The following is a 72,089-nucleotide window of genomic DNA, read 5'->3' on the forward strand; positions in this document are numbered from 1 at the left end:
CCAAACAAGAATTTTCTTCAAGAACATGCATAACAAAAGGAGATCATGGAAATTTCTAAAACACTCATGACTCCAAAACATAAGACAAGCCCAAAAAGGAACTCTTGGTCTCAAGCTAGCATATGAATAGAAGAAATGGATGAGGATATCAGGACAATCAATAAATTTTGCTATCTAAGAACATGATCTCCCCCTTGGGAGTAAGCCCCTTTACTAAAACCTCAAATACTACTTCTTTCAAACAAACCCAAAGTATCACCAAGACTCATTATAACCTTACCGGGTTCTAAAACCAATAGAGGTCTAATGACCATGCATCCAAACCCTGTCAAGGTTAACAAGAGTAACTCTATGGGACAAGGGAATCATGGGACACATATAACATCCAAGAATCCACAATCATGAAACGAGTCAAGGAGGACTTATCATCTTAAGTTAGAGAAGGAATAAAAGGGAATACAAGGATATTGGGACATATCATTGGCCCTTGGCCTCCCAAATAGCACCCTCAACTAAAACCCTTACTAAATACCACTCCTCAACATTCGCATGGAAGCACTTCCTTAATCTTTTATTTCTTAACTTGTCGGTCTAAGATCCCAATCGGTACTTCTAGATTAGAGAGGTTCTCATTAAACAACTATAGCTCACAAGCAACCTTACCAACACCACTCAAGGTATCATAAGAGCATATCAAATCGGGACTAAACTCCTCAAACTCACTACACCTCATAAGGTGAGAATATTGAGCCAATCCAAATCATAAACATCTAGAACACTTAACGACCATGCTATCTAAGCACATTTCTTTCAAATTCTAAGGTCGGAGCAAGTCATCACTCAAATTTTTCACCTTTATCACATAAGGTGATTCTAAATCATGGAGAATTTACATTTCTATACTCTTTTAATGGAGTCTACTCATTCAACATCTCTAGGCATCACTTAAACACCACTATTCATCAAATCCACCAACACATCATAAAACTCATTATGGCTAAGTTGGGTTCTACCAACAACACATATAACCATAATTAAACCCAATTATACTAAGGACCACATAAAGGTAATCATGTCCAACTTATCGAGTTACAAAGACAAGTACTACCAAATTAGAAGGAAGCATGAAACACAAGACGATCAATATTTGTATCATTCTCAGGCATATCCATACTACATTCTTTTGCTATCAAGTCGAACACGCCCGATACAACCTTACTCATCTTCATCCTAGGATCGGCCACTGTGGATGGAGCATATCTCGACAACCTAGTGAACACCCGAGCATACTCCTCAACACTCATCCTACCTTGGCGAAGGTTAATAAACTCAAGTATCTTAGCCTCTCTCATCTCTAAAGGGAAAAACTAATCAAGGAACCCATTCTTAAATCTTTCCCATTCCATGGACCCGCTTTTATCGGCCTCGCCTCTTTCCATTGACTAAACCACATTAGAGCAACATTTTTCAATTAGTAAGTGGCCAAATCCGCCTTCTCTACCGAAGTCACTCCCACAAAGTTCAACACCCTAGAGACCTTATCTATAAACTCTAAAGGATCTTATCCCATCTTTGACCCATAAAATTCTGGAATTTCTATCCCAACTTGAGTAAAAAATTTAAAACCATACCTAATCTTCTCATTAGACACATACTCCCCTATAGGGACAATTGGAGCTTAGGGAGGATCTTGGAGAGGAACCTCTTGCCCCTCATTGTCTTCCTCATTCCTTTCAATGTAAGCCCTTGAAGTAGTCATATCCCAAAAACCATAGGGCACACATTAGGAGAAAGACCTAATAAAGCTAAACTCTAGGGCACAACTTAGAGAATGAAAAAGTGAAGTTTTCCTAACATTCGATAGCCTCATATTCATAAATGTGGCGCGCATAACATTTATGAACAAGACTCTACTAGACGTGGTTTGAGACATCCTAAAACTATCCCAAAATCTTATGCTTTGATACCATGTTTGTCACAACCCAAGGCTACCCCCTAGCTGTGACATGGCGTACAAGGCTCCGAGAAGCCTCATACAAGCCTCATAGCATATGATAACATAAGTGCATAGGAAAACATGCAGAAATTTAAAACTTTTATTTACAATCGAAGTCTTTTATAAAATGAGAGAGTTTATACCACCATGTCTCAAACCATCTATAATGCTTGGATTAAAAGTCTTGAATACAATCTTAGGGACGTAGTCCTTACATAAATCTAAAACATAAAATAAAGACATAAAGGACATATGGTCAAGCCCTCGAATACTATAAGGACTCACCAATCTTCTTCTTCTTGATCTACTATGGTCCTAGCCACGAGCGTAGAATCTGATATCTCCAAACCCTACACTTATAGAAAATGTAGAAATATGGGTTAACACAAAAATGTACTAAGTATGGAAGCCATGCATAAAAATCCTTAAAACATGCAAAAGGGACATTTTAGTTGAAACCATGCTATATGCCACTTTTGAACATCATCTTTGAAATAGTTGGAGAATGTAGCTCATAAGACAAATCATGTACAATTCATCATAGCATAAAGTATATCATCATAATCACAAGCATAGTCTCCAACAAAAACATAATGCATACCTCAATCTTCACAAGACATACTCCACATACATAATTAAATATCAAGATCATCTCATCATAATAGAACTATCACATAAGCAACCCTAAGCTATACTTGTGCAATACATAGATAGGATCCCATAATCCTATCTACGTTATATCACCTTTAGATCACCATAATCATGCTTAACATACCTTGACCTTATCCATAGACAAAGAGACATTCATGTTCATAACTTGTAATAAGTATAGTCACTCGTAGCAACAATCCATATCATGCATACATCAATTCATATGTCTTCATATCATAAGGAAACCACATTATAACCCCTTTATAAATCTACTTATGCAATGTATAAGTGAAGTCACATACCTTTATTCACACTAAGTAAGGCTCACTAAGAAGTCAAAAGTATAGTTCATGTTCATGTTCATGCTCATAATTCATGTAAAGCATGCATTAACTCATAATCATCATGTCATAAGGGAAATCTACCATGCCCACTCTCAAAGCCTACTTGTACAATGCATGAATGAAGTCCCATACCCACATTCACACTAAGTAGAACCTCTTGAGGAACCATAGTAAATAACTCATGTTCTTATTCTTGTTCTTGTTCATGATTCTTGTTCATGTCATGGTTCATATTCTTGTCATGTACAGAAATAGCCTTAACCGACATAGACCATGTGAGCTATAAGGAATCTGGTGTCATGCCCCACACCGAAAATAGGTGTCCTACTTGCCTAAGGTAGAACTAACATGTTTATCTTTTAGGTGGATCCACTAGCTAAAGACCTATGTGGGCACATAATTATGGGATAAGGAAATTGCTACTAGAAACTTGGACTGATTGACGTAAAAGGTTTCAATCTCATGAGATAACTGTTTTGGGAACCTAGACTGACTGGCGTAAAAGGAACCCATTGGGAAGCCGGACTAACTGGCGTAAAAGCTTCCATCTCATTTTCATATCCACTCGGTGTTAAGCATAATTCCCTTTAAGTTCATGTTTATAGAAGAGTGACTTAACACTCAATCCAATACAATATCATGATATAGCTCATAGATTCATTAGGTGAGAATAGCCTTTCAACCTTAGAATTATTAATATGTGAGTAAACCTTTCACATCATAATAATGTTAATAAGAATAGCCTTTCAATCAACACAACAACTATATCATAGTCCTAGACATTTCATGCCTAGTCATGTGTAAGGGTAAGAGGAGAATAATCTTTCAACAATGCCACAATTACACAATAGTCATAGGATCCTCACTTTCTAAGTGAAACATGAGTTCATACACAATTCTTATCAACATGTACAAACCCTTATAATTTTCCCTTCAAGGGCTATGAATCATCTCAACCCAAACATCTAGAATTACTACATTTGATAAGGGGAACATCATGATTTAATAGCTCAATCAATACCTTAGTCACATGCATAGGGTGTGTGTGTGCTTGTCCTTTCAATGACACAACAACAACATTATCATCATAGACACTCTACTCACAAAGTGTTAATAAAGCATACACATATCATCATAATCATGCATACCCCTCATATCTTGCATTCAAGGATCATAGATCATGTTAAGTCAACACATCTAGCATTCACTATATTAGACATAGATAGAATCATTACTCAAGCAAAACATTTAATTCATGCATAAACTTATGTGATCATATGATAGGTCATGTGGGTGAAGTCTTTTCTCAATAATACCATATTCAATTCAATATAAATAATAGCTTCCCTCTTAAATCCTTAACACCCATAGCTTATTCATATTTGCTTTTACCCTTAAATCACTTATGATTCATCTTCATACTACAAGCATTACTCTCAACCAATACCTCACATGGTCATCATGTAAACCTAACTCTTAAGCTAAACTAACCACATGCTTGATTCTTACTCAATTATAGTCATATAGCATCAAGTAAACTAAATCTTAATACTACTTTAACGTGGATTCATCATGTATGCCCTAATCAAGTTAGTTCATATCTACAAGCTTTATTTATAAACAATTCATGTCTAGATGATCTAATCTAAGGCAATTCATCAAGAAGTTCATCAATCTTAGAAGGTCACATCTAAACCCTCAATTTGCCTTTTTCATGACATAGCCTTAGGACACATCAATTTCACCCTAGAATCTTAGGATAATCAAGTATACATGTAGAATCATACTAAAATCATATAATCCCATCATAATCTACTCACATTCAATCAATTGGACCAACTTGCAAAAACATTCTTAATGTAAAGAAGGACCATAGCTAGGATTGGGGAACTCATGGATTCTTGAGGAATTCACGTTAAAATCATATAAAATCAGTAATACATTCATAAAAAATTCAACCTTTAAAAGTAACTTTGAAAGGAATCCATGGGGTTGAGTTGAAACCCTAGCTTTTGGGGATTTCTAGATTTGAGATAAAAGCTTTTGAATGGACTCCTTGGGTGATAGCTACCCACGGATGAAAACTACCATACCTTATATAGATTTCCTCACGAAATTAAAGAGAAAAGGTTTCTCCTTGACCCCTAGACTTGACCTTCTTCTTGTTCTTCAATTGAGGTTTCCTAAAGAGAGAAATATTTGAGAGGAGAAGAACTTTGGGGTTTTGATTTGGGTGTTTGGAAAATATGAATTAATTGGGGGTAATTTGACTTAAAAAGACTTCTATAGTACCCCTAAATTCACCCAAAATGACCCCACTTTATTTGGACTTGAACATGAAAACCCCAAAATAACCCTCACTTTAAGTGAGGTGCCAGGTACCATGACCAAGCTTCACAAGCCGTCAAGGGCACCACGGCCCATGGTGGTACCCATGGTCCCTTTACTAGTAGCTCCCTCAACTTGCCAAGCCTCCCAAGTGGTGAAGGCAATCCTACGAGCCTTCCCACGGTCCGTGGTTTTCACCACGAGCCGTGAAGTGGATCGTGAAGGAGAGCCTTCCTTGGGCAGTCTTGTGAGCTCACTGCCTCACCAACCACGGGTGGCACCACGGCTCGTGGTGCCCACCATAGGTCATGAAGGCCCTCGTGGTCATGGTGGACAGTGGCTAGGTGCATTTTGCAGCCCTAGCCCCCTTGCCATGGCCTCCGCCCAATTCCTTTGGCCGTAGCCCTTAACTCTAGATGTTTACCCTCATGTTGAGGCTCTAGTTAATCCTACTATTTTTTGAGGTGTTACATGGAGTGAGGATGAACATGTTGAGCATTTAAGGATTATGTTGCAAATTATCAAGGATCAGAAATTGTATGTTAAGTTTAGCAAATGTGAGTTTCGGTTGAGGTATGTTGCTTTCCGTGACCATGTTGTCTCCAGTGATGGTATTCAAGTTCATCCTAAGAAGATCAAGACAATTAAGAATTATCCTAGACCTTTGTTTGCTTCGAATATTCAGAGTTTATTGGGGTTGACTGGTTATTATATAAGGTTTGTGGAAGGATTTTCTTCTATTGTTTCACCTTTAACGGCGTTGACTCACAAGAAGGTGAAATTTCTATGGTTGAAAGCTTGTGGGAAGAGTTTCCAAGAGTTGAAGAATAGACTCACTTCAACCCCTATATTGACATTACTGAAAGGATCAAATGACTTTGTGGTATATTGTGATGCTTCACGAATTAGTCTTAGTTGTATTTTAATGCAACATGGAAAAGTCATTGCTTATGCTTCAAGGCAATTAAAGGTGAATGAAAAAAATTATCCTACTCATGACTTGATGTTAGAGGCGGGGGTTTTTGCTTTATAGGCATTAAGTACATGGTGTTCGCGTGGATGTGTTCACTGACCACAAGAACATGAAATATGTATTCACTCAAAAGGATTTGAATTTTTGCTAAAGAAAGTGGCTTGCGTTATTGAAGGATTACGACATGAGTGTCATATATCCTTCGGGTAAAGCGAATGTGGTGGTCGACACACTTAGTAGATTATCAATGGATAGTTTTGCTCACATTGAGGATGGTAAGAAGGAGTTAGTCTGTGATGTTCATAGACTAGCCCAATTGGGTGTTCGCTTGGTTGATTCTAATAAGGATGGTGTGATTGCTTAGAATGGTTCATAATCGTCTCTTGTTTCGAAAATGAAAGCTAAGCAAGGTTTTGATCCGATTTTGGTTGACTTGAAAAGGTCAATTTTTGGAAAGCCATTGAGACTTTCTCCCAAAGAGGAGATGGTATCTTTCATTATCAAGGTCGGTTATGTGTTCCAAATGTTGATGATTTGAGGAATCAAATTTTGGTGAAAGCTCACAATTCTCAATATTCTTTTTACCTGAGAGCCACCAATATGTCCCGTGATTTGCGGGAGGTCTATTGGTGGAATGAAATGAGTAGGGATATTGTGGAATTTGTGGCTAAATGTTTGAATCGTCAACAGGTGAAATTTAATCATCAAAAATCGGATGGTTTGGCTCAAGAAACTAGCATTCCTACTTGGAAGTGTGAAGATTTGAATATGGACTTCGTTACTGGTTTGCCTAGTACTCATCGTCAGTTTGACTCGATTTGGGTTATTGTTGACCAAGTGACTAAGTCGGCTCATTTTCTTCCCGTAAAGACTTTATTTTCAGGTGAAGATTATGTCAAACTTTATATTCGAGAAATGGTGAGGTCGCATAGAGTGCCTTTATCCATTATCTCCGATCGTGGTACTTAGTTTACGTCTCATATTTGGAGGTCATTTCAGAAAGGTTTTGGTACTCAAGTGAAGCTTAGCACGACTTTTCAACCTCTGACCGATGGACAAGCCAAGCATACTATTCAGGCTTTAGTAGATATGTTGAGAGCTTGTGTGATCGACTTTCACAATAATTGGGATGATCATTTGCATTTGATCAAGTTTGCTTATAATAATAGTTATCACTCTAGTATTGGAATGATACCATTTGAGGCTCTCTACGGTAGGAGATGTAGGTCTCCGATAGTTTGATTTGAAGTTAGTGAACTTGCTTTGATAGGACCTCGAGTTTGTGCATGAGGCTATGGAAAAAGTTTGACTTATTAGAGAAAGGTTGAAAATGACTCAAAGTCGATAAAAATCATATTCTGATGTTAGAAGAGAGAGCTTGAATTTGATGTTGATGATTGGGTTTACTTGAAAATCTCACTTATGAAGGGTGTGTTGAGATTTGGAAAGAAAGGAAAGCTTAGTCCCCGGTATATGGTCGCATATCAAATTTTGAGGCTTATTGAGAAAGTTTCTTATGAATTGGATTTTCCTTCTGATTTGGCATCGGTATAGCCGGTGTTTCATGTATCCATGTTAAAAAAGTGTGTTGATGATCTTACATTCATAGTGCTATTGGAAAGCTTGGGAGTTATGGAAAGTCTTTCATATCAAGAGGTTTCAGTTGAGATTTTAGACCATCAAGTTTGGCAACTGAGAAATAAAAAAAGTTACTAGTTCTTTGGAGGAATCAATCATTTGAGGGTGCTACTTGGGAAACCAAAGCAGATATGATGTCCAAGTATCCTTATCTCTTTCCCTTCGCTCCTATTCTAGCTCAAGGTATTAGTTCCTCATGGTTCATTCTTTCGGATTCATGCGTTTTAGTCATTTTCATGATTCCATATGCATGCATATTCATGAAAACTAAATTTTGGGATTCTTCCCCAAGTTTCATATCTCATCATTTTCAATCGATTGGAGCTTAGGACAGACGAATCTTGAAAGCTATTTTTGAGAAAACTCAATCGGGTAAGTTCCCCTATTGATTCCTTATCAACTTCTTCAATTATTATCTTCCAAACACTTTAAATTGAGATTTTAAATGTGGGTTTTAGGTTTTCTTTCTTCAAGTTGGAAAATTGGTAATTTCTTGATTTGGAACTCATTTCTTACTTGATTTTAATGAGTTTTTTCAATTGTGAACTCCTCTTTTACCTGTAGAACCTGTTTTTCAGATAAGTTTCTGATTATTCCCTTCCCGATTTTGAAGTGAGTTTTTAGACTATTTTAATCCCGATTTATAATCTTAACAATATGGGTATCGTTGGAACCCTTATGATGAATCTTTTCCATTTTTGATAGTTGGGAATCATTTTCAGAATTGATTGATACAAGAAAAAAATCTCATATAAAGTGGTTAAGATGAAATTTTGACCTCCGAGGTAGGTTTGGATTATCCTTCTTCTAGACTGAGTTGAATAATTAATGTTTCTTATAAACTAGACAATGCAATGAGATCGTAGTATGAAATTGAGATGTCAAAAATTGTAGACTTTATTGTTTCGCCCGTGTGGGGCTATTTGTAATGGGTAGCCCGTGTGGTGGCTTTATGTGATATTATTAACTTTGAAAATATGGGATACGTGATATTTACCCAAGAAAGGGGTTGAGTTGTCTATCCGAACATTTTTTACTTGAAATGTATGAGTTAGGGGCTTGAATTGATTTTTTATCACATCGTAAAATGAAAGAAATGTTTTCCAAATAGTAAAGACTTATTTCAAATAAATTCTTCCACCATTTTTCCATGTGGAGGTGTACATAATGATTTATTGAGTTTGGGGACTTTAGACTCTTTTAGACCTATGTTGATTGATTATGCCTCTGTGTTGCATGTGTTGTGATGTATTCATCCACATTCATCATACTAATGTTCATGGAAATCTAAGAAACTATGGAAGTAGTATTTTGAGAAAGAAAATGAGACACCTTGTGTATCTTTGACCACGAGCTAGGTCGCAAGCTGATGAGATATTGAAATCATGAGATTGGTATATAGACTACGAATTATCCATGGTTCCTTTTCTTGAAGCTAAAGCTCAGTAAGGTGTATACGACAATCTTGGTTCCATCGCATCATTTCATCATTGCATTGCATATCATTGTCCAGCTTTGTTTGTTGTGTAATTTGCCTGTTGATATAAGAAATTGTTTGTAGTCCTATGTGTTTACTTTACTCGTATGGTTCTTATATAAAATGGTAGCACTGATGTCAGAATGAGATTTTTATGTATGCAGGTGGAAGCGTTTCGTAGTTTATTTTTTAAGTTTGATTAATTACTTTGTACCCAGTCACCAAGCCTACTGAGTATATGTAAATTGTACTCATCCCTACTTTTGTTATCTTTTTGATGCAGATCCTAGTCAGAGTGTTTTTCATGGTTGTTGATTAGATCTAGCTGGTTTAGTCTATTTGGAGTCGTGGTGAGATACTGCTTTTTGGATCGCCGTTAGACTTCATCTATTATTTACAATTTTTATTTTTGTTTCAAAGACTTGAGATATACTTCAGATTCTAGTGACATAGTAGATGCTCTTTATGCTTATGATACCAAGTTTTGAGAATTATCTTGTTGTCCTCTTTTCTTTTTCTTTCTTCATTTGTGGTCTGACTCCACTCTAGGAGTCTTGTATGTGTGGTTTCTTATACCACATGAGTTAAATTCTTTGGCTTACACATCAGGATGGTTTTGGTGTGTGTCATCATGACCTTGATTTTTGAACCGTGACAAAAATGCAGAAACTTAGACAACTAAATCATGGTCTTCACCAGAGGAAGTAAAATATGTGTTGTATTCTTTTTTCTTTAACAAATGTTTTTTCCATTGGATTTTCATGGTAAGGTATTTTATGAGACATCTAACAAATACACAATATTAGATATGCACACTTTGTTTTCTTCATTAGGTTTTTATTTTTACTAAGATTTTTTCTAGTAAGATTTTAACGAGACACATTATTTATCAATGAATATCAAAGAAGAAGTGTTATAAATATATTATATTATGAATGTCCATTTGGTACTCCTACAACTTCCTAAATAAGCTTATAGGTAACTTTGCAGGTAGGTTCCTACAAGCAACTTGCAAGAATCTTTACAAGCAGGTTCCTATAAGTATCTTACGAGTAGCTTTGCAAGCAACTTTCCTTCCAGTAGCTTATAAGTTTCTTATAGAGCAGCTTCAGTTCTTCTATAATATAAAGTCAATTAAGTTCATTTGTACATCAATTTGAAGAATAATAAAACATAGGAAAAAGTGTAAAAAATACCCATCTACTTACATTTATTACCTAAGTTTATCCTTCGCTATACAATTTGACTATTTATGCCCCACCATTACAAAACTTATCACATATACCCTCTAAATTAACAATTTCCCTAAATTGATCAAAATTATTTGATTTCTCTTTTAACCCGACTTAACCCATGACATGTCGACCTAACACATCCAACTTAATCAATTTCCCATTTTTTTGTTCCAATTCTCTCCTTCTTCTTCACCTCCTTCACCTTTTCAAGTTTCAATCAACCTACTATGAAAATATAAAAAAATATAGAGAAAAAAATACAAGTAAAAGAAAAATAAAAATAAAGCTTCAAAGTCCAACGATGATGATGCCAATATTTCAGTTCTTGTGATGCTTTCTCCATTAAGATTTTTGGCCAAAAGGTGAGCCCTCTAAGACACCTATCACTTCTGAGTAGAAATAAAAATAACAAGGCGTGGATCCTCTTATATCAGGTTGGAGTACCATCAATTCTCCATTATCTACTTATTCGACTAATGGTGTGAATAAGACCATAGAGTCGTCGAATGCCGCTACCATCATCTTCAACTTAGCTAAAAAAATTAAACATTTTTCTTGCGTGACTTACAACTTAGATAATTAAAAAATTGCACACAAGGAAAAGACAAAAAATTTAACTAATAACGAGGGATATTTTTTACCCTACATGACTTACAAAATTTTGAGTCCAAGATCAAGCTCCACCAATTCACGTGAAGAAGAATTGAAAAATAAAGGTGAACACAGTCAGAATCTAAAGTAATTTTACGAGCAAGATCTTCTATTTCAACACAGTAGTAGAGTAGCTCTTGCTTCTTCCTTAATATATCGTTCTCCATCAACCAAGTTAGATTCAAACTCTCTACCTTCCTTTTTTTGTCTCCCTATTACTGTTGGTGGCAAAAGTGGGAAAGAGAAGAAAGAATGACTATTTGAGTATATTTGGCATGTGTTATTTTAGTTAGGAGGATATGATTAAAAGAGGTATCTAGATAAATTGTTAATTTTAAAGGAAAATGGATAATTTAGATCAATTTGGGGGGAACCATCTAATTCAAGTGAGTAATAATGAGAATATAATTAGCCAAATAGTATAACAAGGACACATTTAATTAAGGGAAAAAGAGTCAAAAATACCTCCAATTTTGTTTTATTGGTTAACTATGCCCTTACCGTTAAAATGAAGTTATTCTTACCCATGTCATTACTAATTTCATCATTTGTGCCCCTCAATTGGATGGAAAACTTCAAATCAACTAAAGTTACTCAATTTAACCCAATCTGACCCACTTAATCTTATAACCCATTTCTTTTACCCAAATCAATTTTGTTTTCCACCACCAACACCTCCACTTAAAACACCACTAAAACCACCACCCTCTCTAAGATCTCCTCCACCACCGTCGCCGAAACCACCACCTCTCCCACTACTCTACCTCCTCCAAGTCACCAACCTACCATCACCTCTCCCACTACTCTACTCCTGATGTTAACCACTTGATTTGCTGCATAATTTGAGTAATGAGGTACAAGTGTTGGATCAACTTGTTGAACGGGCCAATTATATATCTCGAAAATATTAGAAAGCTCAAAGTTAATCAAGTTATTTGAGAAATCATCACTATCAGGTGAGTCTAATACTGGTGTAAAATTCCCATCAAACATATTTGCACTAGAATTATTTGCATCCATGGATGATGATGAACTGAATTCCCTCCCATCGCATTCGTACATTTATTATGTTACAAGCAATGAGTTATCTTTAATTTCCTAGTGATTTTCCTATGAGGTACGAAGAAGGTAATTTGAGTAATGAGGTACAAGTGTTGGATCAACTTGTTGAACGGGCCAATTATATATCTCGAAAATATTAGAAAGCTCAAAGTTAATCAAGTTATTTGAGAAATCATCACTATCAGGTGAGTCTAATACTGGTGTAAAATTCCCATCAAACATATTTGCACTAGAATTATTTGCATCCATGGATGATGATGAACTGAATTCCCTCCCATCGCATTCGTACATTTATTATGTTACAAGCAATGAGTTATCTTTAATTTCCTAGTGATTTTCCTATGAGGTACGAAGAAGGTTCATGGACAATGTTTATAAGATTGGTGGCTACATGGATGTCGTTGTTGAGGGCCCTTTTAGCTTTATTTTGTTGGTTTAGTCACTTCAAGATTTATGCTTATAATTCTAACAAAGAGTGGACTAGTAGAGTGGGACATGGGAAACAAGACTTTGTGCATAGACTTTTCAATGTTGCTTATTGTGTGTGAAAACTTCACCAGCCACAACCTCATAGAGTAGAGTAGTGGGAGATGTGATGGTAGGTTGCTGACTTGGAGGAGGTAGAGTAATGGGAGAGGTGGTGGTTTTGGATACGGTGGTGGAGGAGATCTTAGAGAGGGTGGTGATTTTAGTGGTGTTTTAAGTGGAGGTGTTGGTGGTGGAAAAAAATTGATTTGGGTAAAAGAAATGGGTTATAAGATTAAGTGGGCCGGATTGGGTTAAATTGAGTAATGGGAGAGGTGGTGGTTTTGGCGACGATGGTGGCTTTGGTGGTGATTTAAGTGGAGGTGCTGGTGGTGGAAAACAAAGTTGATTTGGGTAAAAGAAATGTGTTATATGATTAAGTGGGTTGGATCAGGTTTAAATTGGGTATTTTAAGTAAAATTGGGTAAGTTTAGTTGATTTGAGGTTTTCCATCCAATTGAGGGGCACACATGATGAAATTAGTAATGGCAGGGGTAAGAATAACTTCATTTTAATGATAAGGACATAGTCAACTAATAAAACAAAGTTGACGGGTATTTTTGACCCTTTTCCCTTTAATTAATGAATAAAAGTATAGGGGTAATTTTGACCCCTACAACTTCTTTGACTATATATCTTGTTATCTTGGTATTTTATTATTATTATTTCATACACACTCATTTTCTTAAAACTGCCAAAGTTTTGGACACACAAAAATAGCTCCCAATTAATGCCTTATTTGTTTGCAATTAATGATGGTCTTAAGTTTAATCATTTATATCTGAGTCATTAAGTTTGTTTGTTTTCAAAGTCTGAATCTTAATCATTAAGTGCATTTATTTTTCTCATTTTACAATCACTTAACGAGTCTGAATATATTTGAACGGTTAAGATCTATAACAAAGTCTTAATATCATTAAAATGCCTATTGTAGAATTTCTACAAAGATGTCAGTTCACCACTACTCCACTACTCCACTACTTTCACCCACCACCCACAATCACCATTTCAGCAATTACCATCACCGTCAATCACCACCACCTACTATCCATAACCACCTATTGTCCACAACCACTACCCTCAGTCCAACCACAACTGTCAATCACTAATCGTCATCACAATTAACTATAGTTTGCAATCATGACCACCAACCATTATTACATCCACTAATCAGTATCGATAATTACCACCATTAGACACAGTTATATATCGGTAACTGCCATCATCAGTCACCGCCGCCATTAACAATTCAAATCATTCCACTAGTAATTATCAACCGCTACCAACATCAACCACCATCATCAGTCAATACCAATCCAAATTGCCACGGACTATCACCATCTTTAGTCATCATCAACACCAATTGTGATATAAAAATCAAACAAATACTAATTTGATCTAACATGTGCCAAGTGCCAATAAGGAGGAATTAAGGGGGCAAAGTAAATAAGGTGTAGAATTCTAACATGTGCCAAGTGCCAACCAGGAAGGAATTGAGGGGCAAAGTAAAAGTGAATATGAAAATAGAGGACCTCAAAATTTATCTTAATTGGCAAACAACCGCTGGCGCTGTGTTAGAAAACTCATTTTTGAAGCAATTGATCTCCATATTTACTTTGTGAATCGAGGAATGCTCTCATTCCAAATTTGATCTCTTGTCCAGTTAGGGAAAACATGGAGAGCATCTTGCCGACGACATCGTTCTCTTCTTCTTCTTCTTCTTCGTCAAAATCAGATAGGCGATCAAAATCAAAATCTACTCAAACATCATCTAAAACTTCACTAGTAATGGCGTTAATTTCCTGCTTCGCTTGGTTATATGTCGCCGGAAGGTACATTTTTTTTATGTGCAGTCACACTCTTCAATGCTTTGATTAATGGCTACTACCTATAAAGTTTAATAATCTGTTGGGATTATTGTTTTTAGGTTATGGCAAGATGCAGAGAACAGAGTGTTATTAGCTACTCTTTTCAAGAAGAATTCACAGCAGGTTTTTTTTCTATATTCAGACGAATCTATATCACCTGATTCCCACAGATTTTACTTGATTTTTCTAAATTTTAAACATGTCAAAACATTTGTGCGGTTATAAAAGCTTGTAATTAAGGGGAAAAAAGGAAGGTTTAATTAATTTATTTTTTTGAATTTTGAACTACGTCATTTTTTTGGAACCGACTTAAAGGATAATAGGGTTAGATAAACTGGAAGTGAGAGAGGAATAGTTTTATATAAATCAGGACACCATGGAGTATTTTCTAATTTCTTAGAATGAATTTTCTTGGGGAAGGGAAGTCTTCGAGTACTGTGAAGTGCTATTGTGGTGTCTCGATGATAGGGAAGACCCAATTGTTACTGTATTTGGAAATGCTCTGGAGGTTACACTATGGATTATATATTGATGGGACTTATTAAGGGAAAATGAAATGATCCTAATGGTAGCAGCCCATTTGATCTATATAATATAGGATTACTGTAATGATTTGTTTTTTCTCATCATCTTTTAGATGGGCTATCAGATTAACTCCGGTAAAGGGTAGTGTTCTCTAGATGGTAGAAGTTTTTCCTTGCATGTTCATGAATTACTAATGGTCTAAGCAGTGGCTTGAAGATTGGATCTTTGAAACATATAATAGTGCCATGAATAGATACAGTGTTGTGAAAGGCGAATGGAGAGAGGCGAGGCAACCCTTCATCGCCTTTTACCTTTGTGGCGAGGCCATCTTCAAAGGCAACTCCATGGCGACAATGGCAACAAAGGGGAGAGGCGAGAAAGGTGTCACCTTTAGTAGTTTCTTAAAACAAGGCGACCAATTTAGGATTTTAAAAATTAAAAGGTAATATTAGGGTTTTTTTTTCCAAATTTGCATAGTTGCACTGCGACTAAACTTCTCCGGCAACCAAACAGCCTTTTCTGATGACTTGAAGTGGGCAAAACCTTTGCCTTAAGGAAAAGTGTATAACCCAAGGCTACGAACCATAAGGAGAGAGGCTAGGTCTCAATCAATAGAAAGAAAACGAAATAGATCCACTTCATTTATCACAATGAATTCTATTTGTTGGATACACTGTTTTCAATATAAATATTGAATATTGAAAAAATCGATTTCAAAAGAAATTTCATAATTGAGATGTTTGCCTATCCTCCTATTTTGCAAAAATGGAAACTTAACCAATACGTATTTCTTTTTTTCTTCTTCAGATTTCTTCTTCCTCTTCTTCCTCTGTTTCTTTTTCCTCCTTCTTCTTCTTCTTCAGACTTCAAAGCTACTTCTATCTCTGTTTTTTTCTCACTATTTTGACTCTTGTTATGTTTTTTCTCATTCAAGTTCTAGACTTTTAGTATGTACTATCTATTTTCCGTTTTTGAATTGAAATATTTTGAGATTTTGGTTATTTATATATGTCATTAAATATTTTAATTTTTTGGTATTAATTAGCGCCGCACTTCAAAAAAGGCGAGTGCCTCGCCTTGTGGCGAGGCAGATCCTTGTCGCCTTTTGTTGCCTTTTGTCATCTAAAACACTGGTTTGCAAATTATTATTTGCTGCTTTTAAATTGCTAATGCTGATGTTGTTCGCATTTTCTAATGGTGTTGGCTTCAACAGTTATGTGCTTTAAAGCACCTGATCTTACTTATTTAGCTAGTTCTTTTGCCTGGTTATTTCTTCTAAATATTGCTTTTTGTATTCATATGGCAGAGACCAAAGATGCTGACAGTGGAAGACAAGCTAATGGTTTTAGGATGCAAGTAAAATTTTCAGATTCCTCTGTTCTTTGTCTTAATATAAGTGCATATAGCCATATACAAGCATGTGCAGACCATTGCTTGAGCTGACTTAGGCATCCTGTATGTTTTCCAGGGACCTGGAGAGGAGAATAGTTGAAGTTGAAATGGAATTAACAGTGGCTAAGAGTCAAGGTTACCTCCAGAATCAGTTGAAACAGAGTGGTTCGTCTTCAGGCAAACAACTTCTGGCTGTTATAGGAATTTATACGGGATTTGGAGGTCGATTGAGGAGAAATGTGATCAGAGGGTCTTGGTTTCCAAATGGTCAGTCTCTATATTCACTTTGCTTTGGGCATGGATTTTTTTTCCCTAAAACATATGTTCAAATACAATGATATGCCATCATTGATGGATGACTAGTCTTATGGTACACACTTTGCACATATATAAATACAATTAACAATATAAACTTGATGTACAATAAATAAGGATAATTTATATACAACAGGATTAGAAAAATAGTTTTTGTGAGCACTATGGGCAATTGGGGAATGTAGAGCTCATTGAGCAGAAAAGTTTGGTTGATAACTTGGGTAGGGGATCCTTGATGTGATTTTATAGTCATCGAGAGCTCCTGATTTTCTTTGTTTCAACTGACTTAAATTTTAAGAAGATAGTTAAATGACAATTCATGCAATATGAAATCTATATTTATAAGGTCAGAATGTCGGATAACATTTTTTCGCATTTAGCCTTTTTAACATATAAATATAGATTATGTAAGAGGATAATATTGTTTCACACAAAACTATAATTTTAATAAATCTGATAACTTATAGGGTAAAAGTAATATAAAACATTATACATATACCATAAGATTATGGAAAAATTATCTTCAAAGTGCTTCCAATCCTGAATAACATTTTTTGAATAAGAATTTTTTTTAATCTTAGCTTCAAAGTGATGTTTTGCACCAGATTATAAATTATTTTAATAGGTTCACCAAATATTACAATACTTCATTCTACCGCTATTTTGTAGAGTTTATTAAACAATATAATATGTGAGAGAAAGCACGTCAAACTTTTGATAGTACATAAAACTGCAAAAGTAGCTCAAACAGTCAAGTTAATAGGATAGTTTAAGTTACTCCTTCCACTCCAAATTAATAAAACTCCCTGTTGTCCAAAATAAATGAACTTTTCAATTCCCAAGAGGTTATTAATTACTCCCTCCATCTATTTATACTCGCCCAATATTGACTAGGCACACTCCCGTAAGGAGCAATAAATAGAGCCTTTGAATAATGCCTTTTGATAAGTAATGGAAGATGGTTTGACTGGCCCCATGAAGATGGAAATGTTTTTTTTTCATCTCTTTTATCTTTGTAGATGACATGATATCACGATATATCAATGTTATTAAAAGCAATTGCTTTGTTGCTTAAAGCGAGGCAAGATGCGAAATGATGGTTTATCGTTTCTTGAGTGAAGTTGTGCGCTTCAACAATTACACTCAAAGTCACTTCTTTGGATCTCAACTTTGAGCTGTTGGGTTAACTTGGAAAATGTTGTATATGAGATGGTGAAATTAGTTATTTTACTTGAAGGGAAGTTTAATAACTATTGTACTGAATACCTAAATGTTTAGTATTTTTTAATTTCCCGTAAATTGAGCGGTCCACTTCAAAGAAGTGTATGCTTCACATCTAGCTTTTTGCTTCAACACTCATAAACTTTTTGCAATTCTTGCTTTTCGTTTTTAATGACAGATAGAGTTATTGGCCTAACTGATGCAAGTAAATTTTGAGCTAGAAACATTTGGATTAGCTAAAATTGGGGCATAGTTTCTTTTGAGCTGACTGCAATAACTAATGATTCTAAAAATATCATTGATTGTGTTTATTTTCTTTAATGTTGAAACTTAGTTTGGAGTCACGACTTTGGTTGCTCAAAAGTAGAGGTGGCAAAATTAGTCCATGAAATCATAACCGCTCATTTATTAGCTCAACCGAACCTATTTCAACCCATCAAAATTTGGGTTGATATCTAGCCCAAATTGATCCATGGGAAATCTTGTCAAAATATTTTTTAAAAGACATTTTTTATTTGATATGTTATATATAGCCATAGAGCCGAGGGTGTATCGGAAACAACCTGTCTACCTCTGAGGTAAAGCTAAAGTCTGCATACACTCTACCCTCCCCAAACCCCACTTTGTGGGACTATATTGAGTATGTTGTTGTTGTAGTATATATAGCCATAATATTTTTTATTAGATACTAAATTTTTTTAAAAAAAGCAATTAAAACTTGGTACGAATTGGGCGAGTTGGGTTTTGACCTGCATTTTAGCCCATTCAGCTCAAGTAACTTTTGGGCGGATCAATAGCCTGCCCATTTTTTAACTCAGCCTATCTTGGCCTGCCCAAATTCAGTCCAACCCACCCATTTTCTACCTATACTCATAAGTTTCTCATGCTACTGGATCAATTATAAAAAGGGGAAAGAGTCAAATTTTTCTTTATACAAGCGCTGAAATTGAGCGACTTTGTCTGTATTTATCCCCCCTCTTGGGTAATTATCTCATTTTTTACCTTGACCTCTACGGAAGCTCCAATGTGAGGTTCTTTTTAAACCTAAGTCAAATGTTGAGGGGTAATTTGGAAATTTTTTATTAAAGAATTTGGACACGTGGAGTCTACCCATTTCGTGCTGGAGCTCCCTTAATGACAAGGCCAAATAAATATGATTTGCTAACGACTAGGGTATAATGGACCAAAAGTGTAATGGAGGGCAAATTCGAGCAATTCCAAATAGTACAAAGGCAAATCTGGACATTTTCCTTTTAAAATGTCTGGTATTGCTGGTGGATCTGATACATCTATATTTTCTTTTCCCTGACAGTTGATGCTTTGTCAAAACTTGAAGAAAGAGGAGTGGTCGTGCGATTTGTTATTGGTCGGAGGTTTGTGCTACATACTGAAAACTGGAAATATGCATTTCTACTTATGTGACCTTTTAGTGGCTTTGTTCATCTCTGGATTTTTTGAACTTGGCAGTCCCAACCGAGGTGATAGCTTGGACCGCAATATTAACGAGGAAAATCGGGCGACAAAAGATTTCTTGATTCTAGTAAGTTTGTTAGTATTCATTTTTGTCTAACCTATCTGTATCTTTTTGTGGCATAATTTTACTTGGGCTCCACCCAAATAGTTGATGCATAGACATGTTGGTTGCAGAAAGGTCATGTAAATAATTTAAGTCATGTGTGTAAATGATCATTAGAGCTTAGTCTGTACACATTCTCCTAATTATTTTTACTGTCATGTCAACTTGTTCCATATGCAGCTTACTTTTGCTTAACTATGTTTTTCCAATTATTAAAAGGGAAGTCATGAGGAAGCTCATGAGGAACTGCCCAAAAAGGCTAAATATTTCTTTAGCTCAGCAATACAAACTTGGGATGCAGAGTTTTATGTGAAAGTTGATGACAACATTGATGTTGACCTTGGTAAAATCCGTGCTTATCTTTCCTCTAGAATTACGTTTAATTGCCCCTATATTTGAGCTTTTCTAATATATTTTTTAACTTTATTCTATCAGATGGGTTGATTGAGCTCCTCCAAAAGCGTCGTGGTCAAGATAGTTCTTACATTGGATGCATGAAATCTGGAGAAGTAGTTTCGGAAGAGTAAGATTGTCTTTCAGATTTTGCTCAGCTTAATATCATGTATGCAATACATTAAGCATTAAAGTTTCACCTTTTCCAGGGGAAAGTCATGGTACGAGCCAGAATGGTGGAAATTTGGAGATGAGAAGTCGTAAGTATTACTGAGTCCTAGGAAGCTGATGCATCCTTATTGCTGTATATGGTACTCTGGCCTTTATATTAGCTTATGCTTATAGGGTCCAAATGACTTTAAGTCTGTTTATGGGGAGGAATAAACCAGGTTTATATCCTCTCACATCACAAATTATGCATAGTAATTTTAGTTGTTAGATGTTTTGATTGGAATGATTTTCATTTGGTTGAATTAATATTTCAAGTGTCATGGATGTATCATGTATCTATCTAGCCAATGTACAAGGTTTTCTGGATATTGTTTTAGTAAACTTAATCTTTCTGCCTATCCTGTCACTTAGATTTGATGTTCTTGAGCTGAGGGTCTCCTGGAAACAGCCTCTCTACCTCCACGAGGTAGTGGCAAGGTCTGCGTACTATTTACCCTCCCCAGACCCCACCTAGTGGGATTTCACTGGGTTGTTGTTGTTGTTGTTGTTAATCTTTCTGCCTATCTTCCTATGAAGTGGCAGATCTAGAAACTTGGAGCTGCTCATAAAAGAAACTAATTTATCATACCTGACATCTAGTTACATTATTTTGTTAAATTAGTCCTCAATTGAATAGGGTTAACATTAACAATTTACTAATTTTGGCAGCATGCTTAATTTTTATTTTTATTTTGATAAAGTTAAAGTTGTATTCTTCAGCATTAAGGGTATGCTGGCTACCTCCAAAAAGTTACAAGCTAAAACCATAATTACATAGATCCTAGGAAATCTACCAACTGTTCTACTTCTTCTATACCATCTTCTTTACACCAAAAAAACATGTTAATGTTTTTCAGCTGCTTAATTGTTTTTCAGCTGCTATTTGAATTTTCCTTAGTTGTCCTGTAGGTGCTGTGCTTTTGGGTGTTTTTTGTGTGCATGCTAATTAGAATAATTATATTCCTCTTTCAAAATGAAACTTTCAACTGGTGGTTTGGGCCAATTTCCCATTTTCCACATTGCCAATGTACCTTGCCGAATTTCTTGGTTCCTGTCACTCCTCTCTACTCTAAATTGACATGAATTTCTTTTCAGGTACTTCCGACATGCTGCCGGTTCAGTTCTGGTGCTTTCTAAAAATTTGGCTCAGTATATTAACATAAACAGGTTAGCTATAGTTTCTTGGAAAAAAAAGGTTGGCCATACATGTACAGCCTGCTTTGATTTTGCCTGAATGCTTATGTGTTTCAGTGGCAGCTACCAATTAATTCGCCGAATTTGTTATTAGGGTAGGAGACAAAATAGGGAGTACAAAGAAGTTTAGTCATTTGATATATGCAGATGATACTATCATCCTATGTGAGCCAGAAGGTGAACAACTGAATTACATCAGATTGATTCTGATCTTATTTGAAGCAGTTTCAGGTTTAAGGGTCAATTGGGGAAAAAGCAGCCTGATCCTAGTCAAGGAGGGGCCTCAGATTCAAGGATTGGAAAGCATTCTGGGGTATAAAGTAGAGAAATTGCCAACAACCAATGCCACTAGGGAGAAAACATGAAGCTTTGGAGATATGGGATGGAATTCTAGAGAATGCTGAGAGAAAGTTGTCAAGATGGAAGACTCAATATCTATCCTTGGGGGGTAGAGTGATCTTGATACACTCTTTTTTAGATTCACTGCCTACTTATGTTATGTCACTATTTCCGATTCCTCCAAAAGTTGTCAAAAAACTAGACAAACTTGGAAGAACCTTCCTCTGGAAAGGAGAGAAAGAGGTATAGGGCAAGGGCTACTGTCTAGTGAAATGGAATACTGTGATGCTGAGCAAGGAAAGAGGGGCACTGGATATTAGAAATTTGGGAATCCTAAACAACATCCTTTTAATGAAGTGGTTGTGGAGGTATACTAGTGAGGAAAGAACACTATGGTAGGAGGTGATAGTGGCAAAGTATGGGTAATTAAACCCATGGTGTTCAGAGGTAGTTTCAGAACCCTATGGATGGGGACTATGGGGGACAATCAGAGCTTTATGGAACTCTATGGAAGAAAATGTGCTTCTCAAAGTTGGAAATGGCAACAAGAATAAGTTCCGGAGAGATGGATGGATTGATCAAATTCCTCTTAGTGAGTTATTGCCAGATCTTTATTCAATCTGCAACAATACTGAAGCCAGAGTATATGAATGCTGGACAACTCAAGGCTGGGACCTGTCTTTCAGGAGACTATTGAATGATTGGGAAGTGTATAGTGTAGCTTCTCTACACTGAAAAATTGGGGGGAACCAAACTAGTCACAAATGCACCAGATAAAGTTATATGGAAGCACACAAGGATGGTAACTTCACAGTAAACAATGCTACAAGAAAGGAATGCAAGTCGGGGTTGGAGGCTACCATCATCACTGGAAGAGTATTTGGAGAGGACTGAACCCCACCAAAGTGAAATGCTTCATTTAGTTAGTCATCAAAAGAGCCTGCTCAACTCAAGAAGGCCTACAGAAGAAGGGACTGCAACTAGTCCTTGGATGTTTCCTATGCAACTTGACTTGGGGAAACAAAAGATTTATTCCTACACTGCAAATTCTTTACGCAGATCTGGAAGCTTGTCCTCAACATCACAGGCTCCAGCTGGACTATGCCTGAATACACTTCTGTCCGCTTTAGTTGATGGATCAGAGGGGGGTGGGGGGTGGGTGGGTAGCAAAACTCGAAAGAAGTGGTGGAAGCTGATACCCTCATGCATATGGTGGTCAGCGTAAAAGGAAAGAAATGGGAGATGTTTTGAAGATAGAACTAATTCCATTCACAAAGTTAAGTGGAATTGTGTAGTATCCGTACTTTTTTGGTGTAAACAACTCTGTATAGAAGATGTGGATCAATCTATAGAATTAATAGAGAGCTTATAATTTTGGTTAGGGCTGTAAATTTTTTAAGGTGGCCAGCTTGTCCTTGATGTTAAAGAATACAACTTTACCAATGTTCCAAAAAAGATGAAACCTTCTATTGGAAAAGCTTAGGCTTACCTAAAATACCTTTAGAAGGGCCTAAAGTAGCTTTTCAGTCTCTATATTTAAGAAAAAAGGTTAAACTACAGCGAAAGACAGAAAAATAGTATTAGTCCACCAGCACAAGAACAGTAAAAAATGCCCTTAAATTTGTCATTATTGCATTACTGTAGATACTTACCAAAACAAAAATTAACTATAGATTGATAACCGTAAACACTGAAGAAGATTTTAAGAACTCAAATTGTACAAGACCCAATAGTAAGACTTTGAATATTTGATAGGTGTCTAGTAATAGTGGAAAGGCTTGGCCGAGACTTCTAAATTACCTAAGAGAATCTGATATCATCCCCTATACGGAAATTCTTGGCTGGGTTGTTCCTTTTGATGTGTTAGGTTGACAAAAACTGACTAGTTCAAGTGTCTTGTATCTGTTTATAAGTGTTCAATTTTTCTGTTATGCAGTGCTTCATTGAAGAGCTATGCACACGAGGATATATCTATTGGATCATGGATGATGGGTCTTCAGACAACTTACACAGATGACAGCCGCCTATGCTGTAGCACCACCACCAGCCAAGGTAAACAGTTGGTCTTATTTGTGCTGATATGAATCAGGTTTAAGTATTTTGGCTCTTGATCGTTAGAGAGTATTCTTGACAATGTTTTTGTTGACTGAGTGTACATGAAACGGTAGATACAATTGAGGGAATATAGAAACAATCACAAAAGTAGAAAGTGAGGAGCCTCAACAATGACTAGTTCTATGTATAGGGATAGTAAAAGGATCCTATGAGAAGAGATTGAGACCAAAATTATTTCTTTCCCCATCTTGTTTGTATAAATTCTTCTTTTGCTAGATTGAGTTATTTATATTATGGAATGTTGGCCATTGTATTCAATGTGTTAAAATCTCAGAACTCTCTGTTTTCCAGACAAGGTGTGCTCATTGGCTTGAACAGGAATGATGTTATTCCATTCCATCTTGCTGGGTGACAACTTTCCATTTGTTTCTATTGGAGCATTCCATGATTCGAAATGGAAACATGCTGTTTCTGGCTCAGGTAGTATTAACATTCTTGCTGACGTAATTCAGCTATTATATACATGGAGTGGGCAAAATCCTTTACAGGATATGTACACTACTATTGGACTAGAGAGTGTAAATCTTGGAGAACTTCAGTTTCTTAAAGATGGAAATAGTTGCTGATGAAGTGATTAAATTAGTGAAACATGATTTTGTCCTTGCCGTGATTATATTCTTATATACAATTTGAAGATCTACCTGTTAAGCCCTTTCGTATCCATAAAAGGAACAACAAGGAGGAGAAGAGGTAATGGAAGTCCAGTGATAGCTTTTGCATAATTCTTGGTCATTTTAGGATAATGGAAAGCAAAATGTAGCTGACGTAATTTTCATAAAATTTGCAGTTTTAAATCCGTTTGTCAGCAAGACGGACCCTTCTGCTAATCACTTTGCCAACTGAATTCTTAAATTCATTACAACACTATTTTAAATCCCACTAACCATTAACTAAACCTATGCGACAATAATGTTGCTGAGTTGGAAAAATGCTTGATTGCATGTGTTTAGAAGCGAGTAAATATGATATTTTACATTATAAAAAACACTGAATTTTTAAGAAACAATTTTTTTAATTTAAAAAAGCTATTTCTATTTCAATACGTGATTCAAATTTATTCGGAACTCTAATGCAAGTTCGAATGGAAAACCAAAATCTCTCCCCTCCCCCTATCCCTCAACTTTCTTCTTCTCCATCCATTATCTTCTTTTTCTTCGAAGTCACCCACCACACCCTCTCTTTTTCTTAGCCCAATCTCCTCTTCTAATGCAAATCAAACACTCCATCCCTAATCCTTTCGTTTTGCCCCCCACCCTTCAAAGTTTTTAGTTATTTAGATTCTAAAATATTGAGACTTATTTGTGTTAGTTGGGTTCAAAGAGAATGTGTGGGTATGAGTTAGCATATAAGGTGATGGTGGGTATTAAAATTTTAAAAACTCCATTGATAAGTTTGAAGAGCATTTGTTATTGTGAATTTGTCAAATTAATCAAAATTGTGATTGAGACTCATTGGGTTTGTTTTGAATGAACTTGTAGTTGAAATTTCAATTCAAATGGGGAATAATTTCATCATTTGGCACTAATTTGATGCTCAAGTTGTGAGTAAATATGAATAACATGACTCTTTGAGAATTCTTAAAATTTGTAAGACTAACATATTTGATTTTTTTAATATTTAATTTCTTATGTGTCATTAAAAAATGATGTGAAATTATGTGTGTCATCAATTAGATTGCACGCACTTTGACCAGATAAGAAAAAAATTTAAAATATTATATTTTAATGCATTTAAGAATTCAATAAAGAAATGAAAAGTTTCAACTATCACCAAATTCAACGGCTCATAGAATGACTTGCATTAATATGTATATTGATGGTATGTAACATTCGTTTTTATTTAATAGAGACCTCACATGTGCTTTTTGATTATGGAATTATTCATAAAGCAACTATGGTGATTGGTGATTTGACGTTCAAAATTTCGAGTTAATGATATATTTTTCAATGATATCGGCAAGTGGCAGAGAAGATAATATCCCAAATGTAGATCATAAATTTAAAATTCTCTTACATGCCTTTTTGATTGAGCTCGTCATACGAGACTTGTCCAATTTTACCTTGTTAGTGTGGTGTGCGAGCTATTTATTACATTGAAGCATGAGTTATTCTATACACACATAAACCCAAACCCAAAGATAGTGACAGTAAGTTCCCTAGTAAAAAAAAAATATCTATCTCAATGACGTTACTATTAGATTAACTCCCTCCTATATAACATGATTTGATCCATCTTGCATCTTTTTTGCAGATCACAAAATCGCAACATAATTTGTAAGATCCAGCAATGCATTGATTCATGGCTGAGCTGAAGAACAGATGTAACACATTTTGGTTGAAAACCGCTAGTTTCTTAAAGGAGTCAAACAAAAGTTGCAACTTTTGAGGATAGTGAAGGGATGATTTTGACGAGAGAGAGTTGTTCGGACCTTACTTTCAACCCAAAAGTTGCGAGTTCGAGTGTGGGAGATTCTAGGGGGAGTGAAAACAAAGAAAAAGTAGGGATGTTTTTTTTTTTTTTTTGTTAATTACATACTTGTGCAAGGATGTAGTTTAAGTTTAACTAAGGTATAAATGAGGGATGTTTACAGCATGTGAAATGGAGATTAGCAATTAACCAACAAAAAATACTAATAATTAAGCAATCACATCATAGATAAATCAGTTGGTACTTCAAATACAAATTGCAAACAATCCCAAACATCAATAGATTACCAAATACACTATGCATTATTCAGTATGATACAAACAAACAGCAATTTAAAGGGTAAAATTTATTCTTAATTGCACACGTTAATTTTGTCTTTACACAAACAGATCCATGAGAAATACGCAGTAAATTCATTCATTCATTCATAAGAAAACCCTATATTTATTCATAATTCCCAGATCCAAAAGTAATTAAGAAATCACAGTTCCAACAATGGAATACTTAGCTTCAAATTTGGTCTCCCAATCATTGAGAACACCCATTTCTTTCTCAGATAACCCATCAAGAGATGGAGAAACATCTTCTTCGTTCTTGCTCATCTTTGCAAGTGCTCTGCTTGCATCTTTTCCGGCGAACATACAGTAAGGCCCACCGGGACCATAGAACGAATTACCGGCACTCACATCGAAGATTCGACCTTTGATTGCCACGTAAATTGGCTTTGATGGATCTGATCCGTCATATGCCTTGAGCTCATCGGCTGTAAGCTCCATGATTTCTAAATGAGTTTTGGTATCGCTTTACTTGTGGTGGGTAGCAAGTGATGTGATACTTATCCTTTTCTGCTTTTTTTTTTTTTAAAAACTTTAAGTAGACCATAAAGGTCTTTATTTCATAAATAAAAAGGTCCAGGACTTGAACCGACCCAGGCCCAAAAACAAACAAACAAGAAAAAAAAAAGGAGGAAATATCAGTTCCAGGACCTGCCATGTCCGGACCTCAAAGATAACCAAAAAGGGGAACAAAAATGCTTCATCTCCTTCATCACAACTCTATCAACCATGGTTAGAGAGCAGCAACGAAAGAGAGATATCATGAGCTTCCAAATCAGCATCCAACTCCGCTCCAGTCATTGAAAGTTGTTGAGCTTAAGGTCTTTACACCTAAGACATTCCAAGTCTCACGAATGCCATGAAAACAATCTTAACGAAGACTTCTTCTTCTCTACAACGACAGATCTGGTGAGTTCCTGATGATTTTAAAGCTTTTGATGTATAAACCATCTTCCTGTCCCTTTTGATAGTCGACTTCATATGGACTCAAGCCTCACCATAGTCTGCAAATTCCTAAAAGAAATCACTTGGTAAGATTGAGTTCTTCACGATCCATATCCCTTTATGTGATTTCACTTTTATTGTTGTCATGCCCTTATCTACCTGCAATTACAGAACAATGTTTCGCCATCTTCCTCGACCCTCAGCAAATTGAGCTTAAAGCTGATACCACTGCTTGAAGTTCAAGAAAAATACGTACTTTATTTATCTGTAAAAGCTCTTCATACTTGTCATTGTTGCATCTGTTTGTAAGATCCCGAGTCTGCGATATGACCTATTTTATTGCTATCTTCGTTGTATGACCCTAATTAACAAAAATCTCCATTTTGATATCTTCTTATCCTGAGATTAGGAAGTTTTGCTTTTTCTGTGATGATGCCTCTAGCTTCCCTTGGTATATCTTGAATATTTGAATATGTTAGTATTTGAGTCCCTGCAAAACAGAAAATGTCATTAGTAAAAAAATCAGCCAACTGATTTCCTTCTCTGAGTGTATGTTCCACTGTCACCTCCTTGTCCTTCATAAACATCTTGATCCTCTTGACTTCCATCACTATGCCCCAAGGGATTTCCCAGCTTCAATCCAGAATATTCTTAAAAGATAGAGAATCAGTTTCAAGTGTAACATGGAGAAGATTGTGTTGTACACAATACTCCAACCCCAATCTTAAAGCCATCACTTCTGCCACTAGATTCGAACCATCAAATAATCTCCTTACTTCAGCATTAATTAAGTTCCCTTCTCCATTCCTGATACAAAAAGCCCCAGAACTTGGGCCTGGATTTCCCTTCGAAGCTCCATCAGAATTGCATTTAAAGGACCACATCTCTGGAAGCTTCCACCCTACTGTTCTGCAACCAAGGGTGGGAATGTACTCCTCCAAAAATCTTACTAACCCAAGCCAAGATGTTGGTAAGTTTTTGAGCCAGGGGTAGTTATACTTGGCTAACAGAAACAAATTTCTGTTATTTCTAATTCTATGCCCACATATGACATTATTCCTCCATGATTAATGGTGTTTCTCCTCTTCCAAATCTGCCATATTATAAATAAAGGCACTGCATTGAAGAGTATTTGCAACTTAGGTGTTCTTTCTGCATTCCACCATTTCATTACAGAATCCCTTAATTGTAAAAAAGGACCATTTATCCCCCCTGCAGCTGCAAAATTACCCCATAGCCTGTTAGCAATTGGACACTTAATAAATAAATGTTCAATTGTTTCCCTCTCATTTTCAGCACAACATTTACAAATTAGTTCATCACATATCTGGCTTCTTACAAGCACTTCCCCAATAGGAATTCTCTTAATCCAGAACCTCCAAACCAAGAAGGACACTTTGAAAGGCATTCCTTTTATCCACTACTTCTTGTAATCCCGTAGAACATCACCTGGTTGTCTTAGTATTTCCCAAGCGGACTTGACTGTGAATTTCCCAGAAGGATTAAGCATCCACCAGGGTTTGTCCCATTCTGTTGACCCTTCTTCAACCATAAGATTATGCTGGATGTGATTACTAACCTCCTCTGGAAATAGCATATTTAGTACATGAGGATTCCACCTCCCATTATTGACTAATTGATTGACATCTTCAAACTGGTGAGATCTTCTGTTAGTCACTGGGAGATAATATTGTAGAGCTCCAAGCTTAGTCTAGTTGTCATACCAAATGTTAGCATTCCCACACTTTGGCTCCCACCAAATTTTTTTATCAACATAATTTCTGGCTTCAATCATATACTTCCACGTCTGATAACCCCCTTTCCATTCTACCACCGAGGAGCATACCTTTTGCAATACTTATTCCACATGAAGATAGTCCACATTGACTTTTGAGTCCTAAATATCCACCATAGTTTAGCATGTAATGCTTTTGAAATATCAAACAGTGATCTAAAGCCTAGACCACCTTCTTCTTTAGGCCTGCAAATAACATCCCAAGCAACCCAATGTTTGTTTCTGCCCACCTCCTTGAAATTCCATAGAAATCTTGCAAACATTCTATGTAACTCATGAATCACACATTTAGGAGGATTTATAGCAGACAATAGATATATAAGAACATTATTTACTAATACAGATTTACCTCCAAAAGAATGGATCTTCCCTTTCCAGGTTTGCAATTTGTTATGTACCTTTTTATTGAGATCTGAATAGTGATTCTTTCTCTGTCTGGCATGTCCAATTGGACACCCTAAGTACATCAAAGGAAATTTTCCTCTGGGGAATCCTATACAACGTTCCACCTCCTAGATCACAGTTCTAGCAGTTTTATCATGCACATAAAATAAACTATTCTCCTTATTGATCTTCTGCCTTGACTGTTGCTCATACTCCTCCAAAGTTTGCATCACTAACCTCAAAGACTTCTTATCTGCAGAAACAAATAAGATAGTATCATCTGCATATGACAAATGATTAATGTTATCACTCCATTTTGGCATCCCAAATCTCTTGAAGTCCTTATTCTCAAATAAAGAGTTTAGGGCTCTAGCCAACACTTCTGTAGATAAAATAAACAGAGCAGGAGACAAAGGGTCTCCTTGTTTCACACCCCTAGTAGAATGAAAGAAACCATAGGATTGCCCATTTATAAGAATAGACTACCAATCATTAGCCAATAATCTCCAAATCATATCTACCACTCTATTATCAAATCCCATTTTTTCCAGCACCTTTATCAAATACTTTCAATCCACTCTATCATAAGCTTTGGCCATATCCAGCATAATTACCACATTAGCAGGTTTGCCTCTTTTCTTCATATCTGTAATGATTTCTTGGGCCAATAAGATACTTTCTGTGATATTTCTACCTTTCACAAACCCAGACTGATTTTTAGACACTAGAATAGGGAGATATGCCTCAAGCCTGTCATGAATCAATCTTGATATTACCTTATTAAGAAAATTACTTAAACTAATTGGCCTCATGTTAGAGAATGACTGAACAAATTCTTTTTTTTTTGGCAATAAGACCAAATTAGTATGTGTAATAGATTTAGGTAAAGTGCTGCCTGCAAAGAAAGCCATGATCATTTTTACAATATCTCCACTAACAATATACCAGCAGCTTTGGAAAATTGTACTTGTTAACCCATCCGGGCCACTAGCACTTTCTCCATTCAATTCAAAAATTACCCTCTTCACTTCCTTTTCTAATGGTGCCTTTGTAATACCCCTATTCATCTCCTCAGTAACTAGCGTAGGCACATGATTAAGAAGAGACAAGTCTGCAGGGACATTTTCACTAGAAAATTGCTTCTGAAAAAAAAAAGCAGCCTCAACAGCCACCTGCTCATTCTCTTCTGCCCATTGCCCATCTTCTATGATGATTCTTGAAAGCGAAAGTCTCTTTCTCCTCCCTTTTACTAGACTATGGAAAAATCTAGTATTTCTGTCTCCTCCGAGAACCACTGAATCCCTGCCTTTTGTCTCCAAAACTCCTCTTCAAAGTGTAAATATCTCTTCAATTCAACCTGAGCACTCTGAAGAACAATTCTATTGCTTACAGTAGGATTTTCTTCAAAAAATTCTTCTTTGAGCCTCACAATCTTCTCTCTAATGATCAGTTGTTTGAATATATCTCCAAATCTTTCTTCGCGGAACAAGCAAGAGCATATTTAGTATTCTTCATTTTCTGCTTAATAGTAATAAAAATATCTGAATTCTCCTGAGCAACCCAACTTCTTTTCATCACATCCTTAAAACCTGTATCGCAATAGAACAATGCAACTGTGTGTTCTTTCTTCTCACATATATTTTTTCTTAGTTGGCATGAAACTAGTTTTGTATGCTTCAGGTTGTGTGCAACTATTCTTAGTTTAATGTCACATACAGGGAATTTGGAAGCAGCCATACTAAATTACGGGAATATTAAATCAGACACATGTCATCTTCTTAAGAATACACTACTTAGTGTGGGTGGTGGTATGGGACGCCATCTATGCATTACACATGTAGGCTTTGAGAGAGGTTGTGGTATGTTCCTTTATAATGTTAAATGAAACGAATGGGCTCTTATGATGATGCTAATGAAGAAGGTTGATTTAATGTTTAATGAATGAAGGTGCTCTTAATGTAATGAAGTTAATGAAGAATGTGACTTATGATTAAATGAGATGATGCATGCTATACTTGGATTGTATTATGAGTTACTTCCTTGTTATGACTCATTGAGTATGAATGTGCCTTGTCTATGGTGACTTCAAAGGAGTACTTAGGGTGAGTTGAAGTATGGGATGCTACTTGCACATTGTACAAGTATGACTTAAAGTTGTCTTAGATGCTGGTCTTGATGTGATGGTGTGACTTATGTAATGTTTATGTCTCTTATATGCTTTATTGTGTAAAGGTGGAAAGGTTGAATGGTAAGTTCACTTTTGGTGACCTTAAGGTGGTACTTTGGTGTGGATGGTGGTATGGGATGCTATCCATACATTGCACAAAGTATAGCTTGAGGGTACTTGATGTGAAGGCTTAATGTGAAGGTAAAGGTTTATATGATGATTATGTTCTAATATTGTTTAAATGACTTGTATGTTGGTTGTGGCTGAATATTATGCCTCTTGTGTTCATGTTCTTGGTTTTACCAAAATGGCATATATCATGACTTTCAAACAAAGATGTCCTTTTTAAGCATGGTTTTTGCATGGCTTCCATATTTAGTACATCCAATGTGCTAACCCATATTTCTTCTCCCTTTTTACCAAAGTGTAGGGTTTGGAGATATTGGTGTCTTTACTTGGAAGATGGGTTTCTAAGGAGCTTGAAGATGAAGACTTGGTGAGTCCTCATAGTTTTGAGGACAATACCCACTTTGTTCCTTTATGTCTTTTAGTTGATGTTAAAGCTTTTGTTTGGGCTAAGTCCCAATGTTGTATTCAAAGTATTAGATGGTTTGAGACATAGTATATAAAGTCTAGAAAGTCTTCCGCTTGCTTTTTAATGAGAGATGTTTTCGATTGTAAAGAAAAGTTTTAAATTCCTCTTTATTTTTCCTATGTTCTTATGTTCAAGAATGCTATGAGGCTTGTATTAGATCCCTTCGGGATCGAGTATGTCGTGTTACGACTAGGGGGTGCTATCGGGTCGTGACAGGAGAAGAAAGGCGTTGTCCTTTTTTGAAAAGTGGAGAAGGATTTGAGCGGTGATTCTTTTTGAGAAAATGAAGCGCGTGTATCTGGGGAAAAGGAAGAGGAATCGAGGCGTTGGGGTTGTACTATTTTGGAAAAGATGAAAAGGTCTTATCTAATTTGGGTCGTCCGATCGTTTGATCGGACGGTTAAGATAAATCATGGATTAAAAGGAAAATATATAGATTTGAGTTTGATAAGTAGGGCACCTCATACCCGGTTAGAACTATCAGACACATGGGCTTAATAAAAGTATGTATTAGATTCTTGACAGGCCCTTTGCTTGGGTAAAATAATAAAATCATGCAGTCTGAGAAACTATGTTAAAATTCTTGTGTATTTCGATTCTTATGTAGTTGGACTACCTCTAAGGATATTGACTTGCTTGATCTATGACCTGGCGGACTACCGCCAAATCAGTGATCCTGTAACGTTGGTATCAGAGCCTAGGAAAGTTCATGGAATATATATAATTGATGTGAAGAAATTCGGCATAGATATATTCTCCCTTTAACAAATCAAGGTTTTGAGGTATATCTACCTCTTCTAGCCGAGTGCTTTTAATATCTTCTTGATCCATAAAAAAGAGAATATATCTATGCCGAATTTCTTCACATCAATTATATATATTCCATGAACTTTCCTAGGCTCTGATACCAACGTTACAGGATCACTGATCTGGCGGTAGTCCGCCAGGTCATAGATCAAGCAAGTCAATATCCTTAGAGGTAGTCCAACTACATAAGAATCGAAATACACAAGAATCTTAACATAGTTTCTCAGACTGCATGATTTTATTATTTTACCCAAGCAAAGGCCTGTCAAGAATCTAATACATACTTTTATTAAGCCAATGTGTCTGATAGTTCTAACCGGGTATGAGGTGCCCTACTTATCAAACTCAATTTCGGGCTAAAAACCACGGCTCATCAGACGGAGTCATAAAGAAAAAACTAATAAAAGTAGTATTAGATCTGACTGTACCTCAATCTCAGAACCAAGTCGAGAAGCCATACTAAAATTCTTCTATATTTAAATAAAGCTTAGATCCGTTCATGGTCTATATAAAAGAGAAGTTAGTTATCCGGCATAGATATAATTTTTTAGCCGGACATAGTCACGGCTTAACTCAGAGATAATAGTTGAAAATAAAAAGAAGTACCTTGTAACAAACAACACACTTTACTATTCCTCCGGCCAAAGTCCGATAAGCTTACAATACTTGAAAATATTTTACAAGTGGGGAGAGAGAGAGTAGGAAGAAAGAGAGAGGGTTTCTAAAACCTGCTCTTAATTAAAGGAAAACAAACCTATTTATAGAAAAAAGAAAGCATCTATGTATAGGATACTGGGCCCCTATTTGGGTCCTGGTAACAGTGTATTTACTGTTGGTGAACAGTGTTGCTACAGTAGCGCGGGCTCGCTACCGACGCGCCTAAGCTTTACACTGTCCTTTAATTTTGCCAAAAAATCTTCGGCTTTCTTCAGTGCATCCACTGGACCTTCTTCTTCATATTGTTGGGCTTCGTGCATATCTTCACTTGTTTCACTACGTATTGAAGAATCTGATTTTGCGTAATGACTTATATTTAGAAGAATCTTCTTCTTGACTTCTTCTAGATATCTCATAATCATTTTATTTTGCTCGCCTTCATCATGATTAGAAATTTTTCTAGCCATATGTTTTACGGAGGTCGAGTCATCAGTCATGATTCCTTTATTAGGAATTGATTTATAATCGTGTACGGTTTTCGTAATTAGATCCAGCAGTTCTTGTCCGTATATGAACTTTGTTTGAGGATCTTTTTTCATCAACTTGTCCCAAAAATTATTATAATAAGTTCTGTATAGACAAGGGATTTGTTCCTCAGTAAAATCTACTTCCGAAACCAATTTATGAATCCATGGAACAGAGAATTCTATAAAAAAGTATATCTGTTCAATTTGTTGAAAATAACAAATATGTTCTTGATGATATAATTTGTTGAGATCTGGGGAAACCTTGACCCATTCTTTGTATAACTTGTGAAATGGTTCAGGCAATATTTTTATTGTTGGCCCGTGGTATGACCACCAATTTAAAAACCAATTTGGTATAGGATTCGCAAATATCTTGGCACATACTTTTATAAACCAAGTATGTTTATGCCTCTCATTGTTATAACAGAGAACTTTATTAAATGCCTGAATATAATTCCAATAGATAAAGCTTACCATGACTTTGTTTAGACTGAATTGTCTTTCAGTCATTGAGGAAATACCCCAATCTTCAATATGAATGATATGTTTTATAATCATTTTAGAGAAGTTATAAACATTCTCACTTATATTATATCCTGAAAAATGTTGAAATTCAACACCTGTGCTTATTAGCAGAGTCTCATAATATTTCCGAGTTTTGTATGACTCACCCGGGAAATAAAGCCCATTAACTAAATACTTCTGGAATATCTTCCAAGGTTCTTCTCTTCTCTGTATAAATTTTTGCATATTGGCATGCAAAAATTTTTTGTCTGTTCCGAAACTTGTTTTACAGATTTTAGCTTACTATCAATTTGAACAATCAAATTAGACAGGTTATCTAATTTTTTGTCTAGAGAACAGATATGTTCACCAATAACTTTGACATATAGGCCCAAATAATTATTTTGAGAAATAAGACGATTAATATTATTCAATCCATTTATCCTCCTCAAGCTCCGTTTATTTTACCCAATAATACTGGTATTTCTTTTACTGCTTTTCATAAATTTATTGATAATGATGTCGCCGCAGTAAGTATAAATGAAATTAATCGTCTTATTTCTCAAAATAATTATTTGGGCCTATATGTCAAAGTTATTGGTGAACATATCTGTCCTCTAGACAAAAAATTAGATAACCTGTCTAATCTGATTGTTCAAATTGATAGTAGGTTAAAATCTGTAAAACAAGTTTCGAAACAGGCTTCTTCGTCAAAACAACCTGATGTCCATATTCAAAGGCCTCCTGAGATTCAGGATTTTATTCTTAGACCTTTGCACGACCTTGAAAATCTTCTTGATAAAAAGTTTTCACAATTTGGTGCAAGTGCGAAACCGATAAGCCTCGCTGAAGATTTTGCAGATGAGATGGAAGCCACTTTTGATTTCAAAACTCAAATGGAAATGAAAGTTAATAAACTTCATGGGTATCCAAAGAAGAATAGTGGTAATACTGCTTATACTAGAAAACCTAGCATGCAAACTTATTACTATCCCAGGTCTACTCCTCAAGATGTCTTAATAGAGGAAAGGGATTGGAATCAAACTAACACTTCTTATAGTGGAAGTGAGATTTATGAATGGAATCTCGATGGGCTAACTGATAGGCAGTTGACGATTATGGTTCATAGGATGCTTATGTATGCTACTATTTGCAAAAGTGTCAATAACACTGACAGGACCATCTGCAAGATGATTATTGCAGGATTTACCGGTCAACTAAGAGGATGGTGGGATAATTATATGCCCTCTGATGCCAGAACAACAGTAATTAATGCTAAGGCAGCAAATGAAGGTCATGACAATTTAGGCTTTGCCCTTGTTCAAAATAGAGAATACGCTGTGTATACACTTATTTTGATTATTCTTGAACATTTTAGTGGTAGATTTACCAATCAATATGAAACCATTAGATCTCTTCTAAATGGTCTTAGATGTAGACATTTAGGTGAGTTTAGATGGTATAAAGACACTTATTTAAGTCGGATAATTGAACTTCCCGAAAATGATTTAGAATTCTGGAAAGCCAAATTTATTGATGGCTTACCTTCTTTATTTGCAGAAAGAGTAAAAAAGACTCTTAGAAATTCACAAGGAATTATTCCCTATAGTGATTTCACTTATGGAAAGCTTATTGGGGCTTGTACGCAAGAAGGCATAAATTTGTGCAATGAGTTAAAACTCTCAAGACAGCTTAAGATGGATAAGCTTAAAGAAAGGTCTCAATTAGGAGATTTTTGTACTCAATTCGGTTTACCGGATGCTTCAAAAAGCACCCACCGAGAAACTTCTAAATCAGAATATCATAGATCTCATCATAAGAAAAGAAGATCTAGAAGAAGGACTAGAGAAGAAAGAGATGAGCGTAGGACTCATCGTAAATCTTATAGATTTACCAAGAATAGGTCCAAGCGAAATCTTGATAAGATTAAGTGTTATAAATGTGGAAAATTTGGGCATATAGCTCCAAATTGTAAGCTAGAAAAGCTTAAGACTCTAGAACTTGATGATGATATTCAAGAGAAGATTTATAGTTTTCTATATACTTCAGGTTCCGAATCAGATTATGATGATTCTGAAGCAAGTTATGCAACGGAGGATGAGCAGCCTGAGTCATCTAGTAAGGTTCAACAAGATTCGAATGATGCTTGCAAATGTCATGGTGATACTTGTCACTGCGAACATGATGAATTTTACAAATTGCAATCTCAGTTTGAAGATATGAATATGTTCACTATCACTGCAGACAATGTGATAGAACTTCTAAAAGAAGTTACCGATAATACTCTTCGTAAAAAGATCATTCAATTGGCTACTAGTAAAACTAGCTCTTCAACTAGTATTCCTAGTGATAAAAAGGTTAAAGATGATTTTAATTATTCTGCTCCTTACTCCTTGTCTGAAGTTCATAATAGACTCTCTTCTAAACAAACCATGGTTATTCGTGATACCTCTTTTGATGATTTAAAGGGAGAAATTGAACATTTGAAGGAAGAAATTAAATTTCTTAAACAAAATCATATTATTTATGATCACCGTCTTACTCAGATTGAGTCTGCTAATAGCAAAGGAAAAAATAAGGTTGATGATGAATCTACTGCTGAAGAAAATATTCTTGCCAACACTTTGAATATTGATCCGAAACAAAATATGTTTTTAGGAATGATGCAAATTGTTACAGCTCATAAATGGTATGTTAAATGTACTATATTAATTGATAATACTTTTTCTATAACTAACATTGCTATGATTGATAGTGGCGCTGATGTGAGTTGCATTCAAGAAGGTCTTGTACCTACTAAATATTTTGAAAAAACAACTCATATGGTTAAATCTGCATCTGGTCATGCTTTAGATATAAAGTATAAATTATCTAATACTCGTATTTGCCAGAATAAAGTTTGTATTCCTCACTTCTTTTTCTTAGTAAAAAATCAGTTATACCCTCCTATTATTCTAGGAACTCCTTTTATAAATGCAATTTATCCTTTTACTAATATAAATGCTAAAGGATTTTCTGCTACTTATAAAAATCAAGATATTAGTTATACTTTTATCACCGAGCCTATTTCTAGAGATATTAATGCTCTAATTGAAATGAAACAAAAGCATGTTGATTATTTACAACTTGAGATATTTAGTATGAATATATTCGATACTTTAAAATCTGCTAAAATACAGGAAAAAATTAAACTCATTTCTGAAAAAATGGCCATTGATATTTGTGCTGATCGTCCTAGTGCCTTTTGGAATCGGAAAAAGCATATTGTAACTCTTCCATATGAAGATGATTTCTCTGAGGAAAATATCCCTACCAAATCTCGTCCTTGTCAGATGAATACCGAATTGGTTGAATTCTGCAAAAAGGAAATTGATAATTTATTACAAAAGGGATTGATAAAGCCTTCCAAATCACCATGGTCGTGTACTGCTTTTTATGTTAATAACGCAGCAGAAAAAGAACGAGGTGTTCCCAGGTTAGTTATAAATTATAAACCTTTAAATAAATTTTTAAAATGGATTAGATATCCTATTCCTAATAAAAGAGATTTATTAACCAGATTATATGATGCTAATATCTTTTCAAAATTTGATTTAAAATCTGGATATTGGCAAATCCAAATATTTAGAGACCATTCATATAGAACGGCATTTAATGTTCCGTTTGGACAGTACGAATGGAATGTAATGCCTTTTGGGTTAAAAAATGCTCCCTCAAAATTTCAAAAGATAATGAATGATATTTTCAATCCCTATTTGGATTTCATCATAGTTTATATTGATGATATTTTGGTATACTCAAAGACTCTTGAAATGCATATTAAGCATTTAGACATTTTTAAGAAAATAGTTATTCAAAATGGTTTGGTCATATCTAAACCTAAAATGAGTCTTTTTCAAACAGAAGTTAGATTTTTGGGGCATTTGATTTGTCAAGGAAAAATAACTCCTATTCAGCGATCTATTGAATTTGCTTCGAAATTCCCTGATATTATTACAGATAAGACGCAATTGCAGCGGTTTCTGGGAAGTTTAAACTACATTTCCCCATTCTACAAGAATTTATCTCGAGATTTAGCTCTGTTATATGACAGGCTAAAAAATGATCATAAAAAGCCTTGGACCAATAGTCTCACAGATCTTGTAAAGATTATTAAAGAAAGAGTTAAATCTTTACCTTGTTTAACCCTTGTTAATCCTGCTTGGCCAAAGATTGTAGAGACGGATGCGTCTAATATTGGGTATGGAGGTATATTAAAACAAATTAATCCGCATGATAAAAATGAATATCTTATTCGATTTCATTCAGGAAAATGGAGCGATGCTCAGAAAAAATATGCGACGGTAGTCCATGAAATGTTAACTATCGTTAAGTGCGTTTTAAAATTTCAAGATGATTTATATAATCAAAATTTTTTGATAAAAACTGATGCTCAGTTAGTCAAGTATATGCTTGATAAAGATTTTAAACATGATGCGTCTAAGTTAATTTTTGCTAGATGGCAGACACAATTAGCCCCTTTTGATTTCGAAATTCAGTATAAAAAGGGAAGTGATAACTCCCTCCCAGACTTCTTATCAAGGGAATATCTTTCTTCTAATGGGTTTTCTTGACTTCTTTTCTGATAAAGATTTGGTTACGATTTTGAAGGCAGTTCCTCTTATTAGAGATTTAAAGGAACTTATATTATGGAAAATTATAGACGGAATGGTGATTCATATTGTCAATAATTACATGATTGAACAAGAGCTTTATGAAAGATTTTATTGTGATGAAGTTTATAACCTCTTGCATGATTAAAAATATAACTTCTTGAATGATTAAAACTAAATGCTATGTTTGCAGGATGGATCCTCCTTGGATAACCAAGGCTAGAGGAAAAGGCAGTTATACTCGCGGAAGGGGAAGATCATCCCCAAGTTCATCAAGATCATCATACGGATCTTCATCATCTAGTACTCCAATTATACAAAAGGGAGGAATGAGTTTATATAACTTAAACTCTAGAGCACAAGAAAGAGCTTCATCATCAATACATCTGGAAGATATTCCAGAAAGTGATCCATTATATGCTAAACTACAGGAGTTTATAACTCAAAAGCAGGGTGATTCTTTTGCTTCAATCGCCAAAGAAGAAGTTGATGATATCAAAACATATGAAAAGGTAGAAAAAAGAGAAATGATATTTCTCTTAGAAAACTCTGACATACAGAGAAGAGAAGAACCTTGGAAGATATTCCAGAGGTATTTAGTTAATGGGCTTTATTTCCCGGGTGAGTCATACAAAACTCGGAAATATTATGAGACTCTGCTAATAAGCACAGGTGTTGAATTTCAACATTTTTCAGGATATAATACAAGTGAGAATGTTTATAACTTCTCTAAAATGATTATAAAACACATCATTCATATTGAAGATTGGGGTATTTCCTCAATGACTGAAAGACAATTCAGTCTAAACAAAGTCATGGTAAGCTTTACCTATTGGGATTATATTCAGGCATTTAATAAAGTTCTCTGTTATAACAATGAGAGGCATAAACATACTTGGTTTATAAAAGTATGTGCCAAGATATTTGCGAATCCTATACCAAATTGGTTTTTAAACTGGTGGTCATACCACGGGCCAACAATAAAAATATTGCCCGAACCATTTCACAAGTTATACAAAGAATGGGTCAAGGTTTCCCCAGATCTCAACAAATTATATCATCAAGAACATATTTGTTATTTTCAACAAATTGAACAGATATACTTTTTTATAGAATTCTCTGTTCCATGGATTCATAAATGGGTTCCGGAAGTAGATTTTACTGAGGAACAAATCCCTTGTCTATACAGAACTTATTATAATAATTTTTGGGACAAGTTGATGAAAAAAGATCCTCAAACAAAGTCCATATATGGACAAGAACTGCTGGATCTAATTATGAAAACCGTACACGATTATAAATCAATTCCTAATAAAGGAATCATGACTGATGACTCGACCTCCATAAAAATATGGCTAGAAAAATTTTTAATCATGATGAAGGCGAGCAAAATGAAATGATTATGAGATATCTAGAAGAAGTCAAGAAGAAGATTCTTCTAAATATAAGTCATTACGCAAAATCAGATTCTTCAATGCGTAGTGAAACAAGTGAAGATATGCACGAAGCTCAACAATATGAAGAAGAAAGTCCAATGGATGCACTGAAGAAAGCCGAAGATTTTTTGGCAAAATTAAAGGACAAAGTGTAAAGCTTAGGCGCGTCGATAGCGGGCCCGCGCTACTGTAGCAACACTGTTCACCAACAGTAAATACACTGTTACCAGGACCCAGATAGGGGCCCAGTATCCTGTACATAGATACTTTCTTTTTTCTATAAATAGGTTTGTTTTTCTTTAAAGAAGAGCAGGTTTTAGAAACCCTCTCTCCTTCTTTCTTTCTTTCTTTCTCTCTCCCCACTTGTAAAATATTTTCAAGTATTGTAACCTTACCGGACTTTGGCCGGAGGAATAGTAAAGTGTGCTGTTTGCTACAAGGTACTTCCTTTTATTTTCAAGTTTTTATTTCTGAGTTAAGCCGTGACTATGTCCGGCTAAAAAATTATATCTATGTCGGATAACTAACTTCTCTTTTATATAGACCATGAATGGATCTAAGCTTTATTTAAATATAGAAGAATTTTAGTATGGCTTCTCGACTTGGTTCCGAGATTGAGGTGGAGTCAGATCTAGAACTACTTTTATTGGCTTTGTCTTTATGACTCCGTCTGATGAGCCGTGGTTTTTAGCCTGAAATTGAGTTTGATAAGTAGGGCGCCTCATACCCGGTTAGAACTATCAGACAATAGGCTTAATAAAAGTATGTATTAGCTTCTTGACAAACCCTTTGCTTGGGTAAAATAATTAAACCATGCAGTCTGAGAAACTACATTAAAATTCTTGTGTATTTCGATTCTTATGTAGTTGGACTACCTCTAAGGATATTGACTTGCTTGATCTATGACCTGGCGGACTACCGCCAGATTAGTGATCCTGTATCGTTGGTATCGTTATTATTATCGTTATTATTATTATTATTATCGTTATTATTATTATTATTATCGTTATTATTATTATTATTATTATTACTATTATTATTATTATTACTATTACTATTATTACTATTACTATTACTATTACTATTATTACTATTACTACTATTACTATTATTACTATTACTATTACTATTACTATTACTATTATTACTATTATTATTATTATTATTATTATTATTATTAAAAAACTTTTGAAGAGAGTGTTTTTCGACGCCCTCCTTCAAACTACAAAAGACCTTATTTATAGAAGAAAGAATAAATACAGAAAAAACTCATTTTGATTTGCTTGTTCCTGAAAATATTTTATGGTCTAGACGTCGTGTGCATTACATAATCATATTATGTTTTTTGTGCCTTGGTTTATAACCACTTATTTGCCTTTATTCATCAACGTTCTTGAACGATCTTACAAAGATGAATCGGGTAATATTATTCAATCCATTTATCCTCCTCAAGCTCCGTTTATTTTACCAAATAATACTGGTATTACTTTTACTGCTTTTCATATGCCACCGATGCAAAAGTATCACTTTGCCTTTGAGATAAATATGCTCTCAGTTGGGCGTATAATGGATTATTCTCTGGAATATCATCCAAACGTATCGAAGAAGTAGCTTCTTTTGAAGAACTTGTTAGTTTTACCAAGCTCATTCCTCCCCATTGTATCCAAATAAGGATTAAAAATATCATTCATAATCTATTAAAATTCCGAGGGAGCATTTTTTAATCCAAAGGGCATTAATATTATTATTATTATTATTATTATTATAATTTTTTTATTATTATTATTATTATTATTATTATTATTATTATTATTTGCCCAGTCATAGATCAAGCAAGTTAATATCCTTAGAGGTAGTCCAACTACATAAGAATCGAAATACAGAAGAATTTTAACATAGTTTCTCAGACTGCATGGTTTAATTATTTTACCCAAGCAAAAGGCCTGTCAAGAAGCTAATAAATGCTTTTATTAAGCCCATGTATCTAATAGTTCTAACCGGGTATGAGGCGCCCTACTTATCAAACTCGATTTCGGGCTAAAAACCACGGCTCATCAGACGGAGTCATAAAGACAAAGCCAATAAAAGTAGTACTAGATCTGACTGTACCTCAATCTCAGAACCAAGTCGAGAAGCCATACTAAAATTCTTCTATATTTAAATAAAGCTTAGATCCGTTCATGATCTATATAAAAGAGAAGTTAGTTATCCGGCATAGATATAAATTTTTAGCCGGACATAGTCACGACTTCCAGATCGAAGATATAAAAAGATTTAAAATTAAAAGAAGAGAATTAAATTACCTTGTAATAATGGCCAACAGGGCCGAAGAGAAATATCAACAACTTTATTTACTTCCGGCGAACTTTCGGCAAACCGAGAGCTTCACAAACTAAGAGAAACAAACAACTAAAAAAAACTTTTGAAGAGAGAGTGTTTTTCGACGACCCTTCTTCAAACTACAAAAGACCTTATTTATAGAAGAAAAAGGGATCTATCTACAGTGATCTATAGTGACCCTGGGTCCCTTATCAATGGGTCCCAAATGTACAGTAACCGTTTTTCTACTGTGGTTTAACAGTGTATCTACTGTTAATCAATAGTGGTCATCTTGTCTTTCCTTTTCAACTCCCGAAGTAAACCTTCTGCTTTAGACAACATATCTTCTGTCACGGGTTTCGCCGATTCACAATGCTGGGCCTCTTGAGCATCATCTGCGATATCATCACTTGTTTCACTTCTCATTGAAGTGTCTGATTTTTCATAGTGAGTGATATTGAGGAGTAGATTCCTCCTAATTTCATCCAAATACTCCTTTATCATTTCTTCTTTATTTCCATCTTGAATGGAAATTCTTCTGGCAATATGTTTGACGGAGTTGTCAGCAATTATTCCTTTGTGAGGAATAGTACCATAATCTTGGATTCTTTGAGAAATAGAGTCCAATAATTCTTGGCCATATAATGATTTAGTCATGGGATCCATCTTCATTAATTTATCCCAGAAATTATTATAATAAATCCGATATAAGCATGGAATTTGTTCTTCAGTAAAACCTACTTCCGGGGTCCATTTATGGATCCATGGAATCGAGAATTCTATGAAGAAATAAATTTGTTCAATTTGTTCTTTATAACAAACATGATCTGAGTGGTATAAATCATTAAGGTCTGGTGAAACTTTAACCCAGTTTTTGTATAACTTTAAAAAGGGATCAGGTAAAATCTTTACCGTCAGTCCGTGGTATGACCACCAGTTCAAGAACCAGTTAGGAATTGGGCCAACAAATATCTTTGCACATACCTTGATAAACCAAGTATGTTTATGCCTTTCATTGTTATAATAAAGGACTTTGCTGAAAGCGTTAATATAATCCCAATAAGTGAAATTGGTAGGGATTTTATTGAGCCTGATCGGCCTTTCTTTCATTGAGGATAGACCCCAATCTTCAATTGATATAATCTGCTTTATGATCATTTTGGAGAAGTTATAAACGTTCTCGCTGGTGTTATAACCTGAGAAGTGTTGAAATTCAACACTATCTGTATTCGTTAAAATGGTCTCGTAATACAAGCGGGTTTTGTATGACTCTTCTGGGAAGTATAATCCGTTAAGTAAATATTGCTGGAATATCTTCTAGGGTTCTTCTTTTCTCTGTATCTCACAGTTTTCAATAAGAAATATCATTTCTTTCTATACTACCCTTTCATAGGATCTAATATCATCAACCTCTTCTTTTGCCACCGATGCAAAGTATCACTTTGCTTTTGAGATAAATATGCTCTCAGTTGGGCGTATAGTGGATTATTCTCTGGAATATCATCCATATGTATCGAAGAAGTAGCTTCTTTTGAAGAACTTGTTAGTTTTACCAAGCTCATTCCTCCCCTTTGTATTATTGGAGAGCTGGATGATGATCCGTATGACGATCCTGATGTTTTTGAGGAGGATGATCTTCCCCTTCTGCGAGTATAACTGCCCCTTCCTCTAGCCTTGGTTACCCAAGGAGGATCCATTATGCAAACATAGCATTTAGTTTTAATCATTTAAAAGGTCATAAACTTCAGAACAATAAAATCTTTCATATAACTCTTGTTCAATCATGTAATTAGCGACGATATCCATCACCATTATGTCTATAATTCTCCATAAAATACGTTCCTGTAAATCTCTATTAAGAGAAACTGCCTTCAAAATTGTAACCAAAGTAATATCAGTAAAGAAGTCAAGAAAACCCATTTTGTTTTAAGAAGAAAGATATTCTTTAGATAAGAAGTCTGAGAGGGAATTATAACTTCCTTTTTTATAATGAATTTCAAAATCGAAAGGGGCTAATTGTGCCTGCCACCTAGCAAATATTAATTTGGATGCATCATGTTTAAAATCTTTATCAAACATATATTTGACTGATTGAGCATCTGTTTTTATCACCAATTTCTGATTGTAAAGATCATCCTGAAATTTTAAAACACATTTAACGATAGTTAACATTTCATGAGCTACCGTTGCATATTTTTTCTGAGATCGCACCATTTCCCTGAATGAAACCGAATAAGGTATTCATTTTTATCATGCGGGTTAATCTGTTTTAATATTCCACCATAACCTATATTGGACGTATCTGTCTCAACGATCTTTGGCCAAGCAGGATTAGCAAGGGTTAAACAAGGCAAAGATTTAACTCTTTCTTTAATAGTCTTTACAAGATCTGTGAGACTAGTAGTCCAAGGCTTCTTATGATATTTTTTTTAGCCTGTTGTATAACAGAGCTAAATCTTGAGACAAATTTTTGTAGAAGGGGGAAATGTAATTTAAACTTCCTAGAAACCGCTGCAATTGCGTCCTATTTGTAATAATATCAGGGAATTTAGATGTGAATTCAATAGATCGCTGAATAGGAGTCATTTTCCCTTGACAAATCTAATGACCCAAAAATCTAATTTTTGTTTGAAAAAGACTCATTTTAGGTTTAGATATGACCAAACCATTTTGAATAACTATTTTCTTAAAAATGTCTAGATGCTTAATATGTATTTCAAGAGTCTTTGAGTATACCAAAATATCATCAATATAAACTATGATGAAATCCAAATAAGGATTAAAAATATCATTCATAATCTTTTGAAATTCCGAGGGATCATTTTTTAATCCAAAGGGCATTACATTCCATTCGTATTGTCCAAACGGAACATTAAATGCCGTTCTATAAGAATGATCTTTAAATATTTGGATTTGCCAATATCCAGATTTTAAATCAAATTTTGAAAAGATATTAGCATCTTATAATCTTGATAATAAATCCCTTTTGTTTGGAATAGGATACCTAATCCATTTTAAAAATTTATTTAAAGGTTTATAATTAATTACTACCCTGGGAACGCCTCATTCTTTTTCTGCTGCGTTATCAACATAAAATGCAGTACAAGACCAGGGTGACTTGGAAGGTTTTATTAAACCATTTTGCAATAAATTATCAATTTCCTTTTTGCAGAATTCGACCAATTCGGTATTCATCTGACAAGGACGTGATTTGGTAGGGATATTTTCTTCAGAGAAATCATTTTCATATGGAAGAGTTACAATATGTTTTTTTCGATTCCAAAAAGCACTAGGATGATCATCACAAATATCAATGACCATTTTTTCATAAATGAGTTTAATCTTTTCTTGTACTTTAGCAGATTTTAAAGTATCAAATATATTCATACTAAATATCTCAAGTTGTAGATAATCAACATGCTTTTGTTTCATTTCAATTAGAGCATTAATATCTCTAGAAATAGGCTCGGTGATAAAAGTACAACTAATATCTTGATTTTTATAAGTAGCAGAAAATCCTTTAGCATTTATATTAGTAAAAGGATAAATTGCATTTATGAAAGGAGTTCCTAGAATAATAAGAGGGTATAACTGATTTTTTACTAAGAAAAAGAAGTGAGGAATACAAACTTTATTCTGGCAAATCTGAGTATTAGATAATTTATACTTTATATCCAAAGCATGACTAGATGCAGATTTAACCATATGAGTTGTTTTTTTGAAAATATTTAGTAGGTACTAGACCTTCTTGAATGCAACTCACATCAGCGCCACTATCAATCATAGTAATGTTAGTTATAGAAAAAGTATTATCAATTAATATAGTACATTTAACATACCATTTATGAGCTGTATCAATTTGCATCATTCCTAAAAACATATTTTGTTTCGGATCAATATTCAAAGTGTTAGCAAGAGTATTTTCTTCAGTAGTAGATTCATCAACCTTATTTTTTCCTTTGCTATTAGAAGACTCAATCTGAGTAAGACGGTGATCACAAATAATATGGTTTTGTTTAAGAAATTTAATTTCTTCCTTCAAATGTTCAATTTCTCCTTTTAAATCATCAAAAGAGGTATCACGGATAATCATGGTTTGTTTAGAAGAGAGTCTATTATGAACTTCAGACAAGGAGTAAGGAGCAGAATAATTAAACTCATCTTTAACTTTTTTATCGTTAGGAATACTAGTTGAAGAACTAGTTTTACTAACAGCCAATTGAATGATCTTTTCACGAAGAGTATTATCGCTAACTTCTTTTAGAAGTTCTATCACATTATCAGCAGTGATAGTGAACATATTCATATCTTCAAACTGAGATTGCAACTTGTAAAATTCATCATGTTCGCAGTGACAAATATCACCATGACATTTGCAAGCATCATTCGAATCTTGATGAACCTTAGAAGGCTCAGGTTGCTCATCCTTTGTTGCATAACTTGCTTCAGAATCATCATAATCTGATTCGGAACCAGAAGTATATAGAAAACTATAAATCTTCTCTTGAATATCATCATCTAGTTCTAGAGTCTTAAGCTTTTCCAGCTTATAATTTGGAGCTATATGCCCAAATTTTTCATATTTATAACACTTAATCTTATCAAGATTTCGCCTTGACCTATTCCTGGTAAATCTATGAGATTTACGATGAGTCCTATGCTCATCTCTTTCTTCTCTAGTCCTTCTTCTAGATCTTCTTTTCTTATGATGAGATCTATGAGATTCTGTTTTAGAAGTTTCTCGGTTGGTGCTTTTTGAAGCATTCGGTAAACCGAATTGAGTACAAAAATCTCCTAATTGAGACTTTTCTCTAAGCTTATCCATCTTAAGCTGTCTTGAGAGTTTTAACTCATTGCACAAATTTATGCCTTCTTGCGTACAAGCCCCAATAAGCTTTCCATAAGTAAAATCACTATAGGGAATAATTCCTTGAGGATTTCTAAGAGTCTTTTTTACTCTTTCTGCAAATAAAGAAGGTAAGCCATCAATAAATTTGGCTTTCCAGAATTCTAAACCATTTTCGGGAAGTTCCATGACCCGACTTAAATAAGTGTCTTTATACCATCTAAACTCACCTAAATGTCTACATCTAAGACCATTTAGAAGAGATCTAATGGTTNAAACCATATTATTTGTGATCACCGTCTTACTCAGATTGAGTCTTCTAATAGCAAATGAAAAAATAAGGTTGATGAATCTACTACTGAAGAAAATACTCTTGCTAACACTTTGAATATTGATCCGAAACAAAATATGTTTTTAGGAATGATGCAAATTGATACAGCTCATAAATGGTATGTTAAATGTACTATATTAATTGATAATACTTTTTCTATAACTAACATTACTATGATTGATAGTGGCGCTGATGTGAGTTGCATTCAAGAAGGTCTAGTACCTACTAAATATTTTCAAAAAAACAACTCATATGGTTAAATCTGCATCTAGTCATGCTTTGGATATAAAGTATAAATTATCTAATACTCAGATTTGCCAGAATAAAGTTTGTATTCCTCACTTCTTTTTCTTAGTAAAAAATCAGTTATACCCTCTTATTATTCTAGGAACTCCTTTCATAAATGCAATTTATCCTTTTACTAATATAAATGCTAAAGGATTTTCTGCTACTTATAAAAATCAAGATATTAGTTGTACTTTTATCACCGAGCCTATTTCTAGAGATATTAATGCTCTAATTGAAATGAAACAAAAGCATGTTGATTATCTACAACTTGAGATATTTAGTATGAATATATTTGATACTTTAAAATCTGCTAAAGTACAAGAAAAGATTAAACTCATTTATGAAAAAATGGTCATTGATATTTGTGATGATCATCCTAGTGCTTTTTGGAATCGAAAAAAACATATTGTAACTCTTCCATATGAAAATGATTTCTCTGAAGAAAATATCCCTACCAAATCACGTCCTTGTCAGATGAATACCGAATTGGTCGAATTCTGCAAAAAGGAAATTGATAATTTATTGCAAAATGGTTTAATAAAACCTTCCAAGTCACCCTGGTCTTGTACTGCATTTTATGTTGATAACGCAGCAGAAAAAGAATGAGGCGTTCCCAGGGTAGTAATTAATTATAAACCTTTAAATAAATTTTTAAAATGGATTAGGTATCCTATTCCAAACAAAAGGGATTTATTATCAAGATTATAAGATGCTAATATCTTTTCAAAATTTGATTTAAAATCTGGATATTGGCAAATCCAAATATTTAAAGATCATTCTTATAGAACGGCATTTAATGTTCCGTTTGGACAATACGAATGGAATGTAATGCCCTTTGGATTAAAAAATGATCCCTCGGAATTTCAAAAGATTATGAATGATATTTTTAATCCTTATTTGGATTTCATCATAGTTTATATTGATGATATTTTGGTATATTCAAAGACTCTTGAAATACATATTAAGCATCTAGACATTTTTAAGAAAATAGTTATTCAAAATGGTTTGGTCATATCTAAACCTAAAATGAGTCTTTTTCAAACAGAAATTCGATTTTTGGGTCATTTGATTTGTCAAGGGAAAATGACTCCTATCCAGCGATCTATTGAATTCGCATCTAAATTCCCTGATATTATTACAGATAGGACGCAATTGCAGCGATTTCTAGGAAGTTTAAATTACATTTCCCCCTTCTACAAAAATTTGTCTCGAGATTTAGCTCCGCTATATGACAGGCTAAAAAAAGATCATAAGAAGCCTTGGACTACTAGTCTCACAGATCTTGTAAAGACTATTAAAGAAAGAGTTAAATCTTTGCCTTGTTTAACCCTTGCTAATCCTACTTGGCCAAAGATCGTTGAGACAGATGCGTCCAATATAGGTTATGGTGGAATATTAAAACAAATTAACTCGCATGATAAAAATGAATACCTTATTCGGTTTCATTCGGGAAAATGGAGCGATGCTCAAAAAAAATATGCAACGGTAGCTCATGTAATGTTAACTATCGTTAAATGTGTTTTAAAATTTCAGGATGATCTTTACAATCAGAAATTTGTGATAAAAACAGATGCTCAATCAGTAAAATATATGTTGATAAAGATTTTAAACATGATGCATCCAAATTAATATTTGCTAGGTGGCAGGCACAATTAGCCCCTTTCGATTTCGAAATTCATTATAAAAAAGGAAGTGATAATTCCCTCCTAGACTTCTTATCTAGAGAATATCTTTCTTCTTAAAAAACTGTGTTTTCTTGACTTCTTTACTGATATTACTTTGGTTACAATTTTGAAGGCAGTTCCTCTTAATAGAGATTTACAGGAACGTATTTTATGGAGAATTATAGACGGAATGGTGATGGATATCGTCGCTAATTACATGATTGAACAAGAGTTATATGAAAGATTTTATTGTTCTGAAGTTTATGACCTTTTAAATGATTAAAACTAAATGTTATGTTTGCAGAATGGATCCTCCTTGGGTAACCAAGGCTAGAGGAAGGGGCAGTTATACTCGCGGAAGAGGAAGATCATCCCCCTCAAAAACATCAGGATCGTCATACGGATCATCATCCAGCTCTCCAATAATACCAAGGGGAGGAATGAGCTTGGTAAAACTAACAAGTTCTTCAAAATAAGCTACTTCGTCGATACGTCTGGATGATATTCCAGAGAATAATCCATTATACGCCCAATTGAGAGCATATTTATCTCAAAAGCAAAGTGATACTTTTGCATCGGTGGCAAAAGAAGAGGTTGATGATATTAGATCCTATGAAAGGGTAGTAAAGAAAGAAATGATATTTCTTATTGAAAACTCTGAGATACAGAGAAAAGAAGAACCCTGGAAGATATTCCAGCGATATTTACTTAACGGATTATACTTCCCAGAAGAGTCATACAAAACCCTCTTGTATTACGAGACCATTTTAACGATTACAGGTAGTGTTGAATTTCAGCACTTCTCAGGTTATAACACCAGCGAAAACGTTTATAACTTCTCCAAAATGATCATAAAGCAGATTATATCAATTGAAGAATGGGGTATGTCCTCAATGAAAGAAAGGCAGATCAGTATCAATAAAATCCCTACCAATTTCACTTATTGGGATTATATTAACGTTTTCAGCAAAGTCCTTTATTATAACAATGAAAGGCATAAACATACCTGATCCCTTTTTAAAAGTTATACAAAAACTGGGTTAAGGTTTCAGCAGACCTTAAAGATTTATACCACTCAGATCATGTTTGTTATATAGAACAAATTGAACAAATTTATTTCTTCATAGAATTCTCGATTCCATGGATCCATAAATGGACCCCGGAAGTAGGTTTTACTGAAGAACAAATTCCATGCTTATATCGAATTTATTATAATAATTTTTGGGATAAATTAATGAAGATGGATCCCATGACTAAATCATTATATGGCCAAGAATTATTGGACTCTATTTCTCAAAGAATCCAAGATTATGGTACTATTCCTCACAAAGGAATAATTGCTGACAACTCCGTCAAACATATTGCCAGAAGAATTTCCATTCAAGTTGGAAATAAAGAAGAAATGATAAAGGAGTATTTGGATGAAATTAGGAGGAATCTACTCCTCAATATCACTCACTATGAAAAATCAAACACTTCAATGAGAAGTGAAACAAGTAATGATATCGCATATGATGCTTAAGAGGCCCAGCCTTGTGAATCGGTGAAACCCATGATAGAAGATATGCTGTCTAAAGCAAAAGGTTTACTTCCGGAGTTGAAAAGGAAAGACAAGATGACCACTATAGATTAACAGTAGAAAAACTGTTACTGTACATTTGTGACCCATTGATAAGGGACCCAGGGTCACTGTAAATCACTGTAGATCGGTCACTATAGATCACTGTAGACCACTGTAGATCACTGTAGATAGATCCCTTTTTCTTCTATAAATAAGGTCTTTTGTAGTTTGAAGGAGGGCGTCGAAAAACACTTTCTCTTTAAAAGTTTTTTTTTAAGTTGTTTGTTTCTCTTAGTTTGTAAAGCTCTCGGTTTGCCGGAAGTTTGCCGGAAGTAAATAAAGTTGTTGATATTTCTCTTCGGCCCTGTTGGCCATTATTACAAGGTAATTTAATTCTCTTCTTTTAATTTTAAATCTTTTTATATCTTCGATCTGGAAGCCGTGACTATGTCCGGCTAAAAATTTATATCTATACCGGATAACTAACTTCTCTTTTATATAGACCATGAACGGATCTAAGCTTTATTTAAATATAGAAGAATTTTAGTATGGCTTCTCGACTTGGTTTTGAGACTGAGGTACAGTCAGATCTAGTACTACTTTTATTGGCTTTGTCTTTATGACTCCGTCTGATGAGCCGTGGTTTTTAGCCCGAAATTGAGTTTGATACGTAGGGCGCCTCATACCCGGTTAGAACTATCAGATACATGGGCTTAATAAAAGCATGTATTAGCTTCTTGATAGGCCCTTTGCTTGGGTAAAATAATTAAACCATTCAGTCTGAGAAACTATGTTAAAATTCTTGTGTATTTCGATTCTTATGTAGTTGGACTACCTCTAAGGATATTAACTTGCTTGATCTATGACTGGCCGGACCACCGCCAGGTCAGTGATCCTGTATCATTGGTATCAAAGCCTAGGAAAGTTCATGGTATATATATAATTGATGTGAAGAATTTTGGCATAGATATATTCTCTCTTTAATGGATCAAGAAGATGTTAAAAGCACTCGATTAGAAGAGGTAGATATACCTCAAAACCTTGATTTGTTAAACAAATGGACTATTCCAAAAGTTAATATAAAAATCATTTATGATTATGGTTGGTTTGATAAGATTTCTAATAAACAGTTGGTTAAAACTACTGAACAATCCTTGGCGTTAAACTCGTCTGAACAAACTATTCGTTTATTAAGTAAGCGTGATACTGAATTAAATAAATCTCAGTATAAATTTTTGCATATTGGCATGGTTCAAATTGCTTTTAAACCTCTAACTCTTAAAGGGTTACCAGAGACTTTCTTAGCTGCTCTACGAGGTGCGAGGAATTTAAATTTTTGTCAATCCTTGATGGGTTCGATAGAATCTACGGTTGCTTATGGTCCAGTTTATTTTAATGCTAAGCCCAATTTGCATTTATCTTTGACTGATTCTAATATATTAGATGCTTTAACCTTGAATGTTAAAACGCATGGTTATAACTATGCACCTGGATCTGAATTAATTTGCTTGTTGTATAGAATCTATTATAAATTACTTGCTACTTTGAATCCAAGATGTAAGTTATATGATACATCTGATCAAACTATTTTAGTAGAAACTAATTTCGCTAGATCTAAGGTCACTACTAGAAGTCCTATAAAATGGGAAGAAATTAATTTTCCTACCACTTGGATTTTAGATTCTGTTATACCTCCTGAGCAAATGACCGACGATGTCACTAATTCAGAATATTCTCATATTAGTCAAAATTTCGATGGAAAAATCTGTATGCAGTTTGATGAAAAAAGTATTCCTTATAGTAGACATTCTTTTGCTTCTGATAGAAGACTGACTATTCAACATATTTCTCCGATAGAACCTTGTTATGGTCCAGCTAGAAATTGCGCTGCTTCATTACACACTTTATCAACAGTTATATCTGCAGAAAAACAAAAATAAAAATTGATCCTCGGTTAAACATTGTTCAAAAGAATGATAAAGCATCTGATATTTCTGATAAGGATATTCCTTCTGTATCCGAGATGGATTTTAATCTTAATGATACTTAATGATGAGTGAACATCAAATTGATTTTAGTCCAGGTTCACTGGCAAGAAAATATATTCAAAACGAATTTTTAAATGAAAATGGAACCGGTTTAAAACTTGGTTTTTTGACACTTACAGTAAAGAAGATTTAAATAATAGTTCTCAAGAGTTTTATGAAACTTGTGCATTACATAATCATATTATGATTTTTGTGCCTTGGTTTATAACCACTTATTTGCCTTTATTCATCAACGTTCTTGAACGATCTTACAAAGATGAATCTGGTAATATTATTCAATCAATTTATCCTCCTCAAGCTCCGTTTATTTTACCAAATAATACTGGTATTACTTTTACTGCTTTTCATAAATTTATTGATAATGATGTCGCCGTAGTAAGTATAAATGAAATTAATCGTCTTACTTCTCAAAATAATTATTTGGAGCTATATGCCCAAATTTTCCACATTTATAACACTTAATCTTATTAAGATTTCGCCTTGACCTATTCCTGGTAAATCTATGAGATTTACAATGAGTCCTATGCTCATCTCTTTCTTCTCTAGTCCTTCTTCTAGATCTTCTTTTCTTATGATGAGATCTATGAGATTCTGTTTTAGAAGTTTCTCAGTTGGTGCTTTTTGAAGCATTCGGTAAACCGAATTGAGTACAAAAATATCCTAATTGAGACATTTCTCTAAGCTTATCCATCTTAAGCTGTCTTGAGAGTTTTAACTCAATGCACAAATTTATGCCTTCTTGCGTACAAGCCCCAATAAGCTTTCCATAAGTAAAATCACTATAGGGAATAATTCCTTGAGGATTTCTTCTTCTTCTTCTTCTTCTTCTTCTTCTTGTTCTTCTTCTTCTTCTTCTTCTACGATACAGAATCACTGACCTGGCGGTGGTCCGCCCAGTCATAGATCAAGCAAGTCAATATCCTTAGATGTAGTCCAACTACATAAGAATCGAAATACACAAGAATTTTAACGTAGTTTCTCAGACTGCATGGTTTAATTATTTTACCCAAGCAAAGGGCCTGTCAAGAAGCTAATACATACTTTTATTAAGCCCATTGTCTGATAATTCTAACCGGGTATGAGGCGCCCTACTTATCAAACTCAATTTCGAGCTAAAAACCACGGCTCATCAGACGAAGTCATAAAGACAAAGCCAGTAAAAGTAGTACTAGATCTGACTGTACCTCAATCTCGGAACCAAGTCGAAAAGTCATACTAAAATTCTTCTATATTTAGATAAAGCTTAGATCCGTTCATGGTCTATATAAAAGAGAAGTTAGTTATCCGGCATAGATATAATTTTTTAGCCGGACATAGTCACGGCTTAACTCAGAGATAAAAATTGAAAATAAAAGGAAGTACCTTGAAACAAACAACACACTTTACTATTCCTCCGGCCAAAGTCCGGTTAGCTTACAATACTTGAAAATATTTTACAAGTGGGGAGAGAGAGAGTAGGAAGAAGGAGAGAGGGTTTCTAAAACCTGCTCTTAATTAAAGAAAAACAAACCAATTCATATAAAAAAGAAAGCATCTATGTACAGGATACTGGGCCCCTATCTGGGTCCTGGTAACAGTGCATCCACTGGACTTTCTTCTTCATATTGTTGGGCTTCGTGCATATCTTCACTTGTTTCACTACGCATTGAAGAATCTGATTTTGCGTAATGACTTATATTTAGAAGAATCTTTTCTTGACTTCTTCTAGATATCTCATAATCCTTTCATTTTGTTCTCCTTCATCATGATTAGAAATTTTTCTAGCCATATATTTTACGGAGGTCGAGTCAGCAGTCATAATTCCTTTATTAGGAATTGATTTATAATCGTGTACAGTTTTCGTAATTAGATCCAACAGTTCTTGTCCTTATATGAACTTTGTTTGAAGATCTTTCTTCATCAACTTGTCCCAAAAATTATTATAATAAGTTCTGTAGAGGCAAGGGATTTGTTCCTCAGTGAAATCTACTTTTGGAACCCATTTATGAATCCATGGAACAGAGAATTCTATAAAAAAATATATTTGTTCAATTTGTTGAAAATAACAAATATGTTCTTGATGATATAACTTGTTGAGATCTGGGGAAACCTTGACCCATTCTTTGTATAACTTGAGAAATGGTTCGGGCAATATTTTTATTGTTGGCCCCTGGTATGACCACCAGTTTAAAAATCAATTTGGTATAGGATTCGCAAATATCTTGGCACATACTTTTATAAACCAAGTATGTTTATGCCTCTCACTGTTATAACAGAGAACTTTATTAAATGTCTGCATATAATCCCAATAGGTAAAGCTTACCATGACTTTGTTTAGACTGAATTGTCTTTCAGTCATTGAGAAAATACCCCAATCTTCATTATGAATGACGTGTTTTATAATCATTTTGGAGAAGTTATAAACATTCTCACTTGTATTATATCCTGAAAATTGTTGAAATTCAACACCTGTGCTTATCAGTAGAGTCTCATAATACTTCCGAGTTTTGTATGACTCACCCGAGAAATAAAGCCCATTAACTAAATACCTCTGGAATATCTTCCAAGGTTCTTCTCTTCTCTGGATGTCCGAGTTTTCTAAGAGAAATATCATTTCTCTTTTTTCTACCTTCTCATATGTTTTGATATCATCAACTTCTTCTTTGGCGATTGAACCAAAAGAATCACCTTGCTTTTGAGTTAGAAACTCCTGTAGTTTAGCATATAGTGGATCACTTTTTGGAATATCTTCCAAATGTATTGATGATGAAGCTTTTACTTGTGCTCTAGAGTTTAAGTTATATAAACTCATTCCTCCCTTTTGTATAATTGGAGTACTAGATAATGAAGATCCGTATGATGATCTTGATGAACTTGGGGATGATCTTCCCCTTCCGCGAGTACAACTGCCTTTTCCTCTAGCCTTGGTTATCCAAGAAGGATCCATCCTGCAAACATAGCATTTAGTTTTAATCATTCAAGAGGTTATATTTTTAATCATTCAAGAGGTTATAAACTTCATCACAATAAAATCTTTCATAAAGCTCTTGTTCAATCATGTAATTATTGACGATATCAATCACCATTCTGTCTATAATTTTCCATAATATAAGTTCCTTTAAATCTCTAATAAGAGGAACTGCCTTCAAAATCGTAACCAAATCTTTATCAGGAAAGAAGTCAAGAAAACCCATCAGAAGAAGGATATTCTCTTGATAAGAAGTTTGGGAGGGAATTATCACTTCCCTTTTTATACTGAATTTCGAAATCAAAAGGGGCTAATTGTGCCTGCCACCTAGCAAAAATTAGCTTAGACGCATCATGTTTAAAATTTTTATCAAACATATATTTGACTGACTGAGCATCAGTTTTTATTAAAAAATTTTGATTATATAAATCATCTTGAAATTTTAAAACGCACTTAACGATAGTTAACATTTCATGAGCTACCGTTGCATATTTTTTCTGAGCATCGCTCCATTTTCCTGAATGAAATCGAATAAGATATTCATTTTTATCATGCGGATTAATTTGTTTCAATATACCTCCATACCCAATATTAGACGCATCTGTCTCTACAATTTTTGGCCAAGCAGGATTAGCAAAGGTTAAACAAGGTAAAAATTTAACTCATTCTTTAATAGTCTTGACAAGATCTGTGAGACTATTAGTCCAAGGCTTTTTATGATCTTTTTTTAGCCTGTCGTATAACAGAGCTAAATCTCGAGATAAATTCTAGTAGAATGGGGAAATGTAGTTTAAACTTCCCAGAAACCACTGCAATTGCGTCTTATCTGTAATAATATCAGGGAATTTCGATGCGAATTCAATAGATCGCTGAATAGGAGTCATTTTTCCTTGACAAATCAAATTACCCAAAAATCTAACTTCTGTTTGAAAAAGACTCATTTTAGATTTAGATATGACCAAACCATTTTGAATAACTCTTTTCTTAAAAATGTCTAAATGCTTAATATGCATTTCAAGAGTCTTTGAGTATACCAAAATATCATCAATATAAACTATGATGAAATCCAAATAGGGATTGAAAATATCATTCATTATCTTTTGAAATTTTGAGGGAGCATTTTTTAACCCAAAAGGCATTACATTCCATTCGTATTGTCCAAACGGAACATTAAATGTCGTTCTATATGAATGGTCTCTAAATATTTAGATTTGCCAATATCCAGATGTTAAATCAAATTTTGAAAAGATATTAGCATCATATAATCTGGTTAATAAATCTCTTTTATTAGAAATATGATATCTAATCCATTTTAAAAATTTATTTAAAGGTTTATAATTTATAACTAACCTGGGAACACCTCGTTCTTTTTCTGCTGCGTTATTAACATAAAAAGCAGTACACGACCATGGTGATTTGGAAGGCTTTATCAATCCCTTTTGTAATAAATTATCAATTTCTTTTTTGCAGAATTCAACCAATTCGGTATTTATCTGACAAGGACGAGATTTGGTAGGGATATTTTCCTCAGAGAAATCATCTTCATATGGAAGAGTTACAATATGTTTTTTCCGATTCCAAAAGGCACTAGGATGATCAGCACAAATATCAATGGCCATTTTTTCAGAAATGAGTTTAATTTTTTCCTGTATTTTAGCAGATTTTAAAGTATCGAATATATTCATACTAAATATCTCAAGTTGTAAATAATCAACATGCTTTTGTTTCATTTCAATTAGAGCATTAATATCTCTAGAAATAGGCTCGGTGATAAAAGTATAACTAATATCTTGATTTTTATAAGTAGCAGAAAATCCGTTAGCATTTATATTAGTAAAAGGATAAATTGCATTTATGAAAGGAGTTCCTAGAATAATAGGAGGGTATAACTGATTTTTTACTAAGAAAAAGAAGTGAGGAATACAAACTTTATTCTGGCAAATACGAGTATTAGATAATTTATACTTTATATCTAAAACATGACCAGATGCAGATTTAACCATATGAGTTGTTTTTTCAAAATATTTAGTAGGTACACGACCTTCTTGAATGCAACTTACATCAGCGCCACTATCAATCATAGCAATGTTAGTTATAGAAAAAGTATTATCAATTAATATAGTACATTTAACATACCACTTATGAGCTGTAACAATTTGCATCATTCCTAAAAATATATTTTGTTTCGGATCAATATTCAAGGTGTTGGCAAGAATATTTTCTTCAGCAGTAGATTCATCATCAACCTTATTTTTTCCTTTGCTATTAGCAGACTCAATCTGAGTAAGACGGTGATCATAAATAATATGATTTTGTTTATGAAATTTAATTTCTTCCTTCAAATGTTCAATTTCTCCTTTTAAATCATCAAAAGAGGTATCACGAATAATCATGGTTTGTTTAGAAGAGAGTCTATTATGAACTTCAGACAAGGAGTAAGGAACAGAATAATTAAAATCATCTTTAACCTTTTTATCACTAGGAATACTAGTTGAAGAGCTAGTTTTACTAGCAGCCAATTGAATGATCTTTTCACGAAGAGTATTATCGGTAACTTCTTTTAGAAGTTCTATCACATTGTCTGAAGTGATAGTGAACATATTCATGTCTTCAAACTGAAATTGCAGCTTGTAAAATTCATCATGTTCACAGTGACAAGTATCACCATGACATTTGCAAGAATCATTCGAATCTTAATGAACCTTAGAAGGCTCAGGTTGCTCATCCTCCGTTGCATAACTTGCTTCAATATCATCATAATCTGATTCGGAACCTGAAGTATATCGAAAACTATAAATCTTCTCTTGAATATCAACATCAAGTTCTAGAGTCTTAAGCTTTTCTAGCTTACAATTTTGAGCTATATGCCCAAATTTTTCACATTTATAACACTTAATCTTATCAAGATTTCGCCTTGACCTATTCCTGGTAAATCTATGAGATTTACGATGAGTCCTACGCTCATCTCTTTCTTCTCTAGTCCTTCTTCTAAATCTTCTTTTCTTATGATGAGATCTATGAGATTTTGATTTAGAAGTTTCTCGGTTGGTGCTTTTTGAAGCATCCGATAAATCGAATTGAGTACAAAAATCTCCTAATTGAGACTTTTCTCTAAGCTTATCCATCTTAAGCTGTCCTGAGAGTTTTAACTCATTGCACAAATTTATGCCTTCTTGCGTACAAGCCCCAATAAGCTTTCCATAAGTAAAATCACTATATGGAATAATTCCTTGAGGATTTCTAAGAGTTTTTTTTACTCTTTCTGTAAATAAAGAAGGTAAGCCATCAATAAATTTGGCTTTCCAGAATTCTAAACCGTTTTCGGGAAGTTCCATGACCCGACTTAAATAAGTGTCTTTATACCATCTAAACTCACCTAAATGTTTACATCTAAGACCATTTAGAAGAGATATAATGGTTTCATATTGATTGGTAAATCTACCACTAAAATGTTCAAGAATAGTCAAAATAAGTGTATACATAGCGTCTTCTCTATTTTCAACAAGGGCAAAGCCTAAATTATCAACTCCTTCATTTACTGCCTTAGCATTAACAACTGCTGCTCTCACATCAGAGGGCATATAATTATCCCACCATCCTCTTAGCTGACCAGTAAATCCTGCAATAATCATCTTGCAAATGGTCTTGTCAGTGTTACTAACACTTTTGCAGATAGTAGCATACATAAGCATTCTATGAACCATAATCGCCAATTGCCTATCAGTTAACCCATCGAGATTCTATTCATAAATCTCACTTTCACTATAAGAAGTGTTAGTTTGATTCCAATCTCTTTCCTCTATTAAAACATCTTGAGGAGTAGGCCTGGAATAGTAATGTTTGCATGCTAGGTTTTCTAGCATAAGCAGTATTACCACTATTCTTCTTTGGATACCCATGAAGTTTATTAACTTCCATTTCCATTTGAGTTTTGAAATCAAAAGTGGCTTCCATCTCATCTGCAAAATCTTTAGCGAGACTTATCGGTTTCGCACTTGCACCAAATTGTGGAAATGTTTTATCAAGAAGATTTTCAAGGTCGTGCAAAGGTATAAGAATAAAATCCTGAATCTCAGGAGGCCTTTGAATATGGACATCAGGCTGTTTTGACGAAGAAGCCTGTTCCGAAACTTGTGTCATAGATTTTAGCTTACTATCAATTTGAACAATCAGATTAGACAGGCTATCTAATTTTTTGTCTAGAGAACAAATATGTTCACCAATAACTTTGACATAAAGGCCCAAATAATTATTTTGAGAAATAAGACGATTAATTTCATTTATACTTACTGCGGCGACATCATTATCAATAAATTTATGAAAAGCAGTAAAAGAAATACCAGTATTATTGGGTAAAATAAACGGAGCTTGAGGAGGATAAATGGATTGAATAATATTACCCGATTCATCTTTGTAAGATCGTTCAAGAACGTTGATGAACAGGGGCAAATAAGTGGTTATAAACCAAGGCACAAAAAACATAATATGATTATGTAATGCACAAGTTTCATAAAACTCTTGAGAAATATTATTTAAATCTTCTTTACTATAAGTGTCAAAAAACCAAGTTTTAAACCGGTTCCATTTTTCATTTAAAAATTCGTTTTGAATATATTTTCTTGCCAGTGAACCTGGACTAAAATCAATTTGATGTTCACTCATCATTAAGTATCATTAAGATTAAAATCCATCTCGGATACAGAAGGAATATCCTTATCAGAAATATCAGATGCTTTATCATTCGTTTGGACAATGTTTAATCGAGGATCAATTTTAATTTTTTGTTTTTCTGCAGATATAACTGTTGATAAAGTATGTAATGAAGCAGCGCGATTTCTTGCTAGACCATAACAAGGTTCTATCGGAGAAATATGTTGAATAGCTAGTCTTCTATCAGAAGCAAAAGAATGTCTACTATAAGGAACACTTTTTTCATCAAACTGCATACAAATTTTTCCATCGGAATTTTGACTAATATGAGAATATTCAGAATTAGTGACAGCATCGGTCATTTGCTCAGGGGGTATAACAGAATCTAAAATCCAAGTGGTAGGAAAATTAATTTCTTCCCATTTTATAGGTCTTCTAGTAGTGACCTTAGATCTGGCGAAATTAGTTTCTACTAAAATAGTTTGATAAGATGTATCATATAACTTACATCTAGGATTCAAAGTAGCAAGTAATTTATAATAGATTCTATACGACAAGCAAATTAATTCAGGTCTAGGTGCATAGTTATAACCATGTGTTTTATCATTCAAGGTTAAAGCATCTAATATATTAGAATCAGTCAAAGATAACTGCAAATTGGGCTGAGGATTAAAATAAACTGGACCATAGGCCACCGTAGATTCTATCGAACCCATCAAGGATTGACGAAAATGTAAATTCCTCGCATCTCGTAGAGCAGCTAAGAAAGTCTCTGGTAACCCTTTAAGAGTTAAAGGTTTAAAAGCAATTTGAACCATGCCAATATGCAAAAATTTATACAATTCAATATCACGCTTATTTAATAAACGAATAGTTTGTTCGTTAGAGTTTAGCGCCAAGGATTGTTCAGTTGTTTTAATCAACTGTTTATTAGAAATCTTATCAAACCAACCATAATCATAAATGGTTTTTATATTAACTTTTGGAATAGTCCATTTGTTTAACAAATCAAGATTTTGAGGTATATCTACCTCTTCTAGTCGAGTGCTTTTAATATCTTCTTAATCCATAAAAGAGAGAATATATCTATGCCGAAATTCTTCACATCAATTATATATATACCATGAAAGTTTCAAGGCTCTGATACCAACGATACAGGATCACTGACCTGGCGGTGGTCCGCCCAATCATAGATCAAGCAAGTCAATATCCTTAGACAAAAAATTACTACTACTACTACTACTACTACTACTATTAGTATTAGTATTATTATTATTATTATTATTATTATTTGTATTATTATTATTTGTATTAGTATTATTTGTATTATTATTATTAGTATTAGTATTTGTATTAGTATTATTAGTATTATTATTATTAGTATTAGTATTAGTATTAGTAGTATTACTTTAGTTAAATGTGGAGAGCCAAAATTGGGTGTCAACAGCTTGCCCCTTTCTTTGTCCATGGAAGAGAGTAAAGAAGACATGGGCAAAGAAATATTGACACAATCCAATTTTTGGCGACCCACCAAAATACACTTTGAGCAATAACTTAGCAAGAATGTTTATGAAGTTATGGTCGAACTCTGGTTTCTTAGTTGCCTACATATCTCAGATTTTATGAGAAATCAGGCCATATGTAGTTCGAGAGTATAGGGACATAGAAATTTTTTATTAAAATTTTCCCCAGTATCGAATTATGCTAATATTGAAATCTTTTGGTGGTGAGGTATGAAGAGATTAGCACGAATAGAGGGACGAGATATAGTTCTTAAGAAACTTGAACGAGAAATGCTCCGTAACAATTTCTACTGAAGACCTATGGTAGTGGGATGAATTTTCAAAATGATGCCCAGTGTCGAGTTATAATGAACTGAGACATGTAAGAGTTATAAGTAAGATTTAAATCTGAACTTCTGAAAATCGAGTCGAGTTGAGTTTTGAAAGTGAATCCTTGACGTAGCTAGTGATGCTTGACATTGCACTAACTTGCCCTACTTTGCTGCTTAGAGGGAGTTCCTCGTTGTAATGTGTTGCCTGCAAAAACATGTAAAAAGGTGAAAAGTACTTATTGCGGTTCAAAAATTATAAATTAAAATAGTAATGTAAAGAGTAAAGTGTATATGTTCAAACGATTGTTGTTGTCTCATCTCTGTGTGTTGAATGTGATGTAGGTAAAGTAACTTGTAATGTAGAGGCCCTCGACTGGCGGGGCTATTGTAATGTAAAAAGGTGCATCTGGCTGTGTAAAGCTTGTAATGTAGAGGCCCTCGACTGGTGGGGTTGTTGTAATGTAAAATCATGTGTCTGACTGTGTAAAACTTGTAATGTAACACTTGATTGTCGGTGTATGACAGTGTCGCTATGCTTGCATGCCCTCGGTCGGTGGAGCTTTGGTGACGTCGCTACGATGTTAGTCTCTAATTGGCGGAGTGTTGCTTCTTTTGCTTATATACAGACTCCAATTGGCGGAGTTCGGTCGATGTATGCTTGCATACCCCCGGTCGGTGGAACTTCGGTGACGTCGCTATAATGTTAGTCTCTGATTGACGGAGTGTTTCTTCTTTTGCTTATATGCAGGCTCTGATTGGTGAAGTTCGGTCGACGATTGTTATGTACAGCCTGCGGTTGGTGGAGTTTGACAAAGTTTGCTATGTACAGCCTTCAGTTGGCGGTGTTTGAGTGACATTTGCTATGCACAGCCTCCGGTGGGAGGAGTTTGACGATGTTTGCTATGTACAGCCTCCAATTGGCAGAGTTTGAGTGACATTTGTTATGTACAACCCCAGACTTGTGAAGTTTGGCATTGTCATACGGTGATCTCCGATTGGCGGAGTTGTTGATGAGGTTAGTTTATAAGCTCCAGTTTGTGGATTTATTTTGACAAAAACCTAACTAACCTATTTTCCTATGAGGGACCTCTTTTTTTCAGCATTTGATCCAAATCTTGAGCGTACCTGCCATGGGCATGGTTGTACATGTGGAAATGGAGCACCTAGCTAGAACAAGATCAGATCATGCTCCATTATTACTCTATTTAGGTGGACAACAACCTCATATTAGAAAACCATTCAAATTCTTGAAATTTTGGGTGGAAGGCTGACATTAACATTCTTTGTGGGGGTAAGCCTTAACCGACATAGACCAAGTGAGCAATCCATAGAATCCCGGTGTCACCTTCCCCGGATAAGGGATTCCTACTTGCCTAAGGTAGGACCATTGTTCTTTAGCTTAAGTGGATCCACTAGCTAGACCTATGTGGGTACATAGTTATGGGATATGAAGATTGCTACTAGATACCCCGCCTCAACTCACGGATGAGCATCCATCTCAAGAGGTTGCTACTAGATACCCCGGCTCAACTCACGGATTAGCATCCACCCCATTTCATATCAACTCGGTGCTTGGCATTATTCCCCACGGAGTACTTGACATTCATTACATTCTTTCATTATGGGATAAGAGATTGTTACTAGACACCCCTCCTCAACTCACAGTTGAGTATCCGTCTCAAACCTAACATTCATTCATTGGAAAGCTCATAGATTCAAAGATGAAACTAGCCTTTCACCTAGGAATCTCATATTATGAGAAAGTCATTTCACAACATGTCTTTTCATTCATTAGAGTATTGAGAATAGCCTTTCAATAGACTCAAGATTCATTAACATTATCATAGAACTTCATTCATTAGTCATTCATGAGTATGTGTGAATATGTGAGAATAGCCTTTCACATATAGCTTCATCATTCATACAATTGCCTTCTAAACATGATCATAACTCATTCATAAGGAACACACATATAATTCTCATTATATTCATACATTAATCATTCATTCATTCATGGGTGTCAAATTGAGAAATAACCTTTTCAAGAATAACACATTTACATTTAATAAATGATCATCATTCTATCATTGAACTCACATGCATATCCTTAACATCACATTCATATATACCACATCATAATAATGCTTCAATTACTCACACTATGCCTTCAAGGCCATGATCACAATGTACATAGTAAGTAAACACCTCCAGCTTTCAAGTGGATCAATAGCTCAATCACAATTCTACTTCAACATGTAAATTAGGTCAACTTGTCATTTCAAGGCCATGATCATAAGTCACCAACAAACCTTTAACTAATACAATTAGGCATGAATAGTGATTTAATTCAACAATCTAAATCAAGTTAGGTATAATCCATCAACATTCATTCATGATCATCAAACCCACTTCATAAGGCACAATTTAGGAATTGAGAGAATTCATGGGTTCATAGAGATTTTTTTAATCATAAATCATCAATTAAACATCAATACAATCATAATTTATCATTAGAAACCATTTTAAAACATTTGATGAAAGAACCCATGAGATTGAGTAAACCCCAGATTTTTCATGCTTTGAAATCACATTTGAATTGGCTCCTTGAATGGAAAATTAGACAAGGATCAAGACTATCATACCTTGCTATTGATTCCCCATGAAAATTGAAGAAGAAACACCTTGAATTCCCCAACCCTATCTTGAACTTGACCTTGATCTGCAATGGATTTCTAGAGAGAAGATATTTGGAGAGGGAGTGGTTTTGATTTGGGGAATTTGAAGAATGAAATCTAAAATAGGGTTTTAATGTTTTAATACTCTTAAAATATCATAATAACCCTAAAATAACCAACTACACACTAAAAATAATTAATTAGCTAATTACCAAAGAGCCCCTTACTTGGCCGAACAAACCTGCAGATTGCAGGTCCAATTCACGACCACCCATCCACGGATCGTGGATGGGTTGACGGCTCCGTGCTGTCCCTCCGTGGATAGGTTCAGAGAGGTGCATTTGGGGGTCATGACCTACGGATGTCATCCATGGGGCGTGGATGGACCTACGGGGCGTGAACCTCATCAGTATGTCACCCCATTTAGGGCAACCTCATGGTTTCCTTAGGGTCTTGGGGTCTAGACTTAGGGTCCTCCTCAAGGACCCTTAAGGTGGTCCTTGGGGAGTCGTACCTTGACGTCTAACCCCTAAACACCTCAACCATGGCTTGGGACAACATTAAACCACTTAAAAACTCAAGACAAACACAAACACACACACGTTAGACTCTAGTTTCACTAGTTCATTTTTAGGGTCGTTACATCTCCTTCCCCAAGCGTTTGCATGCTGCACGCTCACCTTCCCCATGCCTCTTTTGACCTCTCCCATCAAGTTCACCCATGTACCGTCGAAAAACAATAACATCCGGCGGTTTCTTGGTTTATGTCTCCTCCATCACCCGTTTTCTGATGAAAAGAGACACCCTACGCTGCCTATACCTTATCACAACGGCTCCAAAATCTGAAAAGGTGATGTTGATTTGATCTGTAGCAGTAGCTCTCTATTTTCTAGTGAGTATTTTGATTTTCGAATTCAGATTTTTGAGTCCGATTATCACCTATAAAGGATGGAGATTTCCCATCCGAAAAATCACCAACAACGATCGAGAAAAATAGATAGAACAACATCGAATAATTGATTGAGAATCACAAAATAGCTCTGCTTATTTTTCTTTTACTTCTCCGCTTTTCGTTTGGCTTTGAGTTGAGTAAGTTTGAAGTTGGAATCTCTTGACGTCAAAGCTCTTGTTTGCTCCCCAACGAGAGGTAAACTCTTTTTCAATCTTCATCCAAATTTTGTCAATGATTTATATGTTTTAGCTATGGTATGAATTTATGCTCTGTTTTCTTTTGGCATATTTTGGTCAACTTCATATATCGTTAGTGTTGTTATCGTGATCAAGAAATATGTATCTGACTTAGGATGATAACATTTCAATCCGTTCTTTCTTACTTGTTTAAGATGTACTTCCTTTGGTTGTCTCGTCTTAAATTTCTATCCAGTTCTTGCTCGAGTTTGGTTGTTTAATCTTTATCTAATTCCCTTCTCGCTCGAGTTTAGTTGTCTAGTTTTAAATGCTTTGATATAGGCAGGACAACACTTGATTTATTTAGTACTGATAGCAATTGTTTTGAGTCAAATTTGGCTTTGGACCAAAGTACCAACCAGTAGTCTTGTTGAAGTTTTTTTTATTTCGTGAAAGTTAGTGATCTAGTCGACTGTTTGCCTTAACACAAGCATGAAAGTAGTATTTCCTTTTCCAGCATGCCTTGAAACTATTTGTGGTCGTGTTTTCTCTAGATGTTTGTTTCCAGTGTGTTTGAAAGCTATTGGATTCCTGTTACTAACTCGTTTTCCTGCGATGAACTGTTGTCCTTGTCTAGAACACTTTGGTGATATGTGATGGGCAGATCTTGACATGAATGTTGCATTTTAATTTGGATCAGCAAATTATATTGCTTTCAATTTAATTTAGCCTGATTATTAATGTTGAGTTGTCGCTTCGTTTAGATAGCCTTTCCTTCCATAAATCGCTGAATTTTGTTAGGCTTGGTTTTCCAATAGTTCGTATGTGCCCAATTCTTTGGAAATATTATCTTTGGGGGAAGCTTGACTCATAAACTTTTGCTCTAGAAGCATGAGTATGTGGTATATATATGATTGATAAGTCACTGTTTGAAGTATGTTGGTACTATGCCATCAGTATTTGAAGTTAGCTGTTTATTGGTTGCCAAAGCAGATTTATGGTGCTTTTATTTTTCCTCACGACAAAAGTTGATAATATATATATTTTCTTTCTACATGAATATAAGTGCACATAAAATATGGAGAAAGAAGGAAAAGATCATTATAAACTTTGTCAAGTCCCCGCCAAGTTTGTAGCTTTTTAGGTTTCATAGCTTAATCTTTTTGTATTAGAATTATAAGTAAACAAAATCAATGGGGCAGGGAAATGGTAATCAATTTGTGAGGTTGAATATGACCAAGATACTGACAAACATTTTTCCTTGAAACTTATGCTTTTTACCAATATATATATATATATTCTCATGTTTGACTTCTCAATTAATAAATCCTAATTCTTTTTTTTATGTTTCATGTACAACCGGAGGGCTGAAGTTTCTACTTTGGAACTCGTTATTGGCCTAAGATATTAGGCCAACAACAATTAGGATTATCGCGATGCTTGGAGTCTCACAAATTAGGAGTCCAATGTTTTCTTAGCCTTCCCTTCGTTGTCCTACTTATGTTGTTTTGATATGTTGGCTAACCTTTACTTACAAGTTTTTGATATATTGTTTGTCTTTTATTTGAAGTTTATTTAATGTGAGCTAATAATATTTGTTTATGAATTTAGTTGAAACACTTTTAGAACAAATGATACAAAAATATTTTCTTAAAAATGGGTTAACATTTTTATTTATAACATTCTTTCATGCCCTTTTAAGTTGAAAATAAGGGCTTATAGTTTAAAAGTTTTCCAAATGAAGTTTCAGAAAGGGCTAAGATAATATTTATATAGGCTTAATTCATTGCTTAGACCTCCAAATGAATTTGGGACTAGTTTAAAGGCTAGAATAATTACCTTTAGAAATAACTTATGGCTAAGATATTTACCCTTAGACATATATATTTTTTAAGAAAATGAGTAGGAAAGTAAAGGTTATATATTTAACAAAAAATAAATATAACTATAGAATAAAGTCCCAATAGTTAGGCCTATTTTATAATCTTTAGATCAACCTCTTTAAAATAAATTATTTTTATTATATCTTTATTTTTTAATCAAATGTTTCTAAAATACTTAATTTCTTAACATGATTATTTCAAAGATTTTAGATATGTCAACAGGTTCAAAACAAAATATAAGGTACATACATATATATGGCATACACATAAAGGTATAAACTCTACCTAACCTATTATTTTTATCTACTATCCCTTTACAAATTTTATTTATTCCTACACTTTATACATATTATTTTACTAAATATAATCTATCATCAATTCGTTTATACATGTAAACAAAATAATAAATGTTCATATGTTTTAAGCAATTTACATATACTTTATAATAAATCTAGCTAAAATCACAAACTCTATCTAATATTTTAACATTTAGTATAATTGTTTTTAGGAAACTCTATTTTATGTATTTTCATCCAAATTGCATATCACATATTACTACATATTTACACTTGACTACTATCTTATTTTATTTTCTTTCACGTTTTTAATAAAACGACATATTTCATAAATTCAACATCTATATATTTTTTTAGGGTAACTTCACTATGATACATTTATATTTTCCAACATATAAAAATCAACATACTTTTAAGTACATTTATTTATTTGTTTTACTATATGATAAACATACTACTATTAGTTTATTTTATAGATATATATACGTAATACCTTATATTTTACTCTTTTCTTAAACTAACGAGATTTAATTATCATTGATTTTTTAAAGAAAATAAATAAACAAGTTTTCCTAATTTTATTTTCCTAAATTGAGTTTAAGGACTATCTTTGGATAGGCTCTGAGGGATGCTTAACACCTTCCCCTCGAGTAACTAAGACCCTTACTCAGAATCTCACTGGTTTTGCAAATCTAAACAGAATTTACATTTACATAAAAAATGGTTTTCCTAATATTTTCCTTAAAATTTAGGTGGCGACAATAAAACAAAAACAAAACAATTTTTTCCAAAAATTAGAGTGGCAGCCATATTATGTTGTGAACTGTTTCGGCCTAGTTCGAAATAGGGTGTGGCAGCTTGGCGAGGAACGGCGCCTCGAGGCACGGGGGGAGGGGGAGGGGGGAGGGAGGGGATCGAGGAACAAGGGGTGGGGGGGCTTGACGTACGATGCCTCGCGGCGCCGGAGGGGGCGGGTTGGTTTTATTTGATTTCCTTTAATCTTTGACATCTATCTAAAATTAACTTATATTAAATATTAGACATTGAAATTAAATTTGAAATCAAATTCAAAGGAGAGACATTGAAAATAAAATAAATAGAAAAACAAGAGAAAACAATGAAAGAAGGTAACAAAATGAAAACAATATAACATGTGGGGAAAAGGCACTAGTACCCTCCTAGACTATGATCGAAATCCCAGAGACACACCGTAATTAAACTAAGGTCCTATTACCCCCCTAACTTATTATTTTTGTATTTTTGTACGCACGGGGCACGTGGGGTGGGGGTGGGGGGTCGGGGCAAGTTGCCTCGGGGAACGTCGCCTCGGGGAACGGGGCACTGGGGGTTGGGGGGCTAAAGGCACGACGCCTCGGGGCGCATATGTGTGTGCGTGAGGGAGGAAGGGCTTGAGGAATGGCGCCTTGGGGAATAAGAGGTTTGGGGGAGTCCTCGACGCACGAAGGGGTTGGGGGCCTCATGGCACGGAGCATTGGGGCTCAGGGGGAAGGGGGAAGGGGGCCTCGAGGTACGACACCTCTGGTCTCGGGGCCTCGAGGCACGATGCCTCAGGGAATGGGGTTCCTCGAGGCACGATGCCTCAGGTAACGGGGTTCCTTGAGTCACGATGTCTCGGGGTTTGGGGTGTCGTACGGTGGGGGACCTCGAGGCACAAATGAAGTATGTAACTAAAGTCTATATAAATCATTAGATATATTGATTGTTATTTCTATTGAACTCTCAATGTTTTCTTGTGATTTGGTGTTTAGGTCCTCCTTGGTGAATTGCTCCATAAGTCCATGTGTAATATGGTATAGAAGTTGGTCTAAATGGAATTTAAAAGATATTGAAGCTTGGAGAAGCGAAAACGGCGAATGATGGGTGACAATAATGTGTTTAGAAGATCATATGCGTTCTGCCCAAACGCACACGCAGGTGTACGTGGTCATGCAAGTATTAATGTAGCTCTTTTTAATAGTCGAGTATCATACCCACAAGACTATATCGTATTCAATTCTTCCAACAATTAAAATTCAGAGCAAGTGTTATTAATAATAAATGGTTTTGAATGCATAAATACTTCGGTAAACTACTATGATTCAATTTCAATTGGTTTTCAAACAATGACTTGAGGAATTCTAGGGCTGACTGCTATATTAATGCAAATAATCTCATTTAATATCGTCAATCGATTATCGAATCACAGTCTCCCATCCACTAATCACCTACGGTAATTGACAGCCTAACTATCATTGAGTAGGGACAAATTGAAATGATTACGGAGCATTACGTTTTCACCATGTCTATTAATAGAGCAAGGAACTTATATAGCCCATGAATCTGGTACCCTAGAGCACCCA

General features: G+C 34.6%; 3 protein-coding genes across 3 annotated transcripts; 2 read left to right on the forward strand and 1 right to left on the reverse strand.

Moving 5' to 3' along the window:
- The first annotated feature begins 14,470 nt into the window (after positions 1 to 14,470).
- On the forward strand, positions 14,471 to 24,642 carry LOC125842306 (hydroxyproline O-galactosyltransferase HPGT3). The gene is made up of 12 exons (XM_049521585.1): positions 14,471 to 14,712; positions 14,808 to 14,871; positions 16,580 to 16,629; positions 16,742 to 16,932; positions 19,514 to 19,574; positions 19,669 to 19,741; positions 19,997 to 20,120; positions 20,213 to 20,300; positions 20,380 to 20,430; positions 21,476 to 21,547; positions 23,850 to 23,965; positions 24,320 to 24,642. Exons 1-12 carry the CDS (start codon positions 14,555 to 14,557, stop codon positions 24,340 to 24,342), a joined length of 1,071 nt encoding a protein of 356 aa, XP_049377542.1. The 5' UTR covers positions 14,471 to 14,554; the 3' UTR covers positions 24,343 to 24,642.
- A 2,148-nt stretch (positions 24,643 to 26,790) lies between these two features.
- On the reverse strand, positions 26,791 to 27,302 carry LOC125842508 (probable steroid-binding protein 3). The gene has a single exon (XM_049521808.1). It carries the CDS (start codon positions 27,229 to 27,231, stop codon positions 26,929 to 26,931), a length of 303 nt encoding a protein of 100 aa, XP_049377765.1. The 5' UTR covers positions 27,232 to 27,302; the 3' UTR covers positions 26,791 to 26,928.
- Positions 27,303 to 36,037: 8,735 nt separating this feature from the next.
- Positions 36,038 to 45,234, forward strand: LOC125878170 (uncharacterized). Its single transcript, XM_049559358.1, has 7 exons — positions 36,038 to 36,236; positions 36,375 to 36,798; positions 36,859 to 37,220; positions 37,644 to 37,820; positions 38,460 to 38,650; positions 41,840 to 41,846; positions 45,104 to 45,234. Exons 1-7 carry the CDS (start codon positions 36,038 to 36,040, stop codon positions 45,232 to 45,234), a joined length of 1,491 nt encoding a protein of 496 aa, XP_049415315.1.
- The last annotated feature ends 26,855 nt before the right edge of the window (positions 45,235 to 72,089 follow it).

This window comes from Solanum stenotomum, chromosome 10 (assembly GCF_019186545.1).
Source record: "Solanum stenotomum isolate F172 chromosome 10, ASM1918654v1, whole genome shotgun sequence".
NCBI lineage: Eukaryota > Viridiplantae > Streptophyta > Magnoliopsida > Solanales > Solanaceae > Solanum > Solanum stenotomum.

What these genes read in the sequence shown, in the direction of transcription:
- LOC125842306 (XM_049521585.1), top strand. Translation starts at nt 14,555, where the DNA reads ATGGAGAGCATCTTGCCGACGACATCGTTCTCTTCTTCTTCTTCTTCT. An exon ending in CGATTTGTTATTGGTCGGAG is followed by an intron (nt 19,575 to 19,668) that starts GTTTGTGCTACA and finishes TGAACTTGGCAG; the next exon opens with TCCCAACCGAGGTGATAGCT. An exon ending in CAACATTGATGTTGACCTTG is followed by an intron (nt 20,121 to 20,212) that starts GTAAAATCCGTG and finishes TTATTCTATCAG; the next exon opens with ATGGGTTGATTGAGCTCCTC.
- LOC125842508 (XM_049521808.1), bottom strand. Translation starts at nt 27,231, where the DNA reads ATGGAGCTTACAGCCGATGAGCTCAAGGCATATGACGGATCAGATCCA.
- LOC125878170 (XM_049559358.1), top strand. Translation starts at nt 36,038, where the DNA reads ATGGAAGCCACTTTTGATTTCAAAACTCAAATGGAAATGAAAGTTAAT. An exon ending in AGTGATTTCACTTATGGAAA is followed by an intron (nt 36,799 to 36,858) that starts GCTTATTGGGGC and finishes AAAACTCTCAAG; the next exon opens with ACAGCTTAAGATGGATAAGC. An exon ending in TAGTTTTCTATATACTTCAG is followed by an intron (nt 37,221 to 37,643) that starts GTTCCGAATCAG and finishes ATTTAAAGGGAG; the next exon opens with AAATTGAACATTTGAAGGAA.